Genomic DNA, 72,089 nt, shown 5'->3' with positions numbered 1-72,089 from the left:
CTACTGGTTTCTCCACAAGCTCAAGGTTGAGAAGCACTGGGCTAGAATATGCCCCTGGCCACAGAGGCTTGATGAAGAGTGAGTTACAAAGTGGTTAGATGGTAAAGAGCTTTGCACTAAGGATGTCATGCTTTCTCTGCTTGCTTTAGCTTGTAGGCCAGGCAGGAGCAACTGGGAGTTTCTAAACAGCAAAATGGCCAGAATGATCTGCACTTTAAACCCACTGCTGTTGTGCAGGCCTGGAGACAGCCTGCCTCAGGGCATTTCTGTTGTATCTTCTCTTGCCACAAAACTGCAAAACAACACAGAGAGAGCGCCAGAGAGGCGTCTTTCACTCACTAGTTCATATCCAAACTAGCCACAATGGCCAGGTCTAGGGCAGACCAAAGCTAGGAGTCAGGAACCTCCATCTAAGTCTCCCACGTGGGTGGAAGGAACCAAAACACTTGAGCCATCTTCTGATGCCTTTGCAGGGGCTTTAGCAGGGAGCTGGATCAGAAGTGAAATAGATGGGGCACGAACTGGTGCCCATATGGAATGCCAGCATTACATACAGTTGCTAAACCCGCTGTGCCACATTGCTAGCTCCCTGGCACAACTTTTTATTCCAATGAATGAACATGCATGTCAGTGAACACTTTAAGGGAAAGCCTTCTCTGCACTTGAATTATGCTGACATCAGCAGAAAGAGGGTAGATTATGGATGTTATGTGATGAAAGAGGTGAAGTTTTTTCTTAAAACTGAAGGGAAAAAAACCAGATCAGAGAAGAGAACCCTTCAGTGCCAACTGATACAAGGCTTACAAACCCCAAAGGTAGTCCCCAGAAAACACTTGAAACGCACATGACCAGATGGAATGAAGGAGACATTGACTATGAGGAAATGGAGGTTGGTTACAAGAAATCAGTGGACGGAGTAGATTTTGAATCAGGGGGAGTGGATGTTGACTAAGCTTTCTGGAAGATTGGATAAGATGGGATGCGTAGAAGGAAGGTGAAGAAACGAATGCTATTTATTTTTAAATCCATGGCATACGCGAGATTTGGGATGACAAAAAGGGCTCAAGGAGGGCTCCAGGGCTACAAGAGTGAGAGGAGATCATGGACGCAGAGGAAGGGGCTGGACTAGCTGCAGAGAACTGGCTGCAAAGTGTTGGCATGGGCATGGCCGGAGCCTAGCTGTTAAAGTCCTCGTCTCGCATGTGCCAGGATCCCATACAGGCACCAGTTCGTAACCCGGCTGCTCCAGTTCCCATCCAGTTCCCTGCTTGTGGACTGGGAAGGCAGTGGAGGAAGACCCAAAGCCTTGGGACGCTGTACCCGCATGGGAGACCAGGAGGAGGCTCTAGACTCCTGGCCTCAAATCGGTGAAACTCTGGATGTTGCGACCACTTGGGGAGTAAACCAGAGGATGGGAAGATCTTTCTGTTTGTATCTGCTTCTCCCTGTAAATTTGCCTTTTCAATATAAATAAATAAATCTTTAAAATATATAAGAAAGAGAAAGCGTCAGCAGCTGTGCTGCCTTTGCACTTTCGGAGCGTGTCATCCCTGAGATCAACGAGGAGAAGTTGCGTAAGGACCCAGCAATGTTGACACTGTGAGGAAGTAAAATTGGCAAGTTCGCAAGGCCATCTGTGCTGCTGAAGAGAGGTACATGGGAGCAGGAAGGGGTTGGTGGCCCTGAGCGTGAACGAGGCCTAGAGTAAACACGGGGAGTTTCATAGTCAGCAAGAGGCTGCAAACACAAGCTGTCCAGGGTGCGCACGCTTTCTGGAAAGTGCCCTTTTCCCTGCCTGTTGAAAGCTTTCTTATCATCAACCCCAGGTCAAAAGTCACTTTCTCTTTGAAACCCAGAGCCACAGTTGTGGCAGCAGATTAAGGCTCTTGCGTATCAGAGCCACTTCAGTTCCCTGCTCATGTACTCAGAAAGCTGTGGAACACAGCCCAAGTACTGCAGTGGGGTTCTCAGCCCCTGCTCCTGCCCTGGTCCAGCCTTGGCCTTGGTGGTCATTTGGGGAGCAAACCAGCAGATGGTATAGATGGTGGAGCTTAGGGAGATGTTTTTTTTTTTTTTTTCTGTCTCTGCCTTTCAAATAAATACCTCTTTTGTTAAAAAGGGAGAAATTCAAATAAATAAATCTTAAAAAAAAAAAAAAGAATCCTGACTTGACCACTTCCCTCTTCCTTCCTCAGGAATAGCTATTCTCAAAAATAATTGCATTTATGTGGTATTTATATCTTAAGAGAAATTGTTCTCTCAAGATATAAATTCTCTTAAGTTAGAGAGAAATGCTCTTTACTTATACATCTTATATACCTTTTATGAATTAACTACTTTCTCCATCGTAGTTATATAACATTCTGTTCATTGTAGGAGTTTAGTGCTCTTTCAGTTCCTATTCGACCAAAAGTAGATGTTCATTTTGTCTACTAGACAGTGAGATTATTAAAATCCAGGACCCCACGGGGCTTACTTGTGTCACCTCTATGGCTAGGACAATATCCAGCCCACAGTGGAAGTCCAAAGGCTTGAATTATGTTAAACAACTGAATTTCTATTTAAAGTATATGCCACAACAAGCCCAGTTCTGGGCAAACCAGTGCAAAGACAACCTGCTCTTGTTCTCCATTAGTAGTATCTACTCTAGATCAAACATAGTTCTATTTTTTTTCCATTAGAAATATGTTTTCACTGTTTAAGTTTCAAAGTGATGTTTTTCAGACTTCCCAGAATTATCCTTATGCTTCTAAGCTTACTGATTCAGAAATGGCCCAGTAGTCGCAGACATTTGGGCACTGTGGCTTAAGCCCAAGTGCATCCAATGGCAGAGTGCTTTATTCAAATCCCATTTGCTTCATGTTTCTGATTTCACTTCCTGCTAACGTGCACTCTGAAGGGCAGTGGATAGTGGCCCAAAAACATGGTCCCTGTCACCCACGTGGGTGACCTGGGATGAAGTTCCTGGCTCCTGGCTTTGGCCTGGCGCAACCTCTGTAGTTGCTAGCATTGGGGAAGTGAACCAGTGCACATGAAATCTCCATGTCTCTCTTTCTGTGCCTCTGCCTCTGTTTTTCAAATAAACAAATGAATTTTCAAAAAAGAAAAACATATGGCTTCAGTGAATTCTGAACTCTCAGTGTTTTATCTCCCCTGCTTTGTATAGCATTGGGATTGGCTTTGGATCTCTTTTCCTAATTACAAACTATACTGATACTGTATCCTTATGACTTGGGCTGTAGCCAACTCAGAGTCCTCTGTGGAACAATGGCACCCAGAAGGGGAATAAAACAAATAGCATGGCCTCCTGAAAGTCTAACAGCATGAAGGTAAGTTGCCCGAATTGAAACCTCACCTATGATTTCCTAGAGTTCCTGGGATTTCTGGAGAGATGAACATGGTGGAAGGTGTGTTCTAACACTGTGAGCATTGTTTGCTGATGGCTGCCATGTTTTGAAGGTCCTTCCTAAGCCCCCTTCTCACTGTTGTGATCTGTTGGGAACTAGGAATTGCAGTGAAAGAATGTAGATTTTCTCAAACTGGGCCCCACATGCTGATAACTTCATGTATCAAAAGTATGGATTTCCTAAGCCTCACTCCTGTGAGCTGAGGTGGGACCAGAGGATATCTGCCTGTCTTACTATCTATCTTCTATTTATCCATAAATCTGCAGTTGAATTTTCTCAGCAGTGGATCCTGAAACAAGAATGGGAGAGTAAGGAACTTTTGGGGAGATATTGCTGGGAAGCACTGATAAGGGAAGGGGATGCTATTGTGGGAAACCTTCATCACCCTGGGAACTCACAGGTGGCAAAGAACATATCTTAAAACTATTTCACTCAAGGTACAAATAGGATGGGGGTATTTTTGAGATTCTGCTGTTGAGTTAGCAACACTCCCAGCACCCCAGTGAATAAGGAGTTTCTGGTAACCCCAGGAAATCCAAAGGCAAAGAGTCACAGTTCAAGGCCATCAGTGGTGGTGAGTGACCCGGGGATTGAGGGGATGGGCAGTAAAGTGGCTGTTATAACAAGCATCACTGGTGTGTTTTGGCTATAGCCAAGGTCTAGAGCACACCAGATTTGATTAAGATATTTATGAAATATGATACATAAAGTATTTTTATTTAACATCCTTTGAAAAGAGCTTGCTGATTACATTCCCTCCTTTGACAATAACCAACTACCAAAGATGGCAACTCTAGCCTTCTACATCGAAATGGAATCCAATCCACTCTGAAATTTTGGCTATGCGATTTATTGCCAAACAACTCATGTGAACAATACACAGCTGGCGAGAGATTGGATGAGAAGGAAAGGAAGAAAGAGTCTTGTCTGCTGAGCAGGAGGACTCAGAGAAGGGTCATAGTCTGTTTAAAGGTGCCTCGATTGTCTCCGCAATTACAAAGTCAAGGATGTTGACAATGTTTTTTCTATGCATCAGGGATGCCTGGGATGCCTTCCAGCTGCAGCATGGGGACCTTAATAAACGAGCCATATTATGTTTATACTTTACAGTTTAAGTAATGCTATTTCACTCTGTGTAAAGCCACTTAAAACACCAGTGGAAACACATGCATAGACCATGAAACAACTTTAAATGGATAATCAATTTTTATCACATATTGAGGGTTAGACTGGTATATCCGAGTGAATTATGAAAGTCTGTATGTGCTCTGGCTAGGAGTGTTTGCATGCCAAATCTTTTTCTTTGTCACAGAACCAATCTGTTGTGGGGGACTGGGGGTTTCCAAACTCTAACACTGAAACTATCCTTTTCATTCTGAAAGAATTTTTGCAAATTTTCAAATATGGGTGTATTTTATTTAGGGTTAGGGTTAGTTCTGTATTAGACCATGTTAATTCCTTTGTGTAAGGACTGTATCAAGCCATGTTAATTCCTTTGTATAAGAATTCTCCTTGATAGCAGAGGAGATCTGATCCATATCTGAGACACTGAGAAGGCATGACCAAGGTAAACACGAGCTTCATGATGAAAGACTAGAATGTATTATGCACCCTAAAACTTCCAAGGTATGATTTTAGAACAAACATGAAGAATTTGTTTATGCAGTGGCTAGTAAACACATGGAACTCATTATACCCATGAAGTTGGTCTGAATGAGAAGGTGAATGTGGTTAAGGCGAATTTGGATCAATTCATGAGTAACAGAATCATAACAGTTCACCAAGAGGAAATTAGGCAGCTTCAGGTTACATCCGTAATGTCTGGGGATGAGGTCATGGATGCAAATTACCACATTCTTACCAAGCATTGCTATCACCTTTGGAGAGAGTCTAAGATTGGGCGAGCACTGCTATGACACGTTACGGCATCCTTTATGCTCTTCAGAGGATATTGAACATGTCATTAAAACTAAGAACCCTGAAACACCAAAGAAGCTCCTTGGTCTCCCAACTTCCTGGAAAAACTTATCACTCATTTTGAGATCCCCTAATGAATGGGATAGAGAGATTCTCTGATATTATTACCCACAAAATACACGTCAATTGTGAACTTTCTACAGAACGTTCCCAACTTCATATTACACGTCAATTGTAAATGATGGTGCAGAATTGCAAAGTAGCAGGTCAAGCTTAATTCTTTAATAAAATATTCAAATGCTTCATGCAAGCATTATTTCATTTGGCCTGTTTGACAACTCTAAGTACTAACTTAGTTTCAGGATCAGCACTCCTGCCAACATATCCTAAGCAGCACGGGGTTTCGTTTTCAAAACCCAACATTATATGAAGTTTGACTAAGTGACATAGCAAGTGTGGCTATTTATTTATTATATTTATTAATTTTTATTGGAAATGCAGTTACAGAGAGAGAGATCTTTCATCCGCTGGTTCACATGCAAATAGCCACAATGGCTGGAACTGAGCCAGTCCGAAGCCAGGAACCAGGAGCTTCTTCTGGGTCTCCCATGTGGGTGAAGGGGCCCAAGGACTCGGGCCAGCCTCTGCTGTTCATAAGTAGAAAGCTGGATCAAAAGTGAAGCAGCTAGGACTCAAAAGAGTGCCCTTATTGGATGCTGGTGCCACAGGTGGAATCTTAGCTTGCAATGCCACTGTGCTTGCCTCAAGGATTTTGTTTTTGTTTTTCAGATTTATTCATTTTTACTGCAAAGGCAGATACATAAAGAGGAGGAGAGACAGAGAGGAAGCTCTTCCATCCATTGATTCACTCCCTAAGCAGCTGCAACAGCTGAAGCTGAGCTGATTCGAAGCCAGGAGTCCGGAGACCCTTCCGAGTCTCCCACATGGGTGCCGAGTCCTAAGGCTTTGGGCCGTCCTCCACTGCTTTCCCAGGCTACAAGCAGGGAGCTGGATGGGAAGCGGGGCCACAGGAATTAGAGCTGGTGCCCATATTGAATCCCAGCTAGGCTACCGTGCTGGGTCCTCAAGGCTATTTCATTCAAATCGCCACTTGACAGGTTCACGCAATGATCCACGATCATGGATACTATATGTCTTCCTTATGTTGAAACTTCCTCATCATGACAAGTTTATATCAAGAGTTCTGAAGCTGTAAGGGATGATTTTGGACAAGTCACAATTCTACTCTTTATTAATCAAGTTAATTAAATCTTGGAATTTTTAATCATAGTCTGACTTGTGTGCTTAAACTAATAAACAAATAGAACAATATAATCATTCTTACATGAAAAAATATTTGGTTATATTTTAGGTCACCATATTATTTTTCAAAATATTTGTAACCCTTGGGCCTGGTGTGGTAGCCTAGCAGTTAAAGTCCTCGCCTTGCATGCGCCAGGATCTCATATGGGTGCTAGTTCATGTCTTGGCTGCCCCATTTCACATCTAGCTCCCTGTTTGTGGCCTGGGAAAGCAGTTGAGGACAGCCTAACGCTTTGGGACCCTGCCTAGCATGGGAGCCCTGGAGGGAGCCCCTGGCTCCTGGCTTTGGATTGGCTCAGCTCTGACCATTGCAGCCACTTGGGGAGTGAATCATTGGACAGAAGATTTCCTTTTTGTCTCTTTTCCTTTCTATATCTGCCTTTGCAATAAAAATAAATTCATAACCTTCAGAATTTTTACCTCTCACCTGGGCTTACTGTCTTTATGGTTTTCAGGTGAAGGTGGCAGAGAATGAGAGTTAAAACTTCTAACTTTCTCGGGCCCGGCGCGGTGGCGCAGTGGTTAAGGTCCTCGCCTTGCACGCCCGGGATCCCATGTGGGTGCCGGTTCCAATCCCAACTGCACTTCCCATCCAGCTCCCTGCCTGTGGCCTGGGAAAGCAGTCGAGGACGGCCCAAAGCTTTGGGAACCTGCACCCGCGTGGGAGACCCAGAAGAGGCTCCTGGCTTCGGATCGGCATAGCATCGGCCGTTGCGCTCACTTGGGGAGTGAATCATTGGACGGAAGATCTTCCTCTCTGTCTCTCCTCTCTGTATATCTGCCTTTCCAATAAAAAAATAATAAAAATAAATCTTTAAAAAAAAAAACTTCTTTCTCATCAAATAAATTATTTGTGCATAACAAATCAACAAATGATAGAACACACCTCCATTTTCAGTGGTAAGCATTTTAATCTCGTTTAAAACTAAATGGTGGTAGTATTCATTTAGTTGATACTAAATTCATCACAAATAATTAATAGACTTTTAAAAAGAGAAGTGAAACTATAAATGGTCCACCTATAGATTTGTTATTAGATTCTAGACTTTGGGATACACTATCAGGATTTTTATTAAATCAAGAAGTATTTTGAGAACAAAAATAATGTCAAGCATTTTACAAATTAAAGTCAAAATATCTCATTTCTTTTTGGTAACACCACAGAAGAAACAAACTGTAGTTTTGCTTACTGTCAGTAATGTCCGGAGCACCTATGTTATTCAACATTATTATAAAACAATGAGGAATCTACAAAGAGTTGAAGAAAATGTAAGACTATTAAAAAATTGCTGTAGCTAAAGCCAGCAAATGGAAACATTCAAAAGTTTTTATATTCCTGTATCACTTCCAAATTACACTAGGAATCAGGTACTTTTCCAGTTAATATTGTATCCATTGTAGCTTTTATTTTTGGGTCGCTTAGTTGGAGTGATGTAATAGTATTTAACAACATTCAACAAATCATAAATTAAGACAAAACAGCAGATCATCTTGCTAGTGGGAAAATCCCCTTATGCACCTAAATGAACTTTAGCTGTCTCTAATTCATGTAAAATTCTTCACATACTGGTTTGCAATTGCTCTACATTAAGCAAAAAATATGCTATTTTGCTCTGTTCGATCCTAATATTCTCCCTTCTCACGTATCTAAATCCTTACACACCTATAACATTCATTTGATGAATAATAACATTTCGGTGCACTAGGTAATGCACATGTTTTTTATTTGCCATGAAGAACTGTGTTTCCTCAACTGATTTATGTACCAGCTGGACAAAATTACTTTTATTATCGTTTATATCATTTCCCCAACATCCACAACTAAAAAATACTTGTAAACTGCCAATGACACAATGACAACAGTGAAACCAAGTCTTCAAATTCAAAATCAAAACGAAACATTTCATCCACGAATTTCAACGAACAACATAGCTGCAATGTTTTTGAACTAACAAATTCAGGGTCAATAACTGAACAATAGCCCATCTTTTGCTTTTTTCCTTATGGATAACTGCAAAAATGTTCAGGGACAGCTTCAAAGTTTTCCGAAACAGAGATAACCATTTGAGTTTGAAGTTTGCAGAGGGGATTTACAAAGAAACTACTCAAACCATAAAAAATGATCATGATGTAATAGCACAGAATGTTAATGATATTTTCTAATCTTATGACTTCATTTCCTGAATTATGCTTTGTCTAGGACCTGAGAAACAAACCAAAAGTGTTCTCTTATTTCTAAGTTAAAAATGCTTATCCATATATCACTGTATGGTATATATTCTGATGATTTCCATTAAGCTTTCTTGATATTTTTTAATCAACAAACTTACAATGTGTTTAGCCAGCAATTCACCCAATTTGGAAAGCATCTCAAAGGTTTGCAGCCATTTGCCTAATGAGTATAACATGGGCTCAGTTCAGTCCTCTTCTGAATTGCTTTGAATGTCAAACATTTGTTAGCCATTACCTACAGTTTGCATCTAATACTGCATGTGTGTGGAAGCATTTTAGGCTCCACATGAGAAATCAGCTTTTGGGGATCCTTCATGAGCGTTCCCTCACAGCATCCACTGATAACTGCCCCATCTCTCTCTTTCTCTCTCTCTCTCTCTCTCTCTCTCTCTCTCTCTCTCTCTCTCTCTCTCTCTCTCTCTCTCTCACACACACACACACACACACACACACACACACACACATATCCTGGCTCCACTTCTGAGCAACTAGTTCTGATTTGAGTTAAACAGATGAACCAAACCCTTTGTTCAAAGGCATTTTCTGTGCTTTTCAAAGTCTCCCAAGCAAAGCTTTCCTTTTGTTTTTGATTAGCTTTAAGTCCTACCTAAGTCAGCACTTGAAGTTTTATATACCCTCCTTCAAAATCTGGTGATATTTTTCAGCTATTTTTCAGTGATTCTCTGAAGTCAAACAAAATAGAGATGATCACTGGCTGATGAATAGGATCCCAAATACAGATCCTAGCACACACAAATACATACACATGGCCTTACAATATGGGTGTGTCTGTACTCAGAGATGGCTAAATTATGAATGTCTTTCTGCATACAAATAGATAACTTGTAATGGTGCTAGTTGCTTTGTGAGTTGCCTGAGGAACATTATTTCTTAGTTTCATTCTCTTCTCTTCTCAGACTGATTCATAGTCTTTGGGGTAACAAAGGAAGGTTGGATTATTCCGGAGTTCACCAAATAATATACATATTTCTAAGTTGTGGATTTAGAAATTATTTGTAGATATACCTATGCAGCCATGTGTCTGTGCACTCAAACACAGTCATACACATATATGTTCGTGGAGTAATGGCTATATATGTGATCTCTATAAATGCTTATCTATATGCAGATCAAGTATTTTCACATGCATTATGAATTACACTATAACTTTTATAGAATTTTAAATGTTCTCTCGGTAGCAAAGAAGGACCTAGTTGAAGACCACAGGTGACTCTCCAAAATGAGACAATCCACCTCTCCATAACAGCTAGTCAACTCTGCCGGACTGATGGAGTTTTTCCTCAGTGTCCCCTAAGCATACAGTGACTATCTGTGGGCAAGCCTCTGCTGAGGTATTTTAGGTACTGAATCACCAAATGATAACCCTGACTTCTTCATTGAAGAATGAATACATTCTATGTTATAAAGCACCTGCTATATTTGACCTGTATTGCTTTCGGGTAAACAGCACCCACATACAGAGCCACACATACATACACACAAACGACACCCTATGAAACCAACGAGAACATAGTGATTGTTGCCTGAGAAGCCTAAATGGAAACGTGAACTCAGGGGCAAGAAATACTTCTTTTGATTAAAGAAAGCAAGGGTGGCTCCTTGGAAAAAAAAATCATGATTTGACTGCATAGCCAAACCATAAATTCAATGCTGAGGATGGGTTTGAGAGAAGGGATGGTAATCTAGGCATGCAAATAGAAAAAGTTCTGTCACCAAAGATTATCAGTGATCAGGGTATGGTATGAATGATGGAGAGAAGACAGAGCCAGGCAAGAGCAGTAACTTGAAGCAATGATTCTGTTGACTCTCGTCAACAGAATTGAGAATTCAGTGGGCACTAGAGACACACCATAGATTTTTATTATTTGTTTTTAAACTGCTTTAAAAAGGTATATTTATTTGTGAGGCAAAGTGACAGAAAAACAGGGTGAAACATAAAGATAAATGAATCTTCCATCTATTGGTTCACTATCCAAATAGTTGCAACAGGACTCAGGAACTACATCCAGTTTCCCGCTGGGATAGCAGGGACCCAACCACTTGGATAATCTTGCACTGGCTTTCCGTGTACATTAGCAGGAAGCAGAATTGGAAGCGGGGCAGCTGGAAGTTGAATCAGTGCTTGTATTGGATACTGTTTTCACAGGTGGTAACTCGATTGGCTTCACCTTAATGCTAGTCCCTAAACTGGTTTTGACACTTATGAAATATAGTTGAAATCCAAGGAAGTATACAAAACATATGTTTAGTTAAGGGATTTATCATAAAACAAATATGAGGGTCAAGAAATAAAACATTACCAGTACCTCAGAGGTCCCCTTTTTATAGTTTTGTCACCTAGAAATATATATCTCAATGGTAGTTTAATTTTGTTGGCTTTGTGGAGTTTATATAAGTGTAATAATGTGGTATATATTGTTTTACATCTGGCTGCTTACAAGCAATGTTGCATTTGTGCAGTTCATCTATGTTTTGTGGTAGTTACAGTTGGTTCATTTTCATTGCTATAGGTCATTTCTTAGGTGAATACATTATAGTGATTCATTTATTTTGGTGTTGACTATTTGGACTGTTCCTAGTTTGTGTCTGTTGTGAACAGTGCCACTAGGAATATTCTTGCACCTACCATTTGATGCATTTACCAGCTCCTGAAAGAAGAGTAACTACTATGCTTTAGGACAATCCGTGTCACCGAAACACATAACAGAATAGCCTACAGAGAGAGATTTGAGACAGGAAACCACGTTGGAAACCAGGAGTCATGGAAAGCAGCCTCTTACAAGTTTGGAGAATCTCACGTGGTTTGTTGCTTCACTTGGCAAACACTCACTAGGCAAAAAAAGGTTTGGTTTCCAATATCCAAATCAAAGCAAGAGTATTTTCTTTCACCGCCCCCCCCCTTGGTATTGAACTGAAGGAGCAATAAATTGGTTCTACTTTAATTAATTTTCATTTCATTTGTTTTGTTTGTTTGAATAATGGAATCAATAGCTACAAAATCCGAACAAAATCCAGTATTCTGGTAATGACTACAACCGACTACACGCGTATTTTGCCCATGATTTTGTCCTCTGGCTTCCCCCAACCTAATGTAGAGGCCTTTTTGAACATAACATAAACCCTCCAAAAGGACTAGTGACTCCCCCAGTAAGTATCCGTTTGTGCTAGGCAAATAAAAAAGAATATTGATTCTATTCTCTCTCTGTCCTTATTACCTCCAGGGAGGCAGATAAATGATAAAATGATGAGTTCTGAGAATCACGTGGGCACACGTTCTTCTGGGACAGAGCCATTGCAAAGCCTCTGCCATTGTTTCCTGTGTAAGCACTCATTCTCTTTAGGAAGATCTACAGCAAAAGTCCAGCTCAGGCAACAACAGACTGCTCAGAGCCAGGTACTCTGAGAAACACAGCCTATGATGAGAAAGTTACACAATGCCATCAGGTTGAACTCTCTTTTCCTGTTTGCCACAAAAATTTGCTTAACTTTCAGCTTAACCACAAACATACACCTTTAGTGAACTGAGTAATGCCGGGTCTGCCCACCATGGTTTTGAGAAAACAGTGAGAAATCCAATATTGCAAAGTTACAGTAGATGGTGCTAGACGGGTGCAAAAGACACCAACAGCCACTTGGGCCACCTTCAAGATTTCTCCTGAGCTTAGCAGTTTAGAAAATGTGCAATTTAGATTTATCAATTCAAGAGAGGCACTCAGATAAAACAGTTGAATTAGTGAGATCAATGAATTCAGAACCCTATAATTAGACAATGTTAAGGTTTTTATGGAAATTAACAATGAAGACAACTTTAAAGCTGAGGTCAAATCGTCTATCTTTCTGGCATATGGGTGCCAATGTTAAATGACTAAAAGAATGCTTTTCCATTCATTTAAAATAATGCCATGAGTAAAGTTAATGTTTAAACTAATTTGCTGTTGGTATTAGTTATTTATCATTTATAAAGTATTTGTACACTTTGTAGATTGGCTTTGAGATTTAAATGTCCTATATAATATATGCAAACTGTTTTACAAAACATTACATAGTCTAAATTATTCTAAACGTGAAAAAGTATTACTATTTTTTATTATTATGACCTAAAAGTGCCTTTTTAAATAGTTGTCTTCATTAGTGTTTTAGAATCATTTTGTCCTGAGCATTCCTCTTATTCTTTTAAGCTTTTTAGGTGACATAGCTAAGCATAGGCTAATGAAGCAAAATATTTCAAACATGTATGTTTTCTCCTTGTTGCCAACAATTGACAATGACTTTCCAATCAATAAGCCAAAGATCAGTGAGCAGCTGCCCTTAAAGAAATGGCTATCTAGGGTTAAGAAAGATCCCAAACCATCCCACGACAGGTGTCTGCAGCAGAGGCTGCCTTCCTGCGATCTGCTGACATTCGGTGGATGTGCTGGTCCTTGGTCTTCTCTCAGAAGGCAACAACAGGACAGTGCTAATCCTACTCAGGATGGGACTTAGCTCAGAATCTGCCAGAGACTGCAGGCCAACGTGGGATCCAGCATGAGGTCATGCTCCCCAGAGACACATTCAGTTTAGGTTCATTTGTCGGGCAGGGTGTGGAGGAAATTCCATTTCTGAAAGCTAACCCATAATCCTTAGCATTCGATGATATGGCCAACCTAAAACACTCTCTTAAATGTGGATTTACAAATCCTTGGAACTACAAAACCTTCTTTGGGGGCTGGAAGATGCAATTTGTTTTTGGAGCAACAGAGGCACAGAAGAACGGGGAGTGACTGGCACTGCCCACATTAGCCTCTGGCCAGCATCAAAGCTTGGAGCTCCATCCAGGGCTCCTATGTGAATGGCATGGCCCCAATTACTTGGACCAATACTGTTTTGCTTCCTGGCCATTAGTAGGGAGCTGGGACTCAAAGCTAGGCATCCCAGTGTGGGATGTAGAAGTCTCTAACTGCTAAACCAAATGCTCACCCCTAAGATTAGGCTTCTAAGCAAACTCCTGATATTTATGAACCACTAGGGATCATTGACCAAATGTGTAAAATGATGTCAATATGAAAAATAGTACCTGTAAAATGTAAATTTTCTTTAACATATTGGTTACTCAATACCATGTCAATTAATTCCATAATGTTATAAATTGTTGCTGATGTTATGTTGGGGCTTTTAATTGATCGGGATGATACTCTGCCTGCTCTACCTTCAGACCAGAGATGGTCTCCCCAAGAAGCCGTTGACTTTGGACAATAAGATGCTGGACTCTATGCTTGGTATATGCTTGCAATGAAAGAACCCTAACTGAACTTGAACTGTGGTAATGCAGCATGGTGGAGGAATCCACCATGAGGGGAGGGTTGGGAGAGGGGTAGGGGGAATCCCTGTGCCTACAACTGTGTCACATAACGCAATGTAATAAAAAAAAAATGTAGTCCTAGTATGTCTGTCTGGCTTATCTGTATAAAATGTAAAATGTCCTGTTGACAGGGATAGTAAGTATCTGGAGTGATGGGATTTAGGGATGTTTTGCGTCTTATAAAAGCTAGCACTGAAAAGCTTAAATGAATGTAATTAATGTTCAGGTTAGGTTTAAATAATAATAGTAATGTGAATATTTCTTTTATTTATTTTTCCAATATGTGTTTAGCGTTAATTGTCCCCTGAAGAATGTCCCTCATCATCCTTGTGATCAATAGTCACAGTAGTCACGCAGACATGGCTTCTCTAATCGCACTGACAGTATATCCAGGAACTAATATGCAATAGGCCTGTCCAGTAAGTAGAAAGAGAAAAATCCATATTTTTAAATGTCATAGAAGCTATTCGTGCAGTTGCCCAGCAGCCAACTTTCAAATGTTAATAATTAGGCTGTGCGCCAGGCCTATTGCTCGGCTGCTCGTGCACGGTGTGTGCCACCAGACGGGAAACCTCCATCAGCCACTCACGGGAAGCTCTCGGAGCGTCCAGCGGCACGTCGGAGCACGTCGGAGATGACACCGGGCACCTTAGAGGAGAGAGCTGTGTGATGTATTACTGTTTGCCAGCCCTCGCCAGAGGCCTGTTTAGAGCAAGATTACAGCCTCTGCTGAGTCTCTCATTTCTTCCGGTCACAGGGTTACAGAGCACTTTACAAGTTGTGCCACGGAGAGACAGGGAGGGATTTCCAGGCGAGCCTGGAAGGAGACCCTTGGTAAACCTCAGCCAGCGTAGCCCCAGTTCACAAGATGTTTCTGCTTGTGTGGCTTAGAGACAGCCAAGCCAATGTTTGTAGAACAGTGTAAACTTTTGAACATGAAATGGAATATGAGCTGACCGTATTTCAGCTGATCACAAATTAAACAGATGACATGGGGCGCCTCTGAAACGTTGGCACTGAAATGGCTCTTTCTCAGAATTGAGGCATCTTTACTACTGATCTCCACGGAGCACCTACGAAAACTGATGGAGAACAACCCAAATAAGGTCAACAAAAATGTTCCTATAATAACGTTCATTAACAGTGCTGCTCGGTGACTGTTTAAAATTTTTCCTGCTACAGTCTCTGCCATAGATGAAGTCATTTGCTTGATTTTAAACCATTGTTTGGAATTTGGTGATGTCCAGATCTTCAGCTATGTTCCTTACCTTTAAGATGTGACCCAAATATTAATTTACAATGAACATTTCCGGGGATAATCTCGGCGGTTTTTGAAAGCTGACCCATCGAAAATAATGTACGCACTTTGCTTCTTAACAATATCACAGCTTTCCAGGCTCATGAGTTCATGGCTTTGCTGTTTCCTCTCTCGCTTGCCACATACGATTCAACCAAAAAATGCAGCTGTTTACTTTTTTCCTTCACAATGCCTATTTGTTAATTCAGTAAATATTTACATAGTTCTAGGACCAGTGCTACAAATGGGTGTTCTGCCCCAGGGTTAGACCTGAGCTCTATTTGTTTTTCCAGTCGTCATCCCCAATCAAATCTGTAGTCAATTAAAGTTTGCCCCACATTCTTGGACAATTCTTCCATTGAGAAGTTTTATACATGTTATGAGATTATGAGCATTCTAAGGTAGAGACTTCACAGTTTACCCACCAAAACAAACACTCATTAACTCACCAAAAATACCCCTGTCAATCACAACTAGACAGAATCCCATCAGTGTTCGTGTGACCTCTGGGGCCCTTTCAGTCTGGAACAACTTTTATTTCTGGAAGCCAGAAACTTTGTATTGGATTGTCTAAATTTTGAGACAATCTCCTTCAAAGAGTTCATTACAACCCTTTCTTACGATGGTAAGTAAAAAATGTGGGTTTGTTTTGGTTTTAAAACGGAAAAAAAAAAAGGAAATATTTTCAAGGATTTTTCTGGTAAATTTCAACAGATTGGATTTGTCTACCTGTTAATGAGATACCATTATTGGTTTGAATCCACCAGATTAAATTTGGGGAGCGGTGATAATTCATGTCCTTAGATATTTGTCAAAGCTTTATTAGGTATAATGGCTGTACCAAAAAAAGAATTCATTTAATTTGAATATCGTGATGAGTTTTGTCCTGCCGTTAAATTTAAATGTTGATTTTTGAGTTATCATTAAATCATGTGCACTCTACAAAGTGCTTGACAGTCATTCCTGATAGAAACTAAGTAACTTAATTTGAAATATAGTATAGTTGGCAAAAAGCTATTAAGAAGAAGGTTGATGTGTCAAAGCATGGTAATTTAAAAGCTACATAAATATGCTGTAGAAACAAAAATAACAACCGTCAATTGTTCATAGAATTTTTATTTGTTTAGGAATTGCTTTGGGCCCTCACCCACCATTCAATTGAGTAAAAACAAAGCAAGTAACACAGGAGTGACATTCATTTGTTTTTCAAAGCCATAAGCAATGTTGTCCCTGCTTATTATGTGTGCTTTGTTTCCACCGACATCTAATAAAAACAAACAATTCAAGGAATATGTATTGATCACTTAACCATGTAAAAGGCCTGTGCATGAATTGTTTTTTTTCATGATCTATTGGGGTGGAGGAAGGAGAAATGTACGTAAATAACAACAACAAAAAAATGCATGATAGAAGTTGCAACAATTAAATGTAAACATATAAGCACAGTGTTTTGGGGATACCGGAGAGGTGGTGATAAATTGGACTTGGGGACGCTTCGAGTGTCTACAGAAGGAGTTCTAAGAGGAGTACATTTTTCTAGAAACTGGATACACAAGACGTAGATAGAGGTGGAGAACCAGGAAGAGGTGGAGAGGAATTCTGGTTGAGAGAGCTGCGTGAGCAATATTATGGGTCAACTTGGGGAACAAAGAAGGGGATGTCTACTGTGGCTGTCACACAGGTGGTGAGGAGAAAGAAATGCGTGGCAATGGACTTTAAAAGACCTCCTAAGGCAGGGAGATTTGTCAAGCAACGGCAAGCCAATCAATATTTTGAGTGGCAGAATGGCATTGCTGTTACATTTAATTTTATTAAATTATATGTCAAAAAGTATTTGGAATAGACCCTACGTGTTCATCACAGAGAATTGGTTGCAACAAGAATAACATGTCCACAATGAATCATCATACCACAATGGAGAGGAATGAGGCTAATTTGCATATATACATGCATCTTAAGGACATGGCATACCAAGCAGTGCTTTTGCTGTATCTAAGAAAAAGAGAAAATATGACAGTGCTTCAAAGCAAAATTAAAAGATTTTATTTTGAGACAAAAACTTCTGAAATCCATTCATAGCTTTTCCGAAACATATATTTCCCAAGAATATTTTGAAGATCTTTCAATTAGAAAATTTCAAAGCAATTTTTTTTTTTTTTTTTTTTTGCATCCTGATTGAATCCTTTCTTGCTTAGCTCTCACTAGCCAGGAGTATGGACGGATGAGGATGTGGGTAAAAATTGCTATGGTAACGGAAATAAACACTCCAGAAACCTTTGAGGTTCATAAAACCTCAAAATCCCTTCACTCCCCCAGGCATGACTCAGTACCACTCAGTTTCATAGTGGAATGAATGCCGTCCCCTCAGCTTGGCTACACAAGCTTTCTTGCTGCGACCACAGGTGCTGGGACTCTTTGTTCCCCAGTTAGAGTGTAGCATGAGCTCCTGGAACACAGATCCCTGCTTGTCCCCGGTCACTGCCCACTCTGATGCCATTGCCACCAAGGCTGATTAGGCCACACAGTGAGCTGGCCAGACTGTCTTGGACATGCAGGAGCTTCCTGAGTCTGGAACCAGACTCATGGCACCTGACTCCTGCAGACTATCTGCAGAGAGAAAGGACCTGTCCACCCTAAGCAATGAGAGGGCCTTTGTCTTCTTTTAGCTTAAAACCCAAGGCCTAGATGTTTGGAAATTCCGATTTGAGGGAACATCTCTGAAGGCCATGGTATAGAACTGTTAAAGGCAATTGTGTGCACCTTATACTGGGCAATGCCCAATATTTTTACTCACTGTATCACGGTTCTTTATACCATACAAAACTTTTAATACTTGATTTGTATCTATTCAATATCTCACAAATAAATAAAAACACTCTATCGACATCTCAGGAGATTGCTAAAGTCTTTTTCACCTTGGTTCAGCTTCTAGCTTGAGCACTTATCAGCTTTGGGCACCTACCAGCACTTACCAACTTTGGGCAAGTTACCCAAACTCTCTTAGCCTCAATTTCCTCATCTATGAAATGGGAATATCATAAAGCCTACCTCATGGGTGGTTACAAGGGTTAAACGAGAAGATTCATATAAAATGCTGCATCTGGAAGCATTGACTTGTAGCAGATGCTTACTAATGTTCACTTAACTGATAATATGTTGCTGATGAGAGCATGGAAAACTACCCATGATTTAGTAAATGTATACACTGTGTTATGTTTACCACAGTCATCGTATTAGTCATCATCCATGCTGTATTTTAGATGCCCTGAACCTTTTCACCTTATAACTTACAAGTCTGTGCATTTCCCCCCACAGCTGCCCCTGAGAACCACTGTTCTACTCTTTGCTTTTAGGAGTTCAACTTTTCTCGATTTCACATGTGAGTGGCATCTGGTATTTGTCTTGGTGTGCCTGGCTTGCTTCACATAGCATAATGTCCTTCAGGTCTATTCATGTCACAAATGACAGGATTTCCTGACTGTTTTATGGTTGAATAATATCCCATTGTGTGTCTGTAGCACATTTACTTTGTTTATTCAAATCTGCTGACGTACACTTTGCTGTTTCCATGTCTTGGTTTTTGCAAATAAGGCTGCAATGAACGAGTGAGTGCATCTATCTCCTTGAACCACTGATTTCATTTCTTTTATGTAGATAATCACAATTAAGATTGCTGAATCATGAACTAGTTCTACTTTTTAAGTTTTTAGTCCTTCCATTCTGATTTCCATAATGCTTTCTTCTTCTTCTCCTTCACTCTTGTAAACTGGTAAGAGATGATATCTCATTGTGGTTTTGATTTGCATTTCTCTGGTGATTACGGATGTCGACTGTTTTTTCATATACCTGATGGTCATTTGGATATATTCTTAGGAATAATGTCCACTCAGCTTCTTTGCCCAGTTTTAAGTTATTTGTATTTTTGCTATCAAATTACTCTTTCAAGACAAGAACTGAACAAATTCAGCATAGGTTTGTTAGAAACCTATATGACAAACCTGCAGAGAGCATCATGCTTTATGGTAAAAAGTTGAAAGCTTTTCCTCTAATATCAGAAATAATACAATGGTGCCCAGTCTTATCACTTCCATTTAATTTGGTAGTCAGAAGCCCTTAGAACAACCACACAAGATAAAAATAAAAGGCATTCTAATTAGAAAAGAATACGTGAAATTGGGGCCCAGCAGCATGGCCTAGTGGCTAAAGTCCTTGCCTTGAACGCACAGGGGTCCTATATGGGTGCCTGTTCTAATCCCAGCAGCTCCAATTCCCATCCAGCTCCCTGGTTGTGGCCTGAGAAAGCAGTGGAGGATGATCCAAAGCCTTGGGACCCTGTACTCACATGGGAGACCTAGAGGAGGTTCTAGGCTCCTGACTTCGGATCGGCGGAGCACTGGCCATTGCGGTCACTTGGGGAGTAAACCATTGGACAGAAGATCTTCCTCTCTATCTCTCCTTCTCTATGTATATCTGACTTTCCAATAAAATAAATAAATCGTTAAAAAAAATACGTGAAATTTCCTGTTTGCAAATGCCATGATCTTATATGCAGAAAACCCTGAAGACAAAAAATTATCAGCACCATTAGTCAAATTCAGCAGACTTTCAGGATGCAGAACAACATATAAACATCTGCTATGCTTTATTCCCCAAAAGAAACAGAAAATGATCATGTTTACAAAGGTGTCAAAAGAGTAACATAAACAGAAATTGTGAGCAGAAGGGAACGTGGGACAGACCGGACTAGTCTGCCATACATACTGGCAAGCCAGGGTAGGGGGTGGGTCTGGTTGGGGTTACTGTGGGTTGCCCTGACTGGGCTGCAGCTTCTACTGGTTTGTGTGAGGGCCGAGTATGCGCTGGGCAGAACTAGGCTGGACTACAACACCCATTGGTTCCAGTGGAGGACATGGATGGAGACAGAACCGACCCAGCAACTGCAACCACCAGCTGATCGGGGCGATGGACTGTATTGGGCCCTGTGCTAGAACATGCAAGAAGCTGGACTGGGAATACCTCAACATTTCTTTGCGGATCTCCCCAGTCGAGATACTGGACTCAGAGTCCTAACCAAGAAAAGACAGACCAAGCCAATCAACAACTTCAGCTATCTGTCGGCAGTGAAACACTGGGCAAATGGAGACTCTATAAGGGACTGTGTTAATCAGTGGATTCCTCAATGACCACATCATGCTCGGAGTGGCGAGACTGGTAGCGATCCATGAATGGTGAACTATTGAAACCACTTGAGCGAGTATCTCAGAGCATGCCCCACATCCGGGACTTGGGGTGCGTGGGAAACTGGGTGGGGCTTCTCCCTCTATATCCCCCTTTACCTCAGATACATGAAGGAAGCGGTATGGAAATGATGGTGTTACCCACTTCCCTGTAGCCCTTGAACCTTTTTACCCTAATTAACTATGTAAAGATGGTCAAAATATAATAAAAACATATAAATATATATATAAAAAGAAACAAAAGATGTATACTCTGAAAACCTAAGAAATTAAATAAAGAAATTTTAGAGGACATACTTAAATGTGAAGACTTTTCATCTTTACGGATCAGGCAAAGCAATGATGTTAACATTTGCACACTATCCAAAGTGATGAATGATGCACTCTGTATCAAAATTTCAGTGGCATTTTTACATGAATATAAAAACAATTTTAAAGTTTGTGTAGAACCACAAAAGACTCCATATTGGTAAAGCAATTCTGAGAGAAAAAAAAAAACCTTCAACTACATAGTTTGGAATTCCAAACTATATTCCAGAGCTGCAATAATCAAAATAATGTGCCATTTGCATGAAAACAGATAGTTAGACCAATGGCACAGAAAAGCAATTCTAGAAATAAAGCCAGGTATATGTGTTCAAGTAAAATTCAAGAGTGTCAAGAATGCAGAATGGTAAAAATAACATTCTTAGTGGAAGGTTTTAGAAAGACTGACTACCCATATGTGAAACAAATGTGGGACACAATAGTAAAGATTTCAATATAATATTTGAAACCACAGAACTCTTTAAAGAATACCTAAGGAAAAGGGTCTTTGCCATTGTTCTGGCAACGAGTTTTTGGATATGGCACAAAAATTTCAGGCAATGAAAGCCAAAAATTAAAAACGAGGCAACATCAAACTAGAAAGCTTCTACAAAACAAATGAAACATTCCATAGAGCAAGGGGATAGACTACGTAATGACAGAAAATATTATCAATTAGTATAACTGATAAGTGGCAACATACAAAATATAAACATAATGCAACAACAAGAAAGCAATCGGGTGATTTTAATTTGTTTTTTAAATACTTTTGTGTATTTTCAAGTCTGTGCCACAAAATACAGTTACTTAAATAATTTGAGAAAGCACAATGCATGTTATCTTAACAGGATAAAATAGGGAAGAATGAAGCATCCTTAATTTGGAGAAAAGAAGGAAGATGTGAAAGAAGAGCTGAATAAAGCAGATGAGGTGCAGCCTTGCATGCTACCTTAAGGTTTTGAGACCCAATGTCTGAAGGATAATGAAAGGCCGAAGGCTTCACTAGAGTAGCAGCAGTGCCAATTTTGGATTCCAAAAAATTCTCATCAGATTTAGGGTTTCCAAGAAAAGATGGAGAAGTAAGGGAACCGTCCTAATCCTCTTAGGTTCCAAGTCCAGAGATTTGAATGATAAAAAACAATACTCTAATAACAAGGAAACAAAAACAACTGATTACTACAACCCATGTAGTGAAGAATATTTGTCAAGGAATAGTGAAACTAACAAATTGTTCAGATCTCAAGGAATGTGTCGATATCTGTAATATAGTAAGAACTAAAGGGTTATGGTGATGTTGAAGAAAACATGATATAGATACATTATTTTTGCTTTCCCCAGTACAAATAAACTTATTGTAGATGGCTTCTGATGGTTAGTTGGAGAGTAAAGAGGGACTCAACCAAACTCAGTAAGTTCATGGAGGAAGCATGTTCAGTAAGCTGACAAGAATACCCTTCCCTTAAGGTGAGAGGATGCCAAGAACGCATGAGGGAGGTTCGCCTTCAGGGAATAAACAGATTTGGCCACGGGTTTTTCTAAACCATCAAATGTGATTTGAAATTAAAGGCTCATACATCCCCTTTATCTTCTTCACAGTGTTATATCTTTATTGTTTGAAGTGAACTTGACCTACACTAAAAGGTACAAATCTTTTTAGTACAATTCAACGAAGTGTGGTAAAAGGCATGTATCTATGCAATCATCAACTTGATGACAAACCAAACAGAGCACTGATATCACCCAGTAATGCCACTTTGTCCCCCTGGCAGTCAATTCCTAACTTTTCTCCCCTCATGCCACCATAGGCAACTGCTGTTTTGGCATCCATCGCTTTTAATGGGTTTTGTTGTCTATTCTTGAATTTCATATTCGGATAATCATACAATATTCTCTCTTGTTTATCTTCTTTCACTGAAAACAATGTCTTTGAGTCTCATCAATTCTTCTCCATGCATAAGCAATCCATTTATTTTTATTCCTGACTAGCATTGCATTCTCTTAACTCACTATAAATTATTTACCCAGCCTTCTGTGAATAGACATTTTGTTGGTTTCCAGTTATTTGTCATTATAAATAAATGTGCCATAAACATTTGAATAGAAGTCTTTTTAGTTCTTTGAAGATTAATTTGTTTGAAAGTGTTATAGTTAGGGGAAAAGACAGAAATTTGTTATCTACTGGGTTCACTTGCCCAAATGACCAACATGGCCAGGGCTGGGCTAAGCTAAAGCCAGGAGCCAGGAGTTTTATATGGGTCTCCCATGTGAATGAGAGAGGCCCAAGTACTTGAGTCATTTGTCTATTCCCAGACCAACAGCACAGGCCTGGATAGAAACTGGAGCAGCCAAGATTTGAAATGGTGCCCACATGAAATGCTGACATTACAGGTGGTAGTTTTAGTCACTGTAACACAACGTTACTCCCTGAAGAACTCTGTAGGCACAGATTTCGATTTCTCTTGAATATATTGTAGTGGAAATAATGATCATAGAGCAGGTGTGTTTCATTTTATAAAATATTGCCATTCTCATTACCCTTTGCATATTTTTTTCTATGAAGTGTTGTTTAAGGGAGCTGGATGGGAAGCAGGGCTGCAGGGATTAGAACTGGTGCCCATATGGGATCCCAGTGCTTTCAGGGCGAGAACTTAGGCTGCTAGGCCACTGCCCCCAGCCCTACTTGCTATTTTTGTGATATGAACATTTCACACTCACTCTCAGTATTTTTCATGAATACATTGTAATTTATTGGGAGACACTCCAGCAGCAGCAAGATGGACTTGTGAAATTTTGCAAAAAACACACATTGTAAGACTGGAGGGGAGTACAGAGGGGAGGGGAAAGAACTTGGGGAAGCGGGAAGGGAGACTTCAGTTCCAGCTAAACTGTATCAAAAAAACAATTTAAAAAATACATTGTATTGTTGACTATACTTACACCTTATCTTTTGAACTTTTTCCTCCTTTCTCATTGAAACTTCGTATCCTTTGACCCATATCTCCCCAACCAACAACTCCAGCCCCTGGGAACTATCATTTATTTCAAGTCTTTAATTCCTTTTTAAATTGGACTCGGTCATTTTACTATTGAAAGTTTTTTTTTTTTTTTAAAGTTTGAGAGTCAGAGTGAGACAGATGTCTTTCATCCACCAATTCACTTCCCAGATGCTCCCAGCCAGTAGGAGTTAGTCAAATAGAAGCAAAGAGCCAGCGATTCAGTCCAGGTCTCCCAGCTGGATGGTAGATACACAATCCTTGAGCAATCATGTGCTACATCCCAGCTCCTGTATCAGTAGAAAACTGCAGTCAGGAGCAGGCTTGAGACTCAATCCAGATACTCCAATAAGACACGGTCTTCCTGATTGACATTTCACTGCTAAAGCCCCGCCCCTGGATGCATCTTCAAATGAATTCTGGATACAAGTCCCCTGCGAGATGAATGTACTGTGAATATTTTCTCCTAGACCATGGCTTGTCTTTTACTTTTCTGAACTGGTTTTAGCTGAATAGAGATCTTGCTTTTTGATTAAGCTTAATTTACAGTATCCGTTGATTAGTTTTCTTTGGGGTCTTGACGAGAAAATCTTTGCCTCTCTAAAGTCATAAAAATAGCCTCCTACATTTCTTTGTAGAAGTTCACCAGAAAAAAAAAAAAAACAAGAAGTTCACGAGAATTCTGGCTCATTTGGAAGTATCTTTACACATAGCATGAGGTATTTCTTTTACCATGGGAATGATCCTTGTTTTATCAGCTTTCCTTTCTCCTGTTGAATGACTTGGTGTCTTTAGCGAACATTAAAGGGTATTATCTGTTTCTATATAGATCTGTTTGTATATATTATATTTTTTCATGAATGTATTTGTCTTTCTGCATGTTATATTACTGATTTCAGTCTTGATTTCGGTAACTTGATACTAATTTTTGATATCAGATAGTATGAGTCTCCCAACTTTGTTGTTGTTGTTGGAAGATTGGCAACCTAGGTCCCGATTTTGCTTGCTTCCCTCCCCTCCTGTAGCCTGTCAGAAGATTCCATGCACTTCCACGCCTTTACCTCCCTAAGCTCATTGACACGTGTTTTCTGCCCAGTAAAGCCACTGCCTGTGATGGCCAGCTTCCATTATAGGTGCAAGTTCAAGTTCCACTTGCTCCACTTCCAATCGTGAATGGCCTGGGAGAGCAGCTTGAGGCCTTGGGCTGCTGCATCCACCTGGGAGACCCAGAAAAGGATCCCTGCTCCCTCCTTTGGATCAGCTCAGCTCTGGCCATTTTTGCCATGTGAGGAGCGAGCCAGCAGATCTCTATATCTCTATCTCTATCTCTCTCTATCTCTCTATCTCTATCGGCCCCCTTATTTTTCCCTTACTCTCTCTCAGATTCTTCAACTAAAAATAAATAAATCTCCAAGAGCAAACAAACCAAATGAAACCAGGGATGAAAAGTTGGTTTACTAAGTATCAGGACATGCGAAAAGACACCTCTATTAATCGATATGATATTTCATATCAGAAAGTGGGAAGTAATCATTGGGAAACAATAGATAATCAAGAGCTATACTCAGGTGTAGGTGCGAAACTAATACACCACAAAAGTCAGAGTTCAAAACAAAATTTAGGAAAAGAATAGATTAATTAAAATAAGTAGTGCACATATAATTGGGTATACTGCTGGGAAAAAAAAAGATCCTGGCTTCCATAAAATAAATAAATAAATATATATACATAAATATATCTCAGAGCGTTTAAAGATACAAATGTAATACTAGGATTCAAACCCTTAGAGAAAATTAGGAGACTATAAAATAAAGTCAGGGTGATATTTTCAACTAACCTTAAAAACACAGAAGCTGTAAAGAAAAAGATAGGTGTACTTGACTATACAAACTAAAAAATGTACCTATGTTGTAAGGACTGTTGAAGGTGGTACAGTTGATTGTGTCACCACTCTGCTTGGGTTAGGGACCTCAGAAGTGGGGCTTGCAGAACAAGGCTTTCTTTCCACCGAGAGGCTACCAGGTTCTATTTCAATTTTCTGCCTTTCACTATGGGAAGTTTATCCTATACCTGCAGTATCACTGTCTTTTGGAAGTGGATGATTTGTTTTGATTTTCCAGTTTTACAGGTTCGCAGATGGAGAGAAAGCTGCCCCAGGATGAGCCATACGGAGTCTCTTCCACATCTGATTAGAATGATGTGATTTTTGCAACATTTTTGAGTTGATGAGATTTTTGGATTTAGAGTTAATTTTAGAATGAGTGATACATGTGAATTTAAAAACATGAGTTAATGCATAAAATTAAAACATGAAAATGAATAAAATTAGTTAATGAATTTTTATTTGAGGAGAGAAAAAGAGAGAGAGCACCTTTTTATTTGCTAGTTTACTCCCCTAATGCCTGCAACAGCTGGCTCTAGGTTAGGCTGAAGTCCTGAGTCACAGACACATAGGAGGTTGGTGTCCAAAGCACTATGTCAAACAACTGCCTTATAATGTGACATTTTTGAGAGGAGCAGGCTGACAGTAAGTTGCATTAGCTTGAATAGTATCCCTCCCAAATTCATATTCATTCAGAACCCCAGAATGTCACCTTATTTGGAATAGGATCTTGGCACATATATTTACTTAAGCATATGTCATAATGGATTAGAAGATGTACATGAAGAAACAGATGAGGAGGTCTTGTGACAACAGAGACAGAGACTAAAATGACAATACCTATAAACCGAGGAATGACAAAAAGTGTGGGCAACCACTAAAAGCTAGGGGACAGGCATGGCATAGACTGTCAGAGTCTCGAGGGGAAAAAACAATCATACTGAAACCTTGACTTTGAACCTGTGTCCAGAACTGCAAGACAATAATTGTCCATTGTTTTAAACCACCACGTTTGTGACATGTCATTACAAAAGCCCTGTGAAACGAATGCAATGTTTTCTCTAAGCTCCTCTTTAAAATGTAGTTAGCTAGCACAGGTAGGATTTCCCCCCTAATACTGGTTGGTGGGTCTCCTCTACTTGTGACTCTCAATTCTCTTCTTTTTCAATTTTGTTCAGCTATAGACGAAATACCCTCCTTCATGTCTCTTTTGCACACATGGAAGATTTGGAGGAAGTTCAAAGCAGTGTCAAGATAACCCTCTATTCTCAACTCAACTTTCTCATCATTACATTGCATAAGCTGTCATACCAGTGTTTCTAGAACCAGCAGATTCATCAAATAGTTAAACAGTAAAAATAGTAGCAAAAAAAAATTTTCCACAGTGGAGATGCCATAAGCAAGTCACTAAACAAAGATGCTACAAAACATAAACCAAAAGGTTATCAGAGTTCAGTACTTACAATATACAAAGAGCTCTTGTAAATCGATAACAAAATTGAAATAAAAACGACTGGTAAAGGGATATAGGCAGACTACTGACAAGTGTAAATTCCAGTGGCAAACTGTATGAAAATGTGCTCAAGAAATGAAAAGTAAGGAAGCAAGGAGCATCACTTTGTACACAACAAAATGGCAAAGATTAGTAAAGAACAACGCCGTCTCTTCAGGGCAGCAATCTAATGAAGATGCTTATAAAAGTGAAGATTTCAGCCTTATTTGAAAAGCAACCTGGTAATTTCTGCTAACATTAACAACATACATGTTAACTCAAAAAATCCATCTCTGGGAAACTATCTCAGAGAGATAAATGTTTTTGAGTGTATGGGCATTCAAGAACTTTTTGTGCTGTTCAAAATGGCAAAAGGAAACAAATCAAATATCTTTCAAGGGAAGAATGGTTCAATAATTAGGGTGGCTACACGAGATGGAATCACATGCAGTCATTTGAAAACTGAATTAGAGATGAGTTGACTTAGAGATATTTCCAGAAGATGCTGTTGAGAAAAGCAAGATGCAAACAAATTGCATGAAAAGATGCTATGCTGTTTTTGTAAAGCAAATGGTAGTCAAATGAAGCATATGTGCTTGTTCATTATATGTTTATGAGATAGATTGAATTAACAGTACCAATTTTGTGCCCCTGTGTTGTAATGGCACTGCTTCCTCCGTCAAAAGATGGAATTTATTTCCCCACCCATTGATTATGAGTCTAGGCAAAGGAATGCTAGCTGGTGGAACACATGCAGGCAGCTGGAAGAGTCCTCGTGTGATTGAACTCATACTTTTGCAATTCCACTGTCTCCATGGGAAGGCAATTTGTGAGCTAGTCAGCTGATCTCAGGAGGGGGATGATAGAAACTTAAAACAGGGCCACTCTAGCTTTACTTCCTAGTCCTTCCGCCTACCACTGTTACAGTGGGAACCAAATTTTATTATGAGTTTCCAAGGGAACAAACATGACAGAATAAAGCCTTAGCAATATTCATTTGTGTGACTGGGCTATAGTGATGTTTTAAGCATTTCTGTGAGGTTTATGTATCATTGTTAAATTGGCTTGAGAAATAGTATCCCCCAGTACATTAAAATAATGACACTCAATAAGTAAATATTACTCTATCTAGAAACTTAAGAATGGTTTAATATTAGAGTGCCTATTAATATAATTTACTATACTAACTGATCAGAGGAGAGAAACCTTAACATCATCTTAATAGTTGCTTTCAGGGCATTTGACTTATATCACTCTGAATTGAAAATCATATTAGTATATCACACCACATATTTGCTTATAAACATCTAATTACGCTTAACACAGAAGCACGTCATCCATTCATCTGGCCAATATGTATTAAGTACCTAGTGTTTCAGGCCCTGTATTAGCTGCTGAGTGTATAGCAACTATATTGTAGTTGGAAAAAAAAAAAGTGGGTGAAAAAACACACAAATTAATAACGGTTGAATGTGATAAACAATGTGAGGGAGATCAGCAGAATAATGGAATATGGAAGAAGAAGAACACTAATGCAGATGTGTCTTTGAAGGAGAGATTTGGGATGATACTTCTAGGTTGAGATCTAAAAGACAAAGATGAGCCAGCCATGTGCAAAACAGAAGAGGGTACAAAACCAAGGCAAGGGGGTTGGATGTGGCGATAAGTTTGGGATTTTATGACTAACCAGACATGAAGAACTAAGGAAAGGGAAGTGTCAAGGATGACTTTGAAGTTTCTGGCAGAGAGTGGTGTTTTTTTTTTTTTTTTTTTTTTTTCACGAGAAAGGTGATGTTGAAATGGGAGCCAATTTATCAGAGTGGAAGGATCATTTTGGAAACATTGAAATTGAGATGCCTGGGAGACATCCATGTGGACAAGTTGGATGGGTAATGTCATAAAAGGAAGAGAGGTTTAAAAACAGAAGGTTGTGGCTAGGGATACGTATTTGCGAGTCCACCCACCACACCTGGATGGCACCGTGGATGGAGGATATTGCCGAAGAAAAAGTAAAAAGTGCTACAAGAACTGGATCTTATAGTTCTTAGAGTTCTTACTTAGTTCTTACATTTATAGATTGGCTAGAAGAAGCTAACCTAGGAATGGCAACTGAAAAAGGAGAAAAGGGTAAAAACTAGGAACTGGATGTGGAAGCCAAAGGAAGAGCAGCCATGGTAAACAATGCTGCCCATATCAAGTGTCATGAGAATTGAACAGTAGCTTCCTATCTGGACAGTGGCTAGTAACATTAACAATAAGCTCTCTGCGGAGCACAGCACTGGGAGTGGAGCAGGTTAAGGAATGGGAAAGGGACAGAAATTGTAGATGATTCTGGGTGAAGGTCGACTGTCAAGGTCAATTATGAAGAGGGAGAGAGATGACACAGCAGAAAAAGGAATGAGTCGCATTTATTGCTGGTGGTGGTCTGTCCTAATAAAAATCTTTTTGGCATTTTTAGCAGAATTAGAATTTGAAAGAGTGCATAGCAATATCAGGGTTCTGATTCCTAGATCTGACTACCTATGCGTTGTTCCATTTGACGTCTCATGGTTGGCGGTATCTTAAAATCAATATTGGAATATGTTTAGTCTGATTTGAAAGTTCCACAATGTAATCATTTGCCAAAATACCACACAAAACCATTTAGCTATGTACATTTTCTCCATCTACTAAAGATCTAAAAAGTAAATTCTAAAATAATGTTTTAAAAAGAGAATTCTTTATCTTCCCACTCAAACATGCTATGCTGCTATTTGTCCATTCGCTGCTAATTCTACTTACCTTTTTGGTTGCATAGGTCAAAACGTGACTCCCTTGATTTTTGTCTTTTTGTCAGACATGAAATGTCATCAAATTCTACTTAGTCAGCTTTCAAAATGCATACAGAACACAGCACTTCTCCCCACAGCCACCCTTGTCTCAGTCATTTTCATCTCTCTCCCAGGTGGTGATAACAGCATCCTAACAAGCTCATTTAGCTTCTACCTTTATTCCTTTAGACTACATTCTTGACTCAGAATAAAACACTGGGCTCCATTTAAAATGTCAGTCAAATCATGTCCTGTCTTTGTCCCAAACTCTAATAGCACCTCCTCCTCTAGTAAGCACTAGTCCTTAGAACAGTTTATAAGTTCTTGTGTGATCTAACCCTCTGACATCATTTCTTCACTCTTCCTCTCTACATGCTCTGGCTACACTGATCTCTTTTCCATTCCAAGTATATTTCTGCCTCAGGGCCTTTGCACTTCCTGGATATGTTATCCTGGGCCGACATTTTTTTTCTTTTAGAATCTGGAATATGTCACTCCATTCTCTTCTTGCCTGTAGAGTTTTCTGTGAGAGGTCTCCTGTGAGTTTAACTGGCATTCCTTTATATGTCAATTTTTTTTTCACATGCACATTTAAGAATCTTTTCCTTATGTTCAATTGAAGAGAGCTTGATGACCATGTGTCATGGTGAAGATCGCTTTTGATCAAGCCTGTTGGGAGTTCTGTGCCCCTCCTGGATCTTGTTTCCCAATTCATTCTCTAGATTAGGGAAAATTTCCCTTATTATTATATCTGTAAAGCCAGCTTCTCTTGCTGCACCTTCTGGGACTCCCATAGCTCTTATATTAGGCCTACTAATAGTGTCCTTTAATTCTTGAATACTCCTTTTGGCCTGATCCAGCTCTGCGTCCAGCTTTTTGTTTGCTTCTCCCTGATGACAGGAAATATCTTCCAATTCTGAGATTTTTCTGCTTGCTTCATTCTATTTTGGAGACTCTCCATTGTACTTTTAATTTGCTCTACTGTGTTCTTGATTTCTGATATATCAGCCTTGACTTGCTTTATTGCTGTTATTTCTTGTGTAACACATTCTTTAAATTCTTTGAACTCTTGTATGTGCTTCTCATTGTTGATCAGAAGCTTTATAATGAGTTTTCTGAATTCTATGTCCCCCATCTTCTCAATGTCTTCCTCACTGAACTCTGAGGTTGGCATAGGGGAGTCTTCAGTAAGATTCATTTTGCCTTTGTGTCTTCTTTTGCTCTTGGTCATTGTACTTCTAGTTATCAGATTCTTCTCCTTGGGGTAAGTTTCTAAGCTGTGTCACCCACAGATCTACAGTTTGATTTTACTTATTGCAGTTGGTACACGGCTCTTTGCTTGCAGCCAATTTGCCACTCCTTCCAGCAAGTTCCAGGCCTGGGTTCTTGTGTTAGATTTCCACCATGGTCTTCGTTGTCCCAGCTCCTGGCTCACCAGTCTAAACCTCCTGTGATATCATGCTGATGGTGCACTGTTGTCTCTGCAACCTTTCTCCCACTTCTGGTTGGAACAAATCCTACAATTAGGGAGACATCAGGTGTCCTATATAACTAGGTTGTTGTTGGTGCTGATCCTTCCATAACTTGTTGGCCATTAGGTCTGGGTGCCACATGGACCTATTTTGACCCATACGATGCCACAGTTGGTATTATTTTCTTGTGGGACCAGTGCAATCCGCTGAACTCAGTGAGCTCTTGCAAGCTCAGCACATGTGTAGTTCACTGTTGTCCCCTGCAGTCCTAAAACTTTTGCCACACTATACAAAACGGCATCTGACGTACCACTACTAGAGTTCTTGATCTGTTGGCCATCAGGTCTGAGGGCTACCCAGACCTGCCTTGGATGGAACCTGTAGAATGCCTTGTTGCTGCAGTTCACAGATTCAGAAATGAGTTCACTCCCAGCTCAGTGTATGCTCAGTCTTTTCCCTTGCCTTTGCCTCCTTAAGCAAAATGGTGCCCAATTTGGCTCTAGGGGGCTGACAGGGCTGTGAAATCCACTCTGTTCTTGCACGGCCCGTCTGGGATCTGCTGCTCTGGCTCTGCTCCTGTTCAAATCAAACAGACCAGCAGGACGGACAGTTCTTTGTCTGGATTCACCTCCCAAGCTCCCAGTGAAAGTCCCTTTCCACCTGGTTGCTGGTGGAGTTCAGATCACCGTTAGGCTGAATGCTGCTGGGGTATCAGTCACTGCAACACCACACCATTGTTTTCATTGCTTTCCTGTGTCTGTCCATCTCCAGGTGCCCCTCTGCTGTTGTTCTGTCCTCTCCTATTTACTGGAATGTGTCCTCTCTGCTTCATCCTGATTAGATGTTTCTCTGTCCATTTAAATGTGTCCTTACCCTATTCTGCCATCTTGATCCTCCTCTCAAATAAATATTAAACACTTTTTAAAAAGAAGGCATGCAGGCAAGAAGCAAGAGTCAATAAACTATACACCAAGTATTCATAAAATTTGCAGTTGGGAAAGATTCAAGGTCAGAAGCAATGTGTCAAACTACAATAGATGGGCACAAAAAGCATATAGATAGTCATTTCAATTTTTATACACATCATTGTGATACACACTAATATAATATACAGTGAGACTATCTCATAGCCCAATAGCACATTTATGTCGAGTGCTTGATACTGTACAAGGTACACACTTTGTCTTTATTGGGCCCATAGACTCTGCCAGGTGATGGAACAGAGGTTCATTGAGAACACCTCTCTTCCTTGAGCTTACAAACTGTGAAGTAACAGAGAGATCATTTCCAGAAAGTGTGCACAGAGCTTGGGAGCTGGAGCCCCTAAATCTTTTGTTCTTTTCCATATATTTATATACACTTACACCCCACCTTCACAAATAAAAATAAAATGCCTGTTACAAAAAATGTATTTATTTATATTTTTTCACATTACATAGCAAATGTATTCCAATGATTCTATGGCCTTTCTAAGCATCTGGCCAAAATTTTAGAATTGGTCACTTGCATTATAACATGTAGTAGGTTTGCCATTTTATGTTTTAATTTATTAGATTAATCTGTATACTCTCTTTTATGTGAACCTGACCTCCCTGTATGCCCAACTTTTTTGAGTGGATCACAGAGCATTCCAAAATGATCAGGGCCTTAAAAGTGCATTATATTCTTACTAGGCATTCATCTCATTTCAGTTTCTGGCCCTTCCTCAATTCTTTTCAATTCATGGAGGAATTACAGAAATGGGTAAAGGAATGTGAAACACTTGAATCAATCAGCTGAGTATATAAAAGTGTGGTCCCTACAATATGTCCGGAACAGCTTTCATTAGAAAAGCAGCTAAACTGGACATTCTTAGTGACATGGGATCTGCTTAAACCTTGACACAAAAAAGCTGAATGGATATAGTGTCTGAAACTAAATGAAATAAAAAAGGATAGAATGAATTCTTAGTCTGCACTTAGAATTTCTTAATTTAATATTCTAAGATGCTCAAAAATTTTCAGTTTGGAGTATTCAGGCTTCTGCCTCCGAAGCTCAGTGATTAGATAATTTCTTTCTGATGGAAAAGACTAAACGAGAGATACGTTTTCATATGTGTGCTGCTGACCCTGCTGTTCTTTTTTTCTTTTACTTGCCAAACATTTTGTTCGGTAAATCAAGGTTGTTCTTTCCCAAATCCAAGGTCTAAATACTATGTGAATCAATTCAGCCATCTCACCCTCATTTGCTGATGGTTTATATCAGGACTAGAGATTTATTTGAGTTCCTCCTGTAGAAGCCAAGGAGGTCATTTCCATAGACAACTTGTAGCTCCAAATAAACATCTACAACAAATATTACTGATGTGACGCTAGCTTGCAAAACACCTTATACTTCCGGCCGAGATAATCATCTACTTGGTATGAAATTAAATTATGCAAGGCACTCTGTGTCTTAAATACGGAAACCAGTTTCCTTGTTTAATATTTTTCCAGAACTAAATAATAATTAAAATTCAAGGTGATTATTAATGGTGCATTCATAAATTTATTTCCAAATATCTATGGATTGTGAAGTCATGAGCCCAGCACGATGGCTAGTGGCTAAATTCTCACCTTACATGTGCCAGGATCCCATATGGGCACTAATTCATATCCTGGCTGCTCCACTTCCCATCCAGCTCTCTGCTGGTGGCCTGGGAAAGCAGTAGAGGATGGCCCAAAGCCTTGGGACACTGCATCCGCATGGGAGACCTGGAAGAAGCTCCAGGCTCTTGGCTTTGCATCAGCACAGCTCTGGTCATTGTGGCCACTTGGAGAGTGAACCAGCAAATGAAAGACCTTTCTCCCTGTCCCCTCTCTGTAAACATGCCTTTCCAGTAAAAACAACTAAATCTATTTTTAAAAAAAGAAACAAGGAAATTAATCATGTACCCATTTGTATTTCAAAACTCAAGTCTAATGCTGATCTAATGTCTAATCTTTGCAGACCAAAGTGGTAAGAATAATCATTGCACAGTATCATGGCTAAAAGAACATATAATAGAGATATCTTGGCCAGACTGAGGGTATAGATGAGGATAAAAACTCCTAGAATTCCTTTAACATGATCTTTCTTTATCTTTATCTTTAAGGTTATTAACTACTGAGTTCGCAGAGAGGATGATAGATATTTGGCTCCCAATATATTTTCGATCCCCAGCAATAGATCAGAATAACAGAGGTGAATGTCCACCCAAAAATGCACGAATGTATTTTTAAAAGTAGTATATGAAGAAGGCAAGTGTTTGGAGCAGCAGTTAAGATGTTGCTTGCTAAGCATCCATATTAGAGTCCCTGTACTGCTTCTTCTGCCTTCCAGCTTCCTGGTAGGGAGCAGGTGATGGTTCAAGTTCCAAGGTTCCTGCCACCTGGGTGATAAAACTACATTGAGTTCCCATGGTTTTGGGTTGGCCCAACCCTGGCGTTCAGAAAAAACATTGTTTTCCTAGAATCATCTCCAAGAATCTCACCTCTTTAAGGCTGAGATGTAAAAGCCTCAATATTTGACTTCTTAAACTCTGGCTTAAGAAGAACAACGAGAATCTGCAAGGACAGCAGGTTCTGAAGTTTGAACATTTTCCTGTTTTTCCACTGCCATTTAAGTAGGATTCAGAGGTGCTTTTACTCCCGGCCCCCCGCCCCAAAACACTTGAGAGGCTTTAATTACAAATGAAATTATCACATAAGGCTGTGGACTCTTTCATCTCCCCCGCCATCCCGCCGCCTAGAAAATGTTGTATGAATGATATCTGAAAATAAAATTACTTAAATACAACAAATGCAGAAAATGTAGAAACAAAGTGTCAATAATTTTTTTTTGCAAATTAAACACAGCTACAAAATTATTGCCTAGCATTTAATAGTTGAAGAAATACAACATTACCCAAACTACATTAAATAAAATTATTTTTACTTCACTATTGAGTAGTAACTGAAGTGACACCGAAAGTAACTCTGAACTTTAGAAAAGACATTCTTTGCTTCACGTATAGTTGTTTCTGAAACATTAGAAAAGATATTTTGAAAAGTACTAAGATGTTTGTATCTTTATTTTTTAAATGGCATAGTTTCTTTTTTTTTTTTTTTTATTTGAAACTCAGATATACAGAAAGGAGAAGAGACAGAGAAGAAGATCCTCCGTCCGATGATTCACTCCCCAGGAGCCAGGACCTTCCTCCAGGTCTCCCATGCGGGTGCAGGGTCCCAAGGCTTTGGGCCATCCTAGACTGCTTTCCCAGGCTACAAGCAGGGAGCTGGATGGGAAGTGGAGCTGCCAGGATTAGAACCAGCTCCCGTATGGGATCCCAGCACAAGGCGAGGACTTAAGCCATTAGGCTACCACACTGGGCTCTGATTTTCTTTGGAGAAAAATTCTAAACAAAATTTCATTTATTCATATCACTTTCATTTGAAAGAGTGACAAAGAAAGAGATACAGGTACAGACAGAAAGAGAGCTTCCCTTTGCTATTTCACTGCTTCAATGGTTCGGGTAGCTAAGGCTGGGCCAGGTTAAACCCAAGGACCCAGAACTCATCTGGATGACCTACATAGGTGTCAGGGAATCAAGTGCTTGAACCATCACTCACTGCCTCCCAGGGTGCGTGTTAGTAGGAAACTGCGTCAGTAGAACACTTGGGATTCAAACCAAGCATTCTGAGCTGGGATACAAGTATCTCAGACACCCTTTATGTGCTGCACCGAAAGCCTACCCCACAATTTGGTTCTAGACATCATTGATCGACCAACCGCAAGGAGAGATGATTAGCTGCATTACTGTTTGTTCTCCTGTCTTCCAATTTTGTTCTTTGCATTATGTTTTTCATTGCCAGGGTTTAAAATACATTCTGTTCTGCAAATTGGCTATACTGTTTTATCTTACTTCTATCTTTTTTTTTTTTTAGGATTGATTTTTATTGCAAAAGTCAGATTTGCAGAGAGAAGGAGAAGAAACAAAAAGGTTTTCCATCTGCTAGTCCATTTCCCAAGTGGCCAAAATAGCTGAGTGAGCTGATCTGATCTGAAGCCAGGAGTCAGGAGCTTCCTCCAGGTTTCCTACATGGGTGGAGGGTCCCAAGGATTTGAGCCATTCTTGACTGTTTTCCCAGGCCACAAACGCGGAGCTGAATGGGAAGCGGGGCCACAAGGACATGAACTGACACCTGCATGGGATCCCAGCACATGTAAGGTGGGGACTTTAGCCACTAGACTACAGCATCAGACCCTTATTTCTGTACCTGTATGCTATTAAATTCACCAGGAATCTCTTTAGCAGAATTTCTCCACTCCTGGTTCTTTAGTTATGATTCTTCTGTTGGTGCTGTTGTTATTGAAAGTAAGATTTTTTAAAAAAAGTTTATTTTTGCTGCAAAATCAGATATACGGAGAGGAGGAGGGACAGAGAGGAAGATCTCCCATCCAATGATTCAATCCCCAAGTGACCGCAATGGCCGAACTGAGCCAATACTAAACTAGGAGCTTTCTTCCAGGTCTCCCACATGGGTGCAGGGTCCCAGGGCTTTAGGCCATCCTCAGATGCTTTCCCAGGTCACAAGCAGGGAGCTGGAAGGCAAGCGGGGCCTCCGGGATTAGAACCGGTACCCATATGGGATCCTGGCGTGTTCAAGGCAAGGACTTTAGCTGCTAGGCTATCATACTGGGCCCTATCATTATCTTTATAGGAAGTACCATCGTGAAGATTGAGTTGAGAGAACGTAGGAAGATCGAAATCATGGGGGCATGAAGCAGTCAGTCTGCTGGCTTTGAAACCTTTTACTTTCAGATTCTGATATGTATGAATACATTGAAGCTAACATTTTTGCCACAAAATAACCGTCAAGACACTTTAGAGTTGGGAGGAGTACAGTACAACACAATACACATTTTGTTAAAGCTTTGATGCCATGAAGACAATACAATTTGATGGAAAAGTTGTTATAACTCCATGTCTAAGTTTTCCACAGCGCTTTTCACCCTAACAATCTAGAGAGCTAAACATGTACAAGGTGACCTGAGAATCTGCCTATATCGTGATATAGTCTGGACAGAGCACGTTGGCTAATATCATAATCACGTATAAGAAGAGTAGTTTGGAAAAACAGAGATAAGAAAAAAGATAATACACAACAAGTATGTCTGGAAGCAAATAGAGCCCACATGTCTTTCCAGCTCTAGACTTTGGTAACTATTGGAAAAATAATAATAAACCAGACATGTTATAGAGTAAGGGAAACAAAACCTGGACCCAAAATTTCACAATGTTGGATATAGAAATAAAAGGCAACACAAGAGAAACATTTGTTATTTATAATACAATATAATCCATGTGCCTGAAAGAAAAACCTCAACAAGTGAAATTTTTTAAATAGCTGGATTATAGATAAGTTTCCATGACAAAATGCAGTTACCTGTAGATTTCATAATCACACTGTATACCACATAAAATTATTTCAAGCAAGTAAAAAACAACTTAGTTGTATTTTTCAACTTCAAGGAAGAAGAAAAGAGTCTTCAAGAACCCAAACAGGGAAAGATCTCAGCAACACCAACAGCAGCGAAAAGGTGTCTTCTGGGAGGGAGGAATCAGCCCAGCATTACAAAAACATCGCAGAACAGAAGACAAGGAGACTGGAGGAAAGACTGTGTGAACCAAGACTATCACTTCACTTAACTAAAAATCAATAGGCCAATATTCTCAAACTGGAATGCAACTTTTCTTGAAAATTTTAGTATTAAAACCTTGCTTTCAGGGCCCAGCACAGTAGCCTAGCGGCTAAAGTTCTCACCTTGAATGCACCGGGATCCCATACGGGTGCGAATTTCTGTCCCAGCAGCCCCGCTTCCCATCCAGCTCTCTGCTTGTGGCCTGGGAAAGTAGACAAGGACTTCACTGCTTTACCAGGTGGTAAGTAGGGATCTCGATGGGAAGTGGAGCAGCCGGGACAGGAACCTGCCCCCACATGAGATGCAGATATCATAGAGCAGAGGATTTGCTTGCCACGTGGGTCCCTATCATTCTAATTTTAACTTGGAATATTGTGAGGCTAGTTCTGTTTTTCTCCATCATATGACAATGATTTTTCTGCAGCGCATGACAAAAATGCCCTCCCTGACCCTACTGGGGGGAGAAAAGCAGCCTATTAACTTGGGACTTTAGCAAGACGTTTAGCAAGGTCTCTCATAATGTTCTGTGGTCAAAAAAAAGGTGCAGTCTGGATGACTATACAATTAAAGTGATTCATAGCTGGCAGAAGCAGCATCCGCCAAAAGGTGCTAATTATTGGACTGATAAAAACCTGAAGGGGTTCACTAGCTATTCCACAGTATTTCACTCTTTGTCCAGCTCTGCCTGGTACCCATCATCCATAACTCAGATGAAAATATACAATATATATTCAAATTTATGCATGTTATCAAATGTATGTATGGTATCCAAATATATCAGAGAACAGAATTAGAACTCCAAATATATATATATTTGGAGTTCTAATATACATATATTCGAACAGGCTAAAATAATAGGCCAAATTGAATGAGAAGAAGTTTTAGAATAATATAACTTTCTGTACTTTGGTTCAAAAATAGTCCCACTGCTTAAGAAACATGCATAGGAGACAGCATTGTGGTGTAGTAGGTTAGACTGCTGCTTGCAACACCAGCATCCCATCTAGGCATGCCTATTTGGATCCCAGCTACTCTGCTTCTTACCTGGTTCCTGGTTTATATGCCTGGGAAGGCAGTCAATGATGACCTGAGTACAAGGGACACTGCCGCTCAGGTGGAGAGATGGAGGATGGAGGCCCTGGCTTCATTGCTGATGGTTGTAGCCATTGGAAAGTAAATCTGCAGATGGAAACTCGCTCTTCCTCATTTGCTAGCTCTTTCTCTCACTCTCATATTCTCCCCTTCCCTCCGCCTTTTAAACAAATAAAATGATTTTAAAATGATTTTTTTTCTTTTTTTTTTTTTAAAGATTTATTTTTATTATTTTTTATTGGAAAGGTGGATATACAGAGAGGAGAGACAGAGAGGAAGATCTTCCGTCCGATGATTCACTCCCCAAGTGAGCGCAACGGCCGATGCTGTGCCGATCCGAAGCCAGGAGCCTGTTCTGGGTCTCCCACGTGGGTGCAGGGTCCCAAAGCTTTGGGCCGTCCTTGACTGCTTTCCCGGGCCACAGGCAGGGAGCTGGAAGGGAAGTGGGGCTGCCGGGATTAGAACCGGCGCCCATATGGGATGCCGGGAGTGCAAGACGAGGACCTCAACCACTTGCGCCACCGCGCCGGGCCCAAAATGAATTTTTTTTAAAGCAAAAGATATTTTGTTATGTGATAACAGCATGTGAGTGAAGCTGGCAAAACAAGGCCATTCAATGTTGGACAGCACCAGGAGATGCAGGTTATTTGTTGAACATTGGATCCAGCCACAGAAATATGGGCCACATAGAGTTCTGCTTTTTGGTCTTTAAATTCTTTGTCACTTTTCTCTGTGTTACTGTAAAATTAAAACAAATGATCCTGTCTAAATTCCAAATCCTTGTATTCAACAAACATGATCTAGAAAAGCTCTTGTTCACAATAACATTAGTGATTGTGTCACTCCATTTTGTCTCAGAAAAGACAAGTATTTGGAATACATTCCACGTACCATATTGCAAGCAAACAAGGATGGTGATGCGTAGGAAGGATGAATGACCCAGAACTGACCAGGAAGAACTGCTACATGAACTGGGGAGCATGGATGCGATGACTGAGGGATTCAAAGACCACATCTACATCCCAACACCTGATGGGATGCTCCGTGGCCTTCAAGAGAGCTCTAAAGTGGCAGAACAAATACTAGCAAATGAAAGATGCAGGGCCAGGGAAACCCCTTAGTGGGGAGGTTCTCAGCGATCTCAGCCCAAGCAGATGATTGGACCATGTGGCCTGCAATATCATGGCACAACTGTGAAACTGGTACAACGATTTCCGTGAAGTAGTTCCTTCTAAGTGTTGGTTCAAGAAGTCAAGAGCTCCCATTCTCTTGGGTTAAACTAATCTTGAAATAGCACCTTCTCTCTAAGCCGAGGCTGGACTTCTTATTTCTCCAACACACCTTTTCCCATCAGGTTACTCTTGTTCATTACTTTATTTAGGGATGTGCAGTCACCTTTGAAATGCATCATTTCTCAAATAATCCAAGGGACACAATAAATGCAGCAGTGCATGGACATTTGGGGGTGGGTGGGGGGGGGGAAGAGTCAGCAGTGCTTGATTTCCTGGTTGTCGAAGTAAGAAAGTAAAGGCAGAATTAAGAAATAGAGTTAAGTGTCTCCAGAGCTGTTGCTGTAGACCAAAAAACCGGGTGCGTGAATAAGCTTAGACAAAACTTTTAGTGGGAATTTGATGCATTTGGGAAGGAAGTAGAGACCAAAGGTCCCTTGCCTTGAGCCTGTGTGCCTGCTACAAGTACACAAAAGTTATTTGTTCAGTGGCTTACTTCCTCTGTTTTCAGGAAACAAAATGAGTCCCAGGCTGTTTGCTCAGTAGTTCCAGCCTGTTCCGGATCGCGATAGCGAAGGTGCTTGGAGCAACTAGAGAGGCAGCCTGTCTCCTACCGGGCCCGGGACAGCCCGCGCCCACGTGACCCCAAGGAACCTTTTGATTTTATTTTACAGTCGCGTTTGGGAGAAAACTGGCTGCAGCCCGGTTGCCAGGGACGCTGCGGCCAGTTCTGCCAGGCTGGGGTGAGAGAGGACACTGGGAGGATGGGTCCTTGGTTTCTGAGTGGCTGGAGCTCAAAGGCTTATTTGCCTAACATTCTTTGACGGTTTATGATTGGCTAAAGTCAGAGGGGTGGTGGTGGGGTGATTCCAAGGGCCCGGAGCTCTTGCCCATGGACCTTTTCATTCTGGAGTTACCCCGGTGGGTGTAAGCTGCTGCGTGGGCTGGGGGGAGCTGGGAGGCCCGGTCGGGGAAGTTTCGCAGGCAGGTGCATGAGTATGTAACAAATGTGCAACACGGTGGCTTGTATCAGGAACTAGGGGATGGAGACCAGAGAGAAGGCAGGAAACAGATTAGGGAAGCGGTGAAAGGCAAAAGAAAGGAGAGAAGGGGCTTTTTTCCAAAACTGGCCATCTCTGCTGAGTGAAACTCCTATGCTACAAGCCTTGGATTTCCGTTTTCCCTGAGTTACTCTCACACGTTGAAACTGAAAGAAAAAAAAAAAAAAAACATTGGGATTCTGGCACTTCAGTCTAAACGTTTGTCTATGCTGGTGTATACGTCCTTCAAATATGAAGAATGCCTAAGACGGAGGACCAAATATGGTTTGATTTTCCAGAAGTCCAGCTATTGGAAATTGGGTATGGGATTCTCCCAAGTGTTTCTATTGTAATGCTCATTTCAGTGGCATTAGGCACAAGCCAACACATTGAGGCTAGATTTGACCTTCACACAAACACTTCTAAAACTGTGATGAGATTCTGCATGAACATTAAGTACAATGAACCTGTAAAGCATTTTTAAAGCACAAAATTATTTTTACAAGCGTGATCTTATTTAATCTTAACGAAAAGCCTTGGCATAGTCCCCCTCTGGGAGAAATTTCATGATGTTGATAAGGAAACTGAGGCAGGAAATATTTCTAAATCAGTGTGAGATTATTTTAATAGGTAGAATTTCTAGAATACCATTTTCCCCACTATCTTGCCCTTTCCGTAGGCCCTCCCCCAAATTGCTAACTAGATTTGAAAGGTTAGCACCCCAGTCTTGTAGATCACAAAGCATAGGTTATGATGTGTAGCTACTAAGTCAAGGACATAGACGGAGCTCTAGGTTGGGATCCATCTCCAGGGGTAACTGGGCTTTTGTTCTGTCGTCTATCCTTGTACCTAGTCAATTTTTCATTCAAAAGACCACCCGAAAGCTGACTTACTGGAAAAACAATTATGTATAGATTAAGGTGAAAGACAGAGAGGGAAAAAAAAAAAAACTTCTGTATTCCACACTTCTCCCTGATTGGAGCATTTTCTGACCTGTAGAAAAGTATTGTTCTACTAAGCACACACCTGAAAGGTTTTAGAGAATCGGGCTGCAAAATTAAAAGCTCGAGTCAGAATGCTCGGTAGTCGGAGAAGCCTGGAGGAAGGCGGACATGGCAAATGAAATTAGATGAGAAAACAAAGTGGACTGTGATTTGGAGGTGCTAGAAGGAAAGTTCAAGCGCAAGGTTCTTCAAAGGACCTCGCTCAGGCCCTAGTAAAGGATCCTGTTTTCATCCACAACCCCCCTTCCTGCGCTAAAAATATCATTGGACATATCCCCAGGTTAACATTAAATGGTGAAAGATACCTAACACTAGGCCTCACTACTTGTCACCCTCTCTGCCTTTTGGCAGGCCCAAGTCCCCACGACCCAGCTGAGCTCTGCATCGTAACTTTCTCCGGGTTGTCCGTTTCTACCGTATTTTTTGTTTTTAAGGGGGCAATGGGGATGGAAATCTGCAGCTCCAAGCATAGGCCGCTCCTCATCTCTAACAGTAGTTGTTACAGGAAAGACTCCACCGCCGTCGGGGAGGCAAGTGCCTCTGAGGTTGTTTCCCCTCCCCGTAGCCAGCCAAGAGCAGGGCCACAGCGGGGGCATTGCGTGCACCCAGTATGTCCGGCCATCCTTCTTACCACCCAGCTTACATAAGAGTCCCAGGATGGAGTCGCGGCTGGGCTGCTGCCGGTCTCTGGTCCCCGAAGGCTGATCGCCAACCGGGGTTGCAATTTTCCAAGCCCGGTCCACTCAAGAGTCGGGGTGGAAGGGCTCACTTTGCAACCCGGACACGTGCATTCCGGTTATCCCATCCCGGGAAGGTGAAGAAAAGCCTCCCAACCCCCGCACGCTGGTCCGCCCTCGGGTCTGTCTGGACGCTGGCGCCTTCTTCACCCGCGCAGTGCCCTGCCCTCCCCTCCCCCAGCCGGCTTGCCCTGGGCTTGGCGCTGGAGGGGCGAGGCTGCTTCATCCCTCCTCTGCCCTGCCCTGCCCCGGCGCCCTCCCTCAGCCCGGGTATCAGGCGAGAGGCGGAGCTGTCCCGGCACGCCCCGCCCTCACGGTAGAAAGGGCCGGGCGGGTGTTACTTGCGGTCACCACCGGGCTCCGGCCTTTTATCTCCGCGCTGGCTTGGGGGAGGCGGGAGGAGGAGACACCAGGGGTGGCCCTGAGTACTGGCGACACCTTTTTCCTGGACTATAAATTGAGCACCTGGGATGGGTAGGGGGGCGACGCAGCCACTGTCGTCTGCAGTCACAGTCCAGCTACTGACCGTAGCAGTGCCCTTGGGCAGCAGCCGGCAGCCGGAACACTGAGCTGTCAAGGAGCAGAGAATCAAGAGTCGCAGGAAGAGGTGGGTACCCCTGCGTCCAGCATGCTTTTCTCAGGGAGAAGTGGGGACCGAGGCGCCCCAGCTTTGTCTCTATGGCCAAGGGCAGGCGAAGAGGTGGGACCGCCGGAGCGCGGGAGCTACCCAGGCGCCGTCCCAGGCAAACACTAGCCAGAGAAGGGGGTGCACGCAGTCAGGGGTGTCAGATACACTAACCATGTGAATAATCCGTTTTATTTTATTTATTTATTTTCCTCCCAGCCAGGCCAGTGCTCTTCCCACCGACCGACCACCCACCGCCTTCGCCATCGCGAGCTTTCAGACGCCAAAGCCAAGAAGCCGCGCATCTCACACCGCCCGGCTGCAAGCAAAGAGCAGAGCCGGAGAGTGCGGGGGAGGAGCCGGGAATCCCGCCGCACCGGCTGTAGCCAGGCCCCCGGCGAAGGCCTCGCGGAGTGCGTGAAGGCGTGCCCACCTACCTCCCCACCCCCCCATACTCGGCCGGCCATTCCGGGTCGCCTCCGTGTCCCTGCGCTTCGACTCCGGCGCGGCCACCATGATGCAAATCTGCGACACCTACAACCAGAAGCACTCGCTTTTTAACGCCATGAATCGCTTCATCGGCGCCGTGAACAACATGGACCAGACGGTGATGGTGCCTAGCCTGCTGCGCGACGTGCCCCTGGCGGAGCCCGGGCTAGATGACGACGTTGGCGTGGAGGTAGGCAGCAGTGGTGGCTGCCTGGAGGAGGGCACGCCCCCGGCCCCCAGCCCAGGCAGCGCCAACGGCAGCTTTTTCGCGCCCTCCCGGGACATGTACAGCCATTACGTGCTGCTCAAGTCCATCCGAAACGACATCGAATGGGGAGTCCTGCACCAGCCGCCGCCGCCGGCTGCAGGCAGCGAGGAGGGCAGCGCCTGGAAGTCCAAAGAAATCCTGGTGGACCTGAGCCCCCTGGAGAGAGCGGATGCCGGCGAGGAAGACCTGGAGCAGCAGTTCCACTACCACCTGCGCGGGCTGCACACTGTGCTGTCCAAACTCACGCGCAAAGCCAACATCCTCACCAACAGATACAAGCAGGAGATTGGCTTCAGCAACTGGGGCCAGTGAGGCGAGGCGCCCGCGGCTGCCCAGCACCCTCTCCTCCAGCCCCATTTCTCACCCTCTTTCTTTCCTCCAAGCTATTTTCTTCTCGCTGTGGGGCGCCGAGGGCCGACTGCAAAGTTGGGGGTTGGGGGGGATGGGGAAGCTACGTAGGAGCAGAGGGCGCGGCAGGGCTGTGTGGAGGAGGGGTTCTTAGTGCGAGGAGAGCAGTGCGGCCGCGGGGGACTTAAGGACCCGCGGAAGGGTGTCTGCATTCTGTGCTGGTGGGAATGGGGCTGGGCTGACGCCCCGCATTCAGCCTGTGCCTTTCCTGGGGTTTCTTGTCTGTTCTTTCCGGAGGAAAAGGGCCTGGGAGGGGTGCCATGCCAGGGCGCGGCGCTGGGGTTGCCTCACTTGGGAACGCAGCCCAGAGCTGGGTGCTGGGGAAGGCGGGGCGCGCGCAGCCTCCCGCCGCCCTGTCGTCGGGCCGGTGGAGGCCCTGGCCTTGCTAGGATTGCATCAGTTTTCCTGTTTGCACTATTTCTTTTTTGTAACCGTGGCCCTGTCTTAAATATTTCAAGTCTCCTCGCTTTGAAACTTAGGCGATTCCATTGTGATAAGCGCACAAACAGCACTGCCTGTCTGTAACCGGTACTACTTTATTAATGATCCTCTGTTACACTGTACAGTAGTCCTGTGGCACCCTCACCCCAGCCCCTTCACCCCACCCCACGTCCACTCCGGTGTGTGTAAGCTGGAAGGGTGCCAGTTTGTACGAAGCTTGCCACTCTGCCAGTGAAAATAATAACATTATTATGATAAGTGAATTTATCCAAAATGGAACCAACTGAAATTCTACACGCCCTGTGCATAGAGTGATGAAGGGTTCCTCTGTTGTTACTTGTTTTAATTTTATTTAAAACTTTTTTTTAATCCAGATGTAGACTATATTCACAAAAATAAAAAAAGCCAAATGTGTTAACTAATCTAGACCAGCGTTTGTTGCTCTTTAATCTGTCTGCAGGCTTAGCTACCTAAATAAAAGTAAATGTGAGTGACTTGCTTTCTTTTTTGAAAAACAAATTTTGTTTCGTTCGCCATTGGTTCAAGGTGGTGGATATTCATTTTTGTAGGTATTTTGTTTTGTTTGTGAAGTAGCTACTGCAAGACTTGCTGATCCAATACCAATAATCAGACTAAATACATCTTACCAAAAAGTTAACAAATATCCCAAATATATGGGAAGGTACAAATATTCTCCTTTAATCAATTTAGCTAGCTTATTGGAGATATTAACATTTTTAATTTTTAATTGAAGTGTTTTGAAGTGTAAAGACTGCTTTTAAAGCCTAACCTTTCCTTGGGCGCTACTGAGAAGTGAAAATTTGAAAAGAGACTCCCAACTTTTACTTGTATGCATATCTTAATTTGCGAAGTTTTTTTTTTTTTTTTTAATGCTATTTTGAGGGGGCAGGGACTTAACTGCATCATGACATGAGCCAGGACATTTTCTAAAGACGAGTTTGCAACTGAGTTGCGTTGTGTTGAACAGCACCCAGGCATGCTGGTAGTTTTTCAGTGAGCTGGGCTGTAGCTTTGGCCAACACATCCGATCTCAATTTGCTGTGGCACAACCTTTGGGCATGTTTGATGCCATCCCGATGCTCTACAGGGATAGGGGGACAAGTGAAACACAGTGTGTGATATTTTCTGTTGTCATTGTTTTGGTGGAAGTCAAGATTACATCAATTTAGACTTTCAATCTTGAAGTCATCAAATATTCTGTGAACCCCGGGGGCTTGAGTTTAACAAGGGTGTGAATTTGAAGTTTAATTCTGTGTGTGTGTGTGTGCGCGCGTGCGCGCAGCATGAGCAGGAGCCTCTGAGCTCTATTATCAGCTTTTAGCAGCAGTGAAAAAAGTGGGGGGAAGTCTCAAGACTAGGGTTCGTGTCAGTTGCCAGAGAAAGTTAATCATTAATATGTAATGATAAGGTGCGCAGGACCAAATGAGAACTGCCTAGTCTCTTATGTCCTCTTTAAAATATCAAAGTATAAGCAAAATGTTAAAAGAACTCATGGAAGCCAAATGATAGATTTCACGGTCAGAAGACACGTGTGCAAATTCTCTTGCTACTGCTTAGAAAGTGTATCTATTTACTTCTCCGAGCTTTTTGTCACATTTCCAATCCAACATAATAATAACAATGCTTATTTCACAGAATAGCAGTGAACATTAAATGAGGTGATATAAACAGTAACACTTAAAAGTGATTTTACTTTTTTCAAGAAAGATTTGTTTGTTTTTTTTGAAAGTCAGAGAGAAGTGGGTGCTGGCATCCTCTGGTTTACTCCGTGGATGGCTGCAATTGCCAGCACTATGCCAGTCAGGAGCTCCTTCTCATACGAGGGTGGCAGGGGTCCAAGTACTTGGGCCATTTTTGCTCCTTTTCTCAGGCCAATAGCGGGCCATTGGATTGGCAGTGAGCTTGAATTGGTGCCTATATGGGATATGGGTATTGTAGGTGGGTAGCTTTCCTCACCAGAGCACAACTCCTGCTAAGTTAACTCCTTAACTCCTGTTAAGTTTTTATCTCTTCAGGAACAGATGCAGTTTAGAACAATACGTCTGTAATTATGAAGAATGTAATTCTGGTACAGGTGTGAGACAAGTAGATACTTCATTTCTCAACATTATGAGGGAGAACCAGAATTAAAAAAATCAAGTTGGTAAAGTAATGGGAAGAATTTAATGAGATATTAACTGTGACTTATTTTCAGAATATCCTACCGGCTTATTGGATACTGAAAAATAGTTGTAGACAGAGAAAACCAAAATGTAAATTACCATCATTATCAACTTATTTTTGAAAGTGCTACTGCCCACAACAGTGTTTTTATATAGTGATTTTGATCATATAGAATAATGCTCACTGTAAAATGACATTAGATTTTTAAACAATTTATTATCGTTCATTTGAAATGCTGAGAGACAGAGAGATCTTCCATTCCATTGGTTCATTCTCCTGATGCTTGCAACAGCTGGAATTGGGCTTGATCTGAACCAGCAGTCTGGAATCCCTTCGTCTGTCATGGTGTACATCAGTGGGAAGCTGGCATCAGAAGGGTAACTGACACTTGAACCATGATATTTCCAAATTGAATGCAGACATTCCAAGCAGTGTCTTAGAGCATTACATCAAATGTCTGCCTTAAGCATTGGATTTTCCCAGACCCAATAAGTACTATTCTACCAATAATAGCTCCTATTTTATTCACAAGCAATTTATGAAACAAAATTAGGACAGATTTCCAACAAGAATCACCTGCTAAAAGCTTCTCAAGTTAAATTTTGCTTAACTTCCGATGTAATGAGTCACTTCATATTTTTAGAAAGTTCCAAAACTCAAAAAGTGTACTTCAGTTCATGGACATGGAATTAAAAGATGCATTCATTGTAATGCAAAAAGTGTTGCCTAGTCACTGTGCTGATATCGCTCTCAAGAGCTCGTGGATAAAGGCTGTCTGACACTGCCCGTCTCCATGACAGCCGAAGAATAAACAGAAAGCACCTATAGATGAAACATAGTGAGAAAGAAACAGTGTAGATTGGAATTAATTACTTTGCTTATATTTACATTTTTAGTGTTTTATCAACACCAGGAGCCTTTGTGGTTGCACAGCTCATTAAGGAGCTACCTGTGATGCTGGCATCCTATAAGTGAATCCTATCTGCTGTGCTTCTAATCTAGTTGCCTGCTAATGCACCTGGGAGAGCAGAAGAAGAAGGCCCACCTGCCACCCCGTGGGAAACCCAAGATGGAGTTACTGGCTCCCTTAGGCCTGTCTTATCCCCAGCCGTTGTGATGATTTGGGGAGTAAACAATAGATGGGAGATATTCTCTCTTTGTCCCTCTACCTTTCAAACAAAATAAATAAATTAAAAAAAAAATCACAACATCACAAAATCATTTTTCTGTTTTTCTTGCACCAGCATTTTCGTGTTTTACTTTTACGGGATGTTTCTTAGTAGCCTGGCTTAATTTACTCTCTCTCTGACTTTGAACCCAATTTATTAGCATATGACATGGCAAGTGGGATGGTTGAGTATTCTTTGGAACAAGTTGAAAACTAACATATTGTTAATTTTTAAAAAATGTATTTATTTTTTCTTTATTGGAAAGTCAGATATACAGAGAGAAGGCAATACAAAGAGAAAGATCTTTCATCCGTTAGCTCATTCCCCAAGTGGTTGCAATAGCCAGGAGCTGAGCTGATCTGAAGCCAGGATCCAGGAGCTTCCTCCTGGTCTCCCATGTAGGTACAGGGTCCCAAGGCTTTGGGCCGTCCTTGACTACTTTCCCAGGCCACAAGCAGGAAGCTGGATGGGAAGTGGAGCAACTGGGATATGAACTGGTGCCTGTTTGGGAATCCAGGCATGCAAGGCGAGGATTTTAGCCATTAGGTTATCATACTGGGCCCAACAAAAAAGCTTTTTTTAAGGGAAAGTTACTATCATTTTCATGTGCCTCATCATTTCCCATTATTTTTAGTTGCTGAACAAAAATCCATTGTCTTCTCTTTTCTTTCTTCTCTCCTTCTTCTTCCCTCCCTTCTTTCATTATTCTACCATGCCAGTGTTTTCTCAGATGTTTGGAAATTAGTAGCTGGAAGGCTCATGTTTTCATTGTATACTCTTTTCTTTAAGAGAGTTTATTATTTTGACGGGACATCTAGGAACCTTTTATCACTACTTATAACTTTTGGTGGTTTATTTTGAAGATTTTTGGGCAAAATAATGGAGGGGATGTGTTAAAAAAAAAATCATGTAGGTGATTTTCTGCCTGCAATAAAAAACTAAAAAGCTTGATTGGGAACTTCTGAAAACTTCACACTTGTGGAAAATTGGATTGGTCTCCTAAAATTAATTCTTGGTGTTTTTAAAGTTTAAAATGTTATGTAGGTAGCCATTGTCAGTTCCTAACCTAACTTGCTTGCCCATGCTTGCTTCTTGGCTTTCAGTGTGTTCAATATATCTAGCTCCGCTTGATTATAAAAAAAAAAAAATTATGCAGTTTTTGATGAAGCTTATTTAATTACCAAGATAATTTAAATTGAAAATTATACAGATTTTTCTTTTTTGGCCATGTGGTCATGTCTATTTTAAACATAACACTGGAAATTAAAAAAAAAAAAGCATTTGATAGGTACACACACACACACACAAATGGGGATGGGTAGAGGGAGTAAGCACACACTCCCATTTTTTGGTTCACTTCTCAAATGCCAACCATAGCTCAGGTTAGATCGGTCTGATTTTGGGAGCAGGAACTCTATTCAGATGTCCTACTTGAATGACCATACGCAGCTACTTGAGCCATCACCACTGCCTCTCAGGATCTCTGTTAACATGGAGCTGGCATCTGAAGCTTCGAATCAAATCCAGGCATGGGCTTGTCTGACTGGTGGCTTAGCAGCTCTGTCAAGTGCCTGTACCTACTAAGGGAAATTTAAAGATGGTTCTGGGGTTATTCCAAACAATTGACTTGGCATCTAGTTCTTTCACAGTTCATTTAGTTAGTTTATTTAGAGCTGAGTAGAACTAACTGACAAGTAATAAACACAATGATAGTTTACCACTGACAACCATTTCTACATCTGAAAGCCAGTGCTGTACCAAGACCTCCACCCTGAACCCTCTAGTTGGAGAAGACCCCCACTGTGTCCTAAGACCCTGTTACTCATGAAAAAAGAGCTCCTCAGAGCTAAGAGAAAGGCCAGTGTGTGACCCTACTTCCACACTACACCATGGGTACCTTGCCTCCCAGAATCCCCTGCCCAAATGAGCCTGAGAGCACTCCAGGGTTCCCATGGACAACTGTCTTGGGTTTGTGCTCCCAATAATGGGTAAGCTGCTGGTGTGTACACCGCAGGCAACCTGAGACAGGGTGAGGAGCTGTGGACAGGGCTTGGAAATGCAGACTGGGCTTCCCACATGAGTGCAAGCAAGGCAAAGTGTGGTGGAAGATGGAGTTTGGGTAGGAAGATAATGAGCTGGAGTGTAGGCTGGTGTGTGTGTGGGGTATGTGTTCTGTTGTCTTGCTTCCTGCTTTCGGAATGAACAAAGAAGTTAAGGAATGAAAGCAGTTCAAGCTCTTCTGGACTCTCTTGGCTTTGAGAAATGGGGATTCCATACCTTTTCTCTTTCCTTCATTCCTCCGGAGTCTTCTTGCGCCTTTGAAGAACTGCATTTCACTAATGAAATGTTGGTTAAGGAAAAGGAAAAGCACATCTAAACAAAGAACTTCTCTAGCTTTTTGCTATTCAGTATTTGAATGGTGGCAACTATTATACGCCTTCCACAAAATCATGTGGGTTCTACCTCAAATATTTTTTTCTCTTCCTTTTAAAAAATTGAGTAAGTTGCTTTCTTTTTAATATCAGAAGTCTTGGCCAAGTTCAAGCAAAACCAAACCAAACCAATCAAAAAACAAGTAATTGTGCATCTGTTTAAACAACATTCATGAAAACCACAACTTTAGTCCTTGCTGTTTGGGCATTCTCTTATTTTTAAGAGCAACATTCTTTGTACCTTCTCTTACTTTCGTTTATTTTATTGCTTTCTTATATTCTTTTAGAAACCTTCACCTGAAAAAATTTAAAATGTATCTTCTAGTATTTGAATAATACCAAACCGGTAAGAATTTGGTTTAGAGAAAGCTCTTATCGCCTAGATAAGAAAAAGTTATAAATGGCAACTGTCTGACCTTCAACTGTCTAGAGAGAAAGTAGTTTCTAATTCAGGAGATAAGAATACTAGGGAAATACTAGCAAAGCACAGAGCCCAGCTCTTCAGCTCCACAAACGATGTTGGGGGTGGGGCACTTTTCTGAATTTCTTTTAGGTTTCCGTATCAATCTTACTAGTGTTGATAATGTGCACTTTTATTAAGAAGCATTCAGTTAACAGGATGAAACTGGACAGGATTCATTTGATGTTTTCAAAGGTAGAAACCAACTTTGTAGTTTTTTTTTTTTTTCCTTTTGAATACCAAACTACTGAGGTAAAGAATGTTGTAGCTTGTGGGTGAGCTCAATAAGGCCAATTAAAACCTGACTACACTTCTACCATGTTGAAATACCTGACAGAACTTGCTGTGTCCTTGAATAATGACCTTCCTTCCTTCACCCCCCCCCCCCCCCCCCGCTCCCTTCTTAGAAGACGTTTAATTGAGGAGATTTCCTGTTTGGTAGTGAAAGAAAAATGAAAACGAAAGTACAACAACACTGTGGGGCTGACTAAGGTATTTAAAATTTGCCAGTTGTTCTCAACACTGTGTTAAATGTAAACGGAGCTTTTTCTCCTTTTTAACTAAGTAAAACGTACACATTGTGAAAGAACACATATATGTTCCTCAGCAGCCAAAGCATGTGTAGAATGCAAGGAGTGCAGTTAGTGTAGTTAGTTTAGTCATTCAGAAACAAGGTATAATGTTTTACTGCATGTAATTGACAGTGAAGTTTGTAACTCATGGTTGCTTCAGTAGTATAATTTTGTTTCTGTTGTAATAAACCCTGGTTGACATTTCCTTCACAGCTTAACTCTTTGTGGAGGAAAGTGTCAAAAATTTAGGTGATTAATCCTGGTATTGGAGTCTGGAGAGCATCTCGGAAAGCAACAGCTTCTGCCCTCCCTGGGCAGAATGCAAATGTTTGCTTTCTACAGCTGGAACAGCTCTATGAGAGGAAGAGAGAGAGGGAGAGAGAGAAAGAGAGAGGAAGAGAGAGAGAGAGAGAAAGAGCTATTAAGACAGACAAGCCTGCCTAATTGTGGTCTTTCTAAACATCCCAGATGCTGTCCACCTGCTGCGAGCCGGGGTGAGTAAGGAGATAGAAAAAGATACAATGTGTTTCAGCACACTCCCAGCCACTGGACACCTGAGCAGAAGGGAGAATTTATTTCTGTCAGGGAGCAAGGCTGTTGGGATGGTTTGTTTTGACTAGAAGGCAGCATATTGAACGTGTCCAAAGCATATCCAACACATGGAATTGCCGTTTTTCTGAATTCCAAGTGGTTGAATAATTCTTGATTGCAAGAGTGAAGAGCCCCTGTTTTGGACATGCCAGAGTCTTTTCTCATTTCAGCACGAAACTATCATTTGTCAACTCAAGGTTGGTGTGAGCTTGAACTAGAAGGGCTGAGTGACAAAAGGATATCATTATGAGGTACGATTAGGCAAAAGAAGTAAATAGAATGGAAGAAAGAGGAGGCTTCAAACCAAAGAGTAAGTGGAAAAGCGGCAGCAAAACGAAGGCATTGTATTTCTTAAACATGGCTGCAAACTTGTTTCTGCTCCTATAACTGCTTCCATATCATCAACTGTCCATCAACAAATAAGGTTGTCTTATCCCTTTGAATTTTTTAAATGTATTTTAATTTTTTTTTTTTCATTTGAGAGGCAGATTTTACAGATAGGAGAGACAGAGAGAGACCTTCCATCTGCTGGTTCACTCACTAAATAGCTAGAAGGGCCAGAACTGAGTTGATCTAAAACCAGAAGTTTCTTCCAGGTCTCCCATGTGGGTTCAGGGACCCAATGACTTGAATTATGCTCTATGCTTTCCCAGGCAATTAACAGAGAACTGAATGGGAAATGGAGTAACCAGGACATGAATTGGTGCCCATCTGGGATGTCGACACTGCAGGTGGAGGCTTAGTTTACTAGGCCATGGTGCCAACTTCTGATCTCCCTTTGGGTTTAAGTGAAGTTTAGTCTGTTTCTGTGGCTGTCATTTCCAAGGATGATATGGCTTCATTTTGTATGAAGTAGATGGGTCTCCCTTGAGAGACTGGTCCTTGGAACACAGTTGTCATGCTGAGAGCAATCTCAGGCCACATTAAGAGGTCATGGGTGATTGATGCAATTGACGATACTGCTGTGGTTCCCCAGCATAGGACAGTGTCACCGAATTATTGCAACTCCCAGCCTTTGAGCCTCGCCAACTGATGCCAAGTGGCATAGAAACAAACCATTTTGATTGAGCTCTGTACAAATTTCAGAATGGTGTGCAAAATAGTATCATTATTTTATGTCCCTAAATGATTTCCCACACACAACAGGCATTTGGAATAGAGACATTTTCCCAAATTTTTGTGAGATAAAGCAGAGAAGGGGCTGTGGAACAGGGCTTGTATTGCCACATTTACATGAGTAGCAGTGTGTAACTAACCTGGAACATTTGAAATATCCACCCGATGGCTGAGCTGAAGCATAGAAGGATTAGAAGTCATGAATGATGAGAGAGATTCAGTAATAACATTTTGCAGTTTTGTTACAAATGAGTGTGTTCAGCAGAATAATAACATCTTTTTCTTACCCCCCACCGTCACCCCCAGATTTGCTAGACTCTGTGAATGTGTTCGCTTGCATGTTAAGGTTGCAGTTGGAATTCAGTATCGTTAATCACTTGACCTTCAGATGAGGAAAACATCCTGGATCACCTGCATGAGCCCAATGTAATCACAAAGGTCTTTTAAAGATTGGAAGTAGGAGGCAGAAAAATGAGCAGCATGAAAAAGACTTGATTTATCATCACTGCCTGTATAGACGATAGAAAAGCCTAGGAGCCAAGGGAGGCAGACGGCCTCCGGAAGCTGGAAATGGCGAGGAAGCACCTCCTCCCTCCCTGTTAGACTCCAGGAAGCAAGCAGCCCAGTCCAGTGCCTTGATATTAGCCCGCTGAAACCCCCTGGCTGCCAGAGCTGGAAGGTGACAATTCTGCATTGCTTTAATCCACCAACTTTGTTGGGGGAATTTTTTTTTTAAAGATTTATTTTTATTATTTTTTTATTGGAAAGGCGGATATACAGAGAGGAGAGACAGAGAGGAAGATCTTCCGTCCAATGATTCACTCCCCAAGTGAGCGCAATGGGCCGATACTATGCCGATCCGAAGCCAGGAGCCTCTTCCGGGTCTCCCACGCGGGTGCAGGGTCCCAAAGCTTTGGGCCGTCCTCAACTGCTTTCACGGGCCACAGGCAGGGAGCTGGAAGGGAAGCGGGGCTGCCGGGATTAGAACCGGCACCCATATGGGATCCCGGGCGTGCAAGGCGAGGACCTTTAACCACTTGCGCCACCGCGCCGGGCCCTGTTGGGGGAATTTTTATAGATAACACACTTGGCTTCCAAGAAGTGATCAGGAAACAAGAAGTTTACATACTCGAGGAGCCTAATCCATTTGTTGCTTTTGGGGCTAATTAAAACAGACTTTTGAGCACAACTAGCAAACAGTATCAAGAGATGCTTTGCATCTTCTTTTGTGGAAGAAGCTTAGTTTCTCTTTAAAGCATTAATCTGTTCACAGTAACCCTCCCTAAAAAGACACTGCCTATGAGAATCCTGCTGTATTACTCAAAGTCTTGCTTCAGACATAGATAGTACCATGCATTTATGATGTTGATTTTAGACCTACTCTTGAGGCTGCTTTATCCTGCTCTATGTTTTCTTTCAAATTATTTTTAAATTACTTATTCAAGAGACACAGAGAGAGGCAGATAGACAGAGTCACATAAAGAGCTTCCATCTACTGGTTCACTTCTCAAATTCCCACAATGGCAGAAAGAGGCTGTAGCCAGGAGCTGAGAGCTCAATTCAGGTCTCTCGTGAGTGGGGCAGAAACCTAATGACTGGTTCCATGAGAGTAACTTCCCAGGGCTCACGATAGCAGGAAGTTGGAACCAGAAGCCGGAGCCAGGCATGGGATACAGGCAGTCTAATATGGCATGTAAATGTCTGAGCCAGCATGTGAAATGCTAGGCCCTATGCCTGCTTCCTCATTCACATTTCCTTCCCAAGGATGTTGTGATTTCTTTGTGTACTAGTTATTTCTGCAGTTTCCTCATTTTATCATTATTTTTGTTTCTACTGCCATATAATTTCATGTAAGAAGATGCACATATATTATTTGACTTGCTAAGTTCTGACAAATGTGTACAGCCCTAATCAAGACCACATTCAGGGTACTGAGCATAACTACCACCTTAAAAAACCTTGACATTTTCCTTTCTGATCTATTAATTTTCCTATCCCTTCCCCAGCAGCCACTATTCTGACTCGTATTTCCACAAAGTAACTTTTATCTGTTCTTCAACTTTGTATATGCAGTCTTACCTTTTATGCCTGTTTTTTTTTTCACTGAAAATGATATTTGTGAGATGCATACATACATTTTTATATGTCAGCACTCATTTTATTTTGCTGAGTAATGTTCCATTTTATAAGTTATCATGATTTGAGTATCCAGTTTTTGGTTGATGAATATTAATTTTTTTGTTTCATTTATTTATTTAGTGAAGTTATTATGAATAAATCAGTAAAAAAAAATTTCTAGTTTAAACCTTTCTGAGAATGAGTACACAGGAGTAAGACTGCTAATTCATAGGAGAGGAATGGATATATTTAACTTCATCAGCATTGCCAAAGTTTTCCTAGGTGGTTGTAGCATTTATCCTACTAGTAGTATGCGAAAGACCCAGTTGTCTAGATCCTTTGATTAGTAGTGTCTTCCGCTTGATCACGTAATGTTCTTGGCTCTCCTTAGACAGTGATGATGAGTTAGCCTTGAAATTCAGCATCAACATTTTCAATGGAGACAATCTCACTGTATGTTATCTCATTGAACAGAAAAGTAATAAAAAGAGTTGGTTACAGCAAGGTGAGGTAGATGGACATGAGATCCCCAATAGCCAATGAAAATCATGACTTAGAGACAAAGACTTTGAGTTTAAATCTGGGTCTGTTTGTCTCGTTTGTGATCCCTGAAGAAATTAATTAACCTCTGCGATTCAGACTGTTCTCCTTTAGAAAATGGAAATAGTGCATCAGAGGCCTAACAACAGTAACTACCACCCAGTGCACAAGCACTGAGTTTACTTCCTCTCTAACAGGGTCACTACTCTGACCACAGCAAATGTAAGGAGTAGCTCTGTTTTTTTTTCTTGCAAGGAGCCTGAGAAATAGGTAGTAATATTTTCATGTTACAAATGAATAAATTATACAAAATATTTGCATTTACCAATATCTGTTCTCCCCTTATATCTTCAAATACTACCAGGGAACTCGATCACTACAATTCCCAGCTTCCCTTTGAATGACTAAGTAATGAAAATTTGACCAATGAGCTGCAGGCAGAAGTGTGACTTATGATTTCCACAAGATGACTTTGAAGAATGAGAATACTTTTCTCCTTCCTAACAGTATGGAATGTCTAGGGATGACTGGAGCTCTAGCAGCCATCTCACATGATGAAATGACAGCAGTAGCTTAAGAATAACAGTTCAAGAGGGGCTAGTGTTATGATGCAGTGGGTGAAGATCCTGCTTGTGATACAGACATCCTATATCAGAGCACTAATCGAATCCTGACTACTCCAGCTCCCTGCTAACGCACTTGAGAAGATGGCAGAATATAGCCTAATTGCTTGGGCCCCTGACATGCAGACGGGAGACCCAAATGGAGTTCCTGGTTCTTGGCTTCAGCCTGGCCCAGATGTGCTTGTGGCCATTTGAGGAATGAACAAGGGGATGGAAGATCTGTTTCTCTTATGCGTATCTCCTTCTTCTCCCTCTCTCTATGTCACTCTGACTTTCACATAAATAAAATAACTCTTTAACAACAAAAAAAAGGTAGAGAAATAAGAGAGAGATGGAATATTAATTTCTGAGTGTCGTAGATGGCCTATCCATGGACCTTGTTTACCAAAGCCACAAATAAACTACTGTCTTGCTTAATGTTGCTTTTGTTGCTCATGCACAAATATAATCTCAACTGATACTGAAATAAGAGCTAGAAGAAGTTACTGTGAAAAAAATGAGTCTTTAAGATATTACAAAGATTAAGACAAATTTGTAAAATCTTAGAGTGTTTGCAGTTGCTAATTAAATGGGAGCCAGGGAGGGAAGTGAAAGTAAACCTTTGAAGAAGGAGCTTCTTTTTGTCATCCAATTTGTCCTTTCAGGCTATGTGAAGCATTGCCACCAAATTCTGAATTATTCTAATTAATTAATCTGTAGATTTTCTGGGTCTTGTTCTTTCTTCACTTGCTTATTTTTTTAATTTGCTCCATTGCTTATTTTTATATGCACTGATGAGAATTCACACTAGAAGCTTTAGCTTTTTGTTGATAACATTCTGTGAAGAGCATAAATTCTAGAACTGGGACAGAGAGTGGGAAGGTCATGAAAGAAACTGGCTATACTCCCGTTCTGCATTGTTCCCCACTGTGATTTTGGGAGGCAGAATAAACAGGAAATGGGACATGAGGGGGGAAGGGTAGCTGGGAGAAACATCCAAAGGAGCCTGCACCTGCATAACTCAAACTCAGAAGGAAAGAAGTTCTAAAACAGACTCAGTTCCTTCCTTCTCTTCCTCCCCCTTTCTTCCTTCCTCTATCTGCACAAAAGTGCAGGGCAATCAAATATAAGAGCTCGGACATGGTTCCAGAAATGTCCAGGCTTGTGACAAAGATCAAAGCTGGTGACAATCTGAGACAGATGATGGAATTTTGCAGAGGTTTGGGAACAAGCAGGAGAAAGCTGGAAGAGATCAGGGAGGATTCACAGAAGTAGTGGTTCATTCAGGAAATATTTATTGGGTACCTGCTATAGGCCAGACATTGTGTAATGTGTTGGTGATGGCAATGGATGTTACAAAGTCCCTGCCCTCATAGGTTTAGGATGCAAAGGAGGGCACGGAGCTATTGCAATGCATCCTAGTAAGTGCTGTGATAGCTGTGTGCAGGATGCTGTACCAAGAGAAGCCCTAAATCAGGCCTATGGATTCAGCACAACACTTGGACAAATTGACCTGTATACTGAAACCAGAGGAAATCCTGTGAATTAGCTAAGTGGCAGGGCAATTGAGATGCATTCTCTGGACCATGTCTAAAAGATGAGGGCCAGGCATTAACAAAAGCAATGCTATGAAGAAAGGCTTTTAATTATTTCAAAGGATCGCCCCATGATACGATGGACAGGAAAGGACATGCCATGTCTCTGATATTCCTGTCCAACATGAGCAACTTAAATTTAACCATGAAGACATACCAGGCAAATCAAAATTGAAGGGCATTCTACTGAATACATGGCCAGTACTCTTGGAAGTGTCAAAATTATGAAATGGAGGCACTATTCTAGGATAAAAGAGACAGGAAACCAGAATGCAGTGTCAGATCCTGGATTAGATCTTGGAACTGACAAATCAGCATCAATGTGCGCATGTGTGTGTGTGTGAACATATATAATCTGCTTACTTAAAATCTGAGGCAAATTTTTAAAAATAATTATTTTAAATAATTATATTGGGGCAATGTTAATTTTCTGATTAAGATTATTGTAGTATGGTTATGTAAGTCGCTGTTCTCTTTTCTAAGACAGATACATACTGATGCATTTAGGGATAAAGGGACATTGTATTTGAGACTTACTCATGCAAGTGATTCAGCAAGAAATATGTCTATGGGGAAAGAAATAATGAGAAAAAAAGTAAAATAGAATATATGGGTGAGGGGTACAAGGAAAGATTTTGTGAATAGCTTCTGCAACTTCTCTGTAAGTCAAACATTATTTCAAAACAAATCGGTTTATCATGTCACCCTAAGCACTTTGTGATTAGAAAGGGGAATAGGCAGTGGTGGGTCATTAGAAGATGCTGAGGTTTTGAATAAGGACTCATGTCACTATGTAGCAAATGGTTCAATCCAGAGAGGACCAATTGCCAGTTTGGAATAATTCATGTGAGAGATGCTGGTGATCTCAAAATAAAATAAGATGAAGAAAGCGAGAAGTGGGTAGATGAATGACATATTTAAGATAAGTGTAAATCAGAGAATGTGATGGGATGTTGTTGAGGTTATGGAGAGGGAGGAGTCAAAGGTGATTCTTAGAGTCTACATGAGGTTCAAGATGGCAGGTAGCACCAGGGCCAAAGAGTGGGCTTTAGAAATGAAGACTATTTGCAATTTAGACATTTTATGGTGCAAGGTGGCTGCTGGAGCTGAGCACAGCACGTTTGTGTTTCAAGTGGCCAGCAGGAGGGCAGGCAGAAAAAAAAAAGGAGTATTGAGTTATTGCTCTCAATCAAATCAATGTCATCATAAGCAGCAATGCCACCCCATATACAAGTAATCCTGTGTATAGTTCTTTGGTTCCACTTTATTCACAACTTCCAACCTGGAAGCCTTTGGAAAGGTTTTGGCTTTTACATTAGCAGATCATAGTTGCCAGGAAGGTTGGAAAATGTGGTAATACTTTTTAGGTGGCAACATGTCCAGATAAAAATTAGAATTCTATTAATAAGGAGAAATAGGATAATGGCGATTGGCACAGGCAGCTCTCAGTGCTTGCCTACAGAGCTCTTGTTCTTGGTGTTGATGGTCTCTCTCTTTGCCTTTGCTCTGCCAGCACGACCCCAGGATCTGGAAGCACATGCTTCATCTTCATTTTGAACTTGGGTGGTGGGGAACCTGGGTATTGAGACACGCTAGGGAAGTAGTATGAAGAGAGGACAGAGGAGGATAGAGGACATGGAAACTGTGCACATGAAGGAAAGAGGAAGAGACACAAAGCATGAATCGGCAATCTGTTCCTTGATACTGCTAGCTCAGCTGAGATTTGAGTCTTAAGCATTGCTATCTATTTTTGTTTTTCTCCTCTGTAAAAAGAAACACCCAAGGTGGTCTCTGCATAATCTGACGTCACAAGATTTCCTTGTTCCACCCGTCGTGGGGGTGAAATATGTAAATGTGCAGTGCAGGGTTTCTCATGACCCTCACTCCATTTCTCATTTTCATTTCAAGAAGGACATTAGAACAACACACTTTCTACTCCTGAGTGATATTATTTAATGCAACCCAGGTGTCAGAGAAGCTTGGATACAAAGAGCTGACAATTACAAATAAATTACCATCTATTTTGGGGTATAAATTTCTTTAGGAATAGAGAGGTATATGAAGTTTATTTCTTTTGATGCTGTAGCAAAATTAAGAAACTGCAGAAGTTAAAAATAACAAAGCCTGGGTGATCATTCTTGGAATTTGAAATGGTCACGAACACCTTTTAAATAAGAGATCAGAAAAACGTATGCATTATAATATAACCCACAGAAAATCCAATTACGGATTATCTCTGCGTCAGTGACAGGAGGAATTTCATTATTTATTTTATTTTTTTTTAAAATGCTTCAATTTGTGTGCTTTTTAAAATTGATTGCATTTTGTTTTGTTACACGGTTTTATAGGCTCTGGGATTCCCCTAGTCCCTCCCCCGGATTTGTGTGCTTTTTAAAGTATTTCAAATTCTACCCTCAAGCTATAGGCAGGTCAGATATCCAAAGGGTGATGGATATTACTCAATGAGGAGGCAGCTGACACGTGAATGTTCCTTTGTGACTCAGCTGATGCAGATGTCACACTGAATGGATATTCATGAGTTGGGGGTGTGGGAAATCTCTACTTACATCAATGTTTGAGTTCTCAGAAACTCTACTTGAAATGGGCACAAATAAAAACTTTCTTTGTGAGAGGAGTGACATCATTAAACTGCTTCCTCTTAGGTTGTAGGGGGGCAAGCAGGAAGCTTCCGTATTTTCTTTGCTAAGTAACTCCTGGGGGCAGATGTCTGACTTAGTACTTAAGATGTTACTTGGAGGGCCTGGAGTGATAGCCTAGTGGCTGAACTCCTGGCCTTGCATGTGCCAGGATCCCATATGGGCTCTGGTTCATGTCCTAGCTGCTTCACTTCCCTTACAGCTTCCTGCTTGTGGCCTGGGAAGGCAGTGGAGGACGGCCCAAATTTTGGGGAACTTGCACCCACATGGGAGACCAGGAAGAAGCTTTCTGGCTCCTGGCTTCGGATCAACTCAGCCACTGCTGCTGCCTGGGGAGTGAACCAGTGGATGGAAAACTTTTCTCTATGCCTGTCCTTTTTGCTGTAAATATGGCCTTTCAATAAAAATAAATAAATCATTTTAGAAATGCCACTTGGATCAATAGATACATAGGTAAACATGTATGTACATATATTCATCCAGAGGAACTGTGTATGTAAGACTATCATACCAAGAAGTGCTGATATATTGCAGTATGCATTCTATTCCTGAATAAAAGCTGGACTCCAAATGAGCCATTAATTATACCTTGACAATAGGCTGTAGGACTTTCTACATTGTCTATACTTTCAGTGTCAGGAAACACTTAAATAGCAGAATGATGGACTTGTGACGGTTGATGAAGAACTATGTTATTATAATAGAGGGGAAAGCAGTGTGTGTGTGGGCAGATGGGGAGGGTGGAAGGGGAAATCCCTGAGCCTAAGGAATTGTATCATGAAAAATCAAAATGAACAAGAAACAGAAGATGCTATTTGGGAAGCTGGCATCCTATGTTGAAGTGTCTGGGTTGAAGTCTGTTTTCTGTCCCATCTTCCTGCTGTATGCACTTTGGAAAGCAGCAGGTGATGTTTTAAGCAATTAGATCCATGTTGACAGGTAGGAGACTGTAGGAGATGTAAGATGAGTTTCCGGTTGCTGGCTTCGACATGACCCAGCCCTTGCAGCTGTGTGCATTTGGGGAGTGAACCTGGGAATGAAGATATTTCTCAGTGTGTTTGTTTTTCTGCCTTTAAAAAAAAAACAAAAGATTTATTTATTTTTATTGCAAAGTCAGATATACAGAGAGAAAGAGAGACAGAGAGAAAGATCTTCCATCCGATGATTCACTCCCCAAGTGACCACAATGGCAGGTGCTGATCTGAAGCCAGGAGCCAGGAGCTCTTCCGGGTCTCCCACGTGGGTGTAGGGTCCAAGACTTTGGGCTGTCCTCGACTGCTTTCCCAGGCCACAAGCAGGGAGCTGGATGGGAAGCAGGACCGCTGGGATTAGAACTGGTGCCCATATGGGATCCCAGTGCGTTCAAGGTGACGGCTTTAGCCGCTAGGCCACCGCGTGAGGCCCTCTCTGCCTTTTAAATACAAAGGAAAGATAAATACATATTTTTAAAACCTAGGACAATAATAATTCGAGCCTAGTCAACACCAATCATTTGTTTGAATATTTCTGATTGCATACCAAGATTAAACACGCAAATACCTATGTTGAGGAAGCGTAAGGAAAGGATAGAGACCTTTTGGGAACAAACACTGGGAAACAAAGACTAGTTTGGACTTCTAAAAGCCGATAGAGCTTTGGTACTTGTAAAAACATTTAATTGTGTGTTGAGCTGTGTAGCCGAAGAAGATAGAAAATAGGGACTTGAGTACTGAATTGTGGGAAATAGCTAGCATGACCTGTGTAAAAGGCAGCTCTGTAATGGACAGGAGACTATGAGGATTCCAATTTAATTGGATAGAACAAATCAGTTGTGGGTGGGGTGGGGACAGTGGTGGTCCTTGCACAAGAATGTAACCAAAGTCTGTGAGAGTAGATGAGAGGAGAGAGTAAGTTTCTACATCTTTGCTTTGGAGCAAGAAGGATCTCTCTCTCTCTTTGCACACGTGCATATGTGTGTCTCTGCGTGTGATAATCAAATACATTCCTATCACAGCAAGCTAATTCCTCCTAATGATCTATTTGCAGTCTGTAGAAAAGGCCTAATTATATGATAGTCTGGCAGGAGTTCTAGAAAGATCCATCTCCCTGTAACAGTTCTCTCATGGAAACAGAGATCCGATGGCTAGTCCAAGATTGAAGAATAGTCTGTATTTGCTGATGTTTTAAAAGATGAATTCATTTTTATGAGAAAGGCAGAGCTATATATATATAGAGAGAAGGAGAGATGGAGATCTTGATACATTGGTTTATCAGATGGCCACAATGGGAAAGTCCGAAGGCAGGAGCCAGGAGATTGTTCCAGGTCTCCTGTGTGGGTGCAAGCACCCAAGTAATTGGTTCATGGTCGCTGCCTTCTCAGATGCATCAGCAGGATTCTGCACTGGAAGTGAAGCATCCAGGACTTGAACTTGTGCTCATATAGGATGTTTCTGCTGCAGATTAAAGCTGAGCCTGCTATACCTTGGCACCAGCCACCCTTTCTGTTGATTTAAGCCTCTTACCAAAAGAACAATTTCATGTTTCAATTGAGAAAATTATCTTACCTAAAATATAATGTCTTATTGATGGTAAAAATTTCCTCCCTATGTTATACATCCACAGGGTATATGCTTTGATAGGTCACTGCAGCATAAGTCTCACTGTTACATGAGAAAGAAACCCTTTGGCTCGATTTTACTCATTGAGCCACTTAAAAATAGTGCCCTTATGTCAGTGTAGGGAAATTTATTTAGTGTGGTTGCTTTTTAAAATTTAAAAAAATTTTTTAATTGAAAAGGTAGCTTTACAGAGAGAAGGAGAGATAGCGAGAACGATATTCTGTCCATTGGTTCACTCCCCAAGTGGCTGCACCAGCTGGAGCTGAGTGGATCTAAGCTGAGCCAGGAGCCAGGAGCTTCCTCTGGGTCTCCCATGTGGGTGCAGGATTCCAAGGCTTTGGGCCGTCCTCAACTGTTTTTCCAGGTCGTAAGCAGGAAGCTGGATGGGAACAGCTAAGGCATGGAGCAGTGCCCATGTGAGACCCCAGCACGTGCAAGGTGAGGGTTTATCCCCTGAGCCATGGCATTGGGCCTGTGATTGTCTTAATAATCTAATTATCTCTACTCATTCTGAACTTTGTGGTTCTCAAAATATGTCCTATTCACATACTTTTAAAAACTATCTTTCAGTGTTGCTGTTTTTACATGACACGGGTTTGTAGGTATATGGATTTCCCCCCCTCCATCTCCACTTCCTCCCTCCCCAGTCTCTCCCCTAATATATCCCCCCCCCATGTTATCACAATGATATAGTCCTTCAGCAACCGTCGTGAGTCCCACATTCTGCTGTTTAAGTGTATCATGGCATTATAGGCATGGACAATGGTACAAAATCTAGTATCACATTATCAAGGTATATTTCAAAGTATTATTATGAGTCCGCTTTTCATTCAGGAGCAGAGATGCATAAGGCAATGTATCTTGACTTCCTGGTATGCTAGTTTCCATTATAGTTCATCTATGAGAATATATGTATGTACATGTTTACATATTTACCTATTTGTTATGTGTTTTGTATGAAGATTTTCTTACACCAGAGAGAACATATGATATTTGTCCTTTTGGGGTTGGCTTATTTCATTGAGGATAATCATCTCCAGTTGGAGCCATTTTGTAGCAAACGTAGAATTTCATTAGAAAAAAAAAAACACTGAGTAGTATTCCATGGAGTAACTATACCACAGTTTCTTTATTCATTCATCTGTTGACAAACATCTGGGTTGTTTCTACATCTTTGCTATTGTGGATTGTGCTGCTATAACTAAAGGATTGCAGGTTGCTCTCTCACCTGCTGATTTAATTTTCTTTGGATATATTCCCAGGAATGGGATAGCGGGGGTCCAGTTTTAGTTGTCTTAGCACCCTTCATACTGTCTTCCATAGTTGTTACACTAAGCTACACTCCCACCAATAGCGAAGTAGGGTACCTTTCCCCCATACCCTCACCAACAGATGCTGAGCTCTAAGTGGAGGTCAGTCTCACTGGAGTTACGTGGAATCTCAATGTGGTTTTTGTTTGTATTTCCTTAACAGCTGGGGAGCCCGAGCATTTTCTTCATCTATTTTTTTCATCTATTAGCCATTTCCATTTGTTCTTTTGAAAAAAATGCTTGCTCATTTCCCTCACCCCTTTCTTCACAGGGTTGTTTGATGTTGTGGAATTTATGAAGCTCTGTACATCCTGGATAGTCACATACTTTTGCAACTATTTGGCTTTTACTTCATTTAAAAGTGTATCTTTTGTTTTTAAATCATGAAAGTTAAAATGCAAAAAAAGTAAGCACCATACTGTTTGAGTCTGATAGGTTTTTTTGTTTTTGTTTGTTTTTATTGGGATATCAGATATCCAGAGAGGAGGAGAGACAGAGAGGAAGATCTCCATCCGATGATTCACTCCCCAAGTGAGCGCAATGGCCAGAGCTGCATCAATCCGAAACCTCTCTTGGTTTCCCATGTGGGTGCAGGGTCCCAAGGCTTTCCCAGGCTGCAGTCAGGGAGCTGGATGGGAATCAGGGCTGCTGGGATTAGAACCAGTGCCCATATGGGATCCTGGCACATTCAAGGTGAGGACTTTAGCCACTAGGCTACTGCGCTGGACCCTAAATCTAATAGTTTAATAACCTAACTCAAAGAAGTCAAGGTTCCACTTTCACGGCAAATATAATTTGTAGGTGACATTAATGTTGTTTATTTCCACCTGTTCTTAGTGCGGTTTATGAGTTTTCCAAAAGTCTCCAAACTTCTAGAATTACTGAAGCTCCAACGATTTGGCTAATATACAAAAAATGTCTCCATCCATAGTTCTTTTCCCAGTTGAAAAGCAGTTAATTTTATGACTTCAAAATGATTACCTGAATAAAAGATGTCTCTTGTTAAAGGGTATTGTGTGGGAAGGGATGTGTCAAAAAGGAAAACTCACAGGAAGACAGTCAGGTGATACATGAGATGGCAAAAAATGGCACTCCTGACTGCATGCAAAGGAATGATGCGAGACAGGACCTGATTTATCCCTCAGGACCAGAAGCGATGTGATCTGCTAGCTGACCTCGACAATACTTGCATCCCCTTCTCAGCTTGCTACGATGATTTCAGATTAAGGTGGCATATATTTCCTTCCAAGTTAACTCTATTTAGACTTACTTTCTTCCCAAAGCAATTTATTTCCATTTAAATAATCCAGGCTGACTTTTAAAAGTCTCCTATGAGAATTAACTTGCATATGATACTAAAGTACTTAGTAAACATTAAAGTGTCATGTGAATGTTTAAGCTTACATCTGGGGGACATAAATATACCTGAGAAGAAAGACGTAAAAGGCAATGAGAAGTCTTCATCAGATTGTAACTAAAATGATAATAATAATGAAGATATTTTTGTATAATAAATCTTACACATTGAGTAATAATTTAGTGTAAGAAAATAACTTAACAGATGCTTCTAATCTAATGTACTTCCTCCCCAGGAATACTCCGAAGTGAGCTAAGGAAAGCATTGACGGAATCATTGCTTATATAAACAAGTTTTTGTATTTATTTATATGTGTATTGAAAGTTAAACATTGGAATTCACAAAAGGTTAGAGTTGAAATGAACTTCAGGGATCCATCTAGTATGTATTCCATCAACTAGTTCCTGACAGAGGCAAGACTATAATTTGTCTTTCAATTTCTCTCTCTCTTTTTAAAGGTTTATGTTATTAGAGAGACAGATTCAGAGAGAGGAGAGACACAGAGAAATATCTTCCATCTGCCGGTTCACTCTCCAAATGGCCACAATGGTCAAAGCTGAGCCCCAGGAGCTTCTTCCAGGTCTCCCACATTGGCACAGGCTTCCAATGCTTTGGGCCACCCTCTGCTATTTTCCCAGGCCATAAGCAGGAAGATCAGATTTTTGGAGAAAAGCAGAGACAGAAAGATCTTCCACCTTCTCGTTAACTCCTCAAATAGCTGAGTTGATCTGAAGCCAGGAACTAGGAGTCAAGAGCCAAGAGCCTCTTCTGGGTCTCTGACATGGGTGCAGGGTCTCCAAGCTTTGGGCCATCTTCTACTGCTTCCCCAGGCCACAAGCAGGGAGCTGGATGGGAAGCAGGGCTGCAGGGACACAAATCAGTGCCTTTTGGGGATGCTGCTGCTTGCAAGGGCAGGATTAATTGAGCCATTGTGCCAGGCCCTCAGTTTCTAAAGCTTTATTATTTTCATGACATTGATCATTTTGTCCCTGTTCAAATTGTTAAATTTGATCTGAAATTTTAATTTTACCAACTCTTAAAATTTAATCCTTGAAGATGGTTTTCTAAAATTTTGAAATCACTTATTAGCTTCTGTGGGAAAGGATCAATTCATAATAAATAATTTTTGAGACTAAAGAATCCTTTTATCTGCATCAAGCATAGGTTAGGAAAGCTCACTAGCATGGGAAGTCTCTACTTTTCACCATGAAAATATTTGATTTTTATTTTATGAATTTTGTCAACTTTTTCTTCCCTGATGACCATTTTCAGCCCATATGCAAGTCAATAGTTAAATTCCCAAACTCATTGTACGAACATAAATGTTGAAAGTTTTGGTAGTACAACCTTATGGAAAATCCAAAGACCTTTCTTTGTTGTTGTCTCATTCAGATCATAATAAATATTGCATTCCTAATCTAATGGATTTGGTTTGGATATACCTTATATAGCCATATTGTGATGTTTGGGTTTGGCTTATTTTAAAAATTTGCAGTGGTTCCAAGCAGAAGTTTTCACAAGTGCCAATGCCATTGTCCATTTTTCTATAAAAATATCTTCTCAGGAAAAAAAATTAAATGCATGTTACCCAAAGAACCAGAGACACAGCTGTTTCTGGTTCTGGTCTTAAGAAACAGCAGCTTTAACTTGGCAAAGTGTGAGTGAGAAGGGAACTGATGAAGCCTGTTGCCTTTAGCAAGGAGTTCTACCCCGGGAGGGGAGGAATAGAACGGGATGTCCCCGGCAGGACTTTCTACATAATAATTCAAAACTCACTTTCTAGCTGAAATGCGAGAGTAGAAGTGGTGAGGAAATCCGTATAATCCAAAGTAAGAGAAAGCATCATCTATTTTGGCTTTCTTATTTGAAAAATAAAAGTGCTTTGAGTTAAATGCACGGCTATCCCATGACTCAGCAATTTCACTTAAGAAAATTGGAAAAATACATAAAGATTTCTACAAAGCTTTCATTTTATTCCTAAAAGCCCCAAACTGGAACCAACCCAAATTATTATTAATGGTGTGTAGTGTAGCCATACAATGGAAAACTACAAATGGGAAAGGAACAGACTGCTGATACATAGAATAACATGGATGAATCTCAAAACTATGAAGAGCAAAGGAAGCCAGAGAGCAAAGAAGGATAAGGCAGGGTTCCATGTTGTAAGGTTTAAGAACAGGAAAGACCACGCCAGCACAAAAATGCCAAAGTAATATTTTTTTAGAACTGGCAGTGGGAAAACTGACTGCAAAGAATTTTGAGAGAGCTTTTAAAAAAAAGCTTTACTCATTTTTATTGGAAAGGCAGATTTGCAGAGAGAAGGAGAGACAGAGAAGATCTGTCCGTTGATTCACTCCCCAAGTGGCCACGATGGCCAGAGCTGAGCCGACCTGAAGTCAGGAGCTTCTACAGAGTTTCCCACGCGGGTGCAGGGTCCCAAGGCTTTGGGCCATCCTCTACTGCTTTCCCAGGCCACAGGCAGGGAACTGGATGGGAAGTGAGGCCCCCGGGATTGGAATGGCACCCACATGGGATCCTGGCACATGCAAGCCAAGCATTTAGTCGCTAAGCCACTGGGCCCTACAAGACACTTTCGTGGTGCTATTGTGTTTTGGTTTGGAGTAGTGTCTTTTCTTAGAAAGTCTGTCCTGCCTATTGTAGGATGTTTACTCACTGGATGCCAGTAGTTCTGTCCCCTTCCCCTGCCATTTGTGACACCACAAATGTCTCCAGATAGTTTTAAACACTCCTTGGATGGCAGGATCATCTTCAGTTGAGAATCATTGGTGTATTTAGTCAATCTTTGTCAAAATGTGTGCCTAAAATAGATGCACTATTTTCTTGATTCTAAATTAACCTTTCAGTAAAAATAAAAAAAAAAATAAGCCTTTGGTGGGTGGGGAAGAGCTAACTTTGCAGTAGAGAAGTCTAACACACACTCTCTGCCAGATGAGCAAGTTTAACATGAGGAACATGCAGTCATACTGACAGTGATGCGATGAAAATCGCATGGCCTGTATCTGTGGTCTTTCTCATCAAAACATACCATCCCAGTCTAATCACGAGAAAAACATGAGACAATTTTTGACAGAATGGCATTGTATGAAATGCATGGCCTATCCTCTCAAAAATGCAAGACTATAAAAAACAGGCCACGTTTAAGAAATTGTCACAAGCAAGAGAACTCTAAGGAGGCACAATGACTCAATGTACCATGCTGTACTGGATGTGGGCCTAAGAGCTGAGAAGGAACATTAGGCCAAAACCCAAGGAAAACCAATTCAAATATGTCCTTGAGTTACTAATAATTCATCAGCGCTCCTTTGTAAATTGTGGCAAACCTACCACAGCAATGTGAAAATCTAGTATTAGGAGAAACTGAATGGTATGTGGGAGCTGTCTGTACTACTGATACACTTTTGCTGTCAATAAATTTTTATTGAACAGAATTATTAGAAAGTCTGAAATTTACTTAGATAAAATAAGCACTTTTATACTTGCCACTGATCTTAAGTAGTTTTCGGAAACCTACAAAGTTGTGTTTTCTGTATTTCGCTGTTTTTGACTTTTTAATATTGTTAATCACAAACACAACAAAGACTTTTATGAAGCCCTTGCCATCTGTCGCTAGTCTTTTGGTCTCATAAATGACTCTGCTCTGGATATATCATGATAAATAGAACTGAAAGTCAATAAAAAATTTACCCAGCACTTAATATAGACCCAAAGCTGAGCTAGTTATTGGGGACAGTGAAATGTATAAAATCAGGCTCCTGTCCACCAGGCTCTCAGAGACCTGGAGGAGGGGACTCTCTGCTATAATGAGGTATTTATTTATAAGAGCATTAAGGTGGAAAATATCATTTTAAAAATAGAATATCTTTGTATCCCACAAAATTGACTGCAGTGATTCTAGCTTACAGAGGACCGTGTGCAGATTAAGGGCTACTTTGAAGAAGAGCCTAGAATAGAATGGGAGATGGGAACTTTTCTTCTAATGTTCTCATTGCTGTTAAAATGTTACCTGCGAGAGTGGGTGACACAGCTTAGAAAGCAGCCCTAGGGAGAATAATCTGCTAACCGAATTGCAATGACCAAGAACAAAAGAAGACACAGAAGCACAATGAATATCATTGAAGATTCTCCTACAATGGAGCAAAAGCTCCTGCCAACTCAGTTAACTGAGGAAAATATCAAGAAACGTGGGATACAGAATTCAGAAAACTTGTTAATAAGAAACACATACAGGAGTTCAAGGAATTTAAGGAATATGTCACATAGGAAATAAAATCAAACAAAATCAAGCAAAATTATTGGAAATGAAGGACAGAATAGAGCAAATTAAAAATTGCATGGAAAGTCTCCATAATAGAATGAATGAGGCAGAAGGAAATTTCAGAATTGGAAGATATTTCTTGCCACAATGGAGAAACAAGCAACAACAACAACAAAAAAGCTGAAAGCAGAGCCGGGTCAAGCTAAAAAAAAAAGTATTGAAGAATTAAGAGACACTATTAAAAGGCCAAATATAAGAGTTATGGGAGTTCAAGAAGGTGCAGAAAGAAAAGCTAGGTTTAAAGGTGTATTCAATGAAATAATAAATGAAAAGTTTCCTAATATGTAGAAAGAATTGGAAAACAATATCCAGGAGGGGCACAGAACTCCCAACAGAGTTGACCAAAAGAGATCTTCACCATGACGCATGATAATCAAGCTCTCTTCAGTCAAACATAAGGAAAAGATCCTTAAATGTGCTCGTGAAAAAAAAAAAAAAAACAAAAAACCAATTTACCTATAGAGGAATAGCAATCAGACTCACAGCTGAACTTTCAGAGGGAACTCTACAGGCTATAAGAGAATGGAGTAACATTCAAAATTCCAAAAGAAAAGAAAAATCAGCTCAGAACAATGTTCCCAGCAAAGCTCCCCTTTGTCTTTGAAAATGAGATAATTTTCTCACAGTAAATAAAAGCTGAAAAAATTTGCCTCTTCCAAACCTGAATTACAAATGATACTTAAAGATGTTCTTTTGATAGAGAAAAGGAATA

The 72,089-nt window shown here is 41.1% G+C and overlaps 1 protein-coding gene across 2 annotated transcripts; it reads left to right on the top strand.

Moving 5' to 3' along the window:
• The first annotated feature begins 43,876 nt into the window (after positions 1–43,876).
• Positions 43,877–46,239, top strand: MID1IP1 (MID1 interacting protein 1). Of its 2 annotated transcripts, none has more exons than XM_040999948.1 (2): positions 43,877–44,117; positions 44,359–46,239. In XM_040999948.1, exon 2 carries the CDS (start codon positions 44,650–44,652, stop codon positions 45,202–45,204), a length of 555 nt encoding a protein of 184 aa, XP_040855882.1. In that variant the 5' UTR covers positions 43,877–44,117; positions 44,359–44,649; the 3' UTR covers positions 45,205–46,239. The 2 variants fall into 2 exon arrangements, with proteins under 2 accessions (XP_040855882.1, XP_040855875.1); XM_040999941.1 differs by having other exon boundaries at positions 44,355–46,239.
• The last annotated feature ends 25,850 nt before the right edge of the window (positions 46,240–72,089 follow it).

Source organism: Ochotona curzoniae, unplaced genomic scaffold, assembly GCF_017591425.1.
Source record: "Ochotona curzoniae isolate NIBS_2020 unplaced genomic scaffold, NIBS_Ocur_1.0 contig_1274, whole genome shotgun sequence".
NCBI lineage: Eukaryota > Metazoa > Chordata > Mammalia > Lagomorpha > Ochotonidae > Ochotona > Ochotona curzoniae.
Note: the sequence above shows the minus strand (reverse complement) of the source record. Positions and strands in the feature narration are given on the sequence as shown.

Bases quoted from the DNA above. Each gene is read 5' to 3' on its own strand.
- MID1IP1 (XM_040999948.1), top strand. From the start codon at position 44,650: ATGATGCAAATCTGCGACACCTACAACCAGAAGCACTCGCTTTTTAAC.